Here is a 60,948-nt window from a genome sequence, read left to right as displayed (position 1 = left end):
TCTTTATTGTGGAACGCCACACACACTCAATACTCTGACTCACTAAAGCCTCAGTGACTACTAGAATCCCAACAAGCCCAAACAAATACACTGCAAACACAAATATCATCTAGGATTAAGAAGAGGGATCCCCAGTGGGTGTCTGTTTGCTTTTTACATAAAAAAAAAAAACATTTCATTCCCTTTTTGGCAAAGATGTCAAACTTTCCAGACCATGAATGACACAGATGGATTACCTGATAGGTGCATTTAAATGACAAATGAGATCAACTGACAGCACTCGAGGTCTTTGCTTTCGGTTTGTCATTCAGCCTGTGTATTAGGTCTCAGTGGCGTTCTGCTGAATAGAGGAGTTGCAGAGTCATGCTGATGTCAATGGCACTTGTGTTTGGAAAGCTGCCGACTGGCGCGCGAGCACGAGAGAGCGAGTACGCGCCTGCTTCACAGTCAGTTGACAGCTGGAAGGCAGAGAAGCTTCGCGCATAACAAACTTTCGATTATGTTTTTAGTTTTTTGCTTTGAGGTTTTACGCGCCAAAAAGAGCAAGGTTTAGTTTGTAAATGCGAGCGGAGGGCATTCCCCTCCTTGAGTATCAAATTCTTGTATTAATTTGAACAGGATCAGTCTTTGTGTAAACAGTCTATGTTTACAGGACGTAAGTGGAAGTAAGTGAAGTACTGTCACCGGTTCCTGATATAAGGTGAGTGTTTTAGCGGATGTAGATCGGTTTCGATGCAGACTTAAAAACGCGCGCTTGGCTCGGGTCTAACTAGGTTATTTTTATTTCTGCTTCTCGTATCAACACCATCTTATCAGAAGGGCAGCGATAGCAGCCAAGCGTGTTATGATGTAACAACTGTTGTTGAAGTCTCTGATAAATGTTTGAACGTGCTAAGAGTAGCCTAAGTTAGTTCTGTATAATTAAGCATAATTAAACAGTATCAAACGAGCAGTGCTACTGTGTGGATTTGTCAGTAACGTTAGCCTATGCACGAGGCCGTAGTTATATGATATATGTAACTTCACTAACGTTAATACTTAAGTTACAACTGCAGCACGATTGCCAGTTTCAGATTAATGTTATGCATATTTTCTGTAAATATCGAATGACTTACGTTTCACTCAAAGTTTAACAGGTTATATTTTCTTTCTTAGCCAACGAAAATATTTCCGAAACAAACCAATCTGTCAAGCTTTGGGTGTCACCAAGCAACGCACAGGCTAAATCCAGGACTGGTGCGGCGGTTAAGTGGAGTGGAGCAACCCCTCCACCCACGAAGCGCTTTCTAAGCACTTTATCATGACTGAATCCACCTCGGGTTTTCACCTGCACGAGAAACAGAACGATATACAAAGTACATAGAACGATTACGTAAAAACCCGCTGACGTTACTTTCTGCATGCAAAACCTCAAACTCCCATGATGTTACGTGAATTTTTGTGTTGGGAAACAATAGTTTAATGCAAAACGTGACCACGATCAAGTGTAAAATTAGTTCTACATCCTTAATATGATAATTAATTGTTTTGTTTGGCTGCAGTATGGTAAATATGACATAAATCCCACATCAATCTAATTAAAATAGATTGATTTATTATTATTATTATTATTTTTACGATAGGGTCATAATGACTGTCTAAATTAAAATATTGCTAAAGATTTATTTGCAGAACCAGATGTGAAAAGTATGGACCCTCTTACAAAGAAATGTAGGAGGAAATCCTAAATATAATGTTGCATAACATTATCCGGAGACCAGAGCACCCGGAGGAAACCCACACCAACACTGGGAGAACATGCAAATTCCACACAGAAATGCCAGCTGACCCAGCTGCGGCTCGAACCAGCGACCCAGCTGTGAGGCGATTGTGCTACTCACTGCACCAATTGCATACAGTTTACTAAAAAAAATATTTTTTTTGTCAGTGTAAAGGGTAATGCTGTCAAGACCTCCACACACCATTATATCGGTAGATAGCAACGAGTAATTTTAAAATGTAAGTATTTTAAGTGAATACAAGACAATCAAGGGAATTAGGGCTGCATGATATTGGAAAAATGTGACATTGCAATATTTTATTTTTCTTGCAATATGAATACAATGGGCTAAATGCACAGCTAGTGTTTTTAAGCCAATGATGAACTTCCGGTGAAAGGTTTATGTGACTATTTTCAATTTCATAGGATTCCTTTTACAGCATCAATGTCGTAATGTAATTGCAATACATTCAGTTAACTAGACTTAAGCATCCATTTGTTTGTTAAAGTGTAAAAACTGACAAAAGACCATTTAAACGCAGACGCCATAGTTAGCAGCAGGCTAGTGCAAAAAATCCATTGAAAATACTGAGGTAAAATTAACTTCCATATATTAAAGACATGGTGTGGAAAAGTAGAATTTAATGCAGTGCTATTTGTTTGGTCTGATACCTCTTTTATATTGTATCTCAGCCAGGCAGTGAAGATCGCAATTTTTTTTTAAAGAAATCAGAACTTAAACGTGGCAATTTTATATGGGATGACAGTCTAACAGAAGTACTGGGGCTGGTGGACTGAATTTAAAAGTCTGTGTGCAAAAATAACCCATTGGCTTGAATAGCTCTATTGTGAATGAAATCATTCATTTAGATTGACTTGAATATTTTTGTAGCAGAGTGAATTAAACAAATTGCAGGCAAAATTAAGGGTTGATGGACAAAAACAAAGATAAAAGTGTAATAAGCAGTGCTTTATGCTTCTCTGGAGAGTCAAACAGTAGTCAGATATTCAGATACAGTAATAAAATAATTAAATGTTATGTGAAATAACACTGCACAATATTCATTGCATTATAAACATACAACCCAGCTTAACATTGCTGAGCCTGCAATGACTACTGCAATTACAAACATTGTGTTGTCAATGCTGAATCTGTGTATTGTGCAACCCTAAGGGGAATCATTGAGTTTTTCATTCAATTTTTTTTTAAATACTTAAGATTTTGGCCTTCCAATATTTTATGAGTTTAAAATAAAACTTTTTATAAAATAAATAAAATAAAAATTTATTTTTACAGCATTTCAATTTTTTTTTAAAGGGCACCTATTTTACCCCTTTTTCAAGATTTAAGTGTCGGAGGAAGAAATGAGGCTTGGTGTGGGAGTGTCTATTTGGGCGCGCTGAATTTCAGAGTCAAAACACACAACCACAGCGGACAATGTGACTGTGTTTACATGGACATCTGTTGTCGAATTAATTGCCAAATTATTAAATGGTGGACTTTAACTGCAGTTTGGCTCTTTCATTCAGGGAATTCATTCATGTCCCTCCCGACAAACGAGATATTTCATTCGAGGAACTGCTCTAAGCGTGTATTTTTCATGCAATGTTTGATACCGCACGGCGAATGAGAGAAAAAAAAACTCAGCATTTCCCGGAAACTTAGATGCACACGGCAGGTAGCGTCAGAAAGCCGCGTGTGTTATTCCGGTCACAAAATCCAACACGAGGTTATAGTTTGGTTGTAACTGTTAGTGTTAACTTTTTTTTACAGTGGTGCAATAGTTTGTTTGATACGAATAAAATACGAACTGAATAAACAAAGAGCACTGGTCGCTCACTTACCAAATCTGTAGAGACTAGGGTTGGGCATCTAAGCTATAATGCCGATCCGATACGCATCTCGATACAAAGAATACGATCCGATATATTAGCGATACATTTATGACATATTGCGATGCGACACAATACGATTCACACCCATATCACGATACAATGCGATAATTCAGCACTAACTAATTAAATCAAGTTTATGAGATTATGTAAAAGAGGATGCTGTGCCATTGAATGAGTTTGATCATTTATTAACCAAGCAAAACCAAGACTTTTTTTACAAACTGTCTTTTCTCTCAGAGCCAGAGTGTCAGTTTACAGTAGAGGGCCATTTTAGAACCTATAGCACATATTATTTAAGTATTTTCAAGATAAACAGAATGTATAAGTGCAATATATATTAAAATATATATATTTGCACTCTTCAACATAAAGATTGAGCATTGCACAACAAGAATTGTGATTTTAACTTTAACTATGAAAACAAGTTTTACAAAGATATATTTTGCCACTGATTATTCAAAACTTAAGGTCGTGAACTAGCAGTGTTATGCTGCGTTGAAACATCACTGTCACTGTAAACAACAGGCTAATAAAAATATAACAAACCAGCAATCTTCTTGCTGTGAGGTGGTCAAACTACCCACTGTGCCACCGTGACACCCATTATTTTTATCATTATTATTATTAATATTATTATTATTATAATTGAATAAAAATTAACAGGAGGAGGTGTTTAAAACCGCCTAGTGCGGCAGTATAGAGAGGGCGGCGTCCGCAACACCCAGTTATATCCGCGCATAGGGTGGCAGAATAGAGGTCCGCGACACCCGCGCGTCCTCAGTTATATCCGCGCATAGGGCGGAAGAATAGAGGTCCGCGACACCCGCGCGTCCTGTTATATCCGCGCATAGGGCGGAGGAATAGAGGTCCGCGACACCCGCGCGTCCTCAGTTATATCCGCGCATAGGGCGGAAGAATAGAGGTCCGCGACACCCGCGCGTCCTGTTATATCCGCGCATAGGGCGGAGGAATAGAGGTCCCCGACACTTCAAGTGAGATTTCAGATTACTCGTATTGCCCGCGTATTTTATAGATGCGCAGCACATTTTGCAAATTGCATCTGTCCTGTCAAGTCGTCCATCCTTAAATCCATAATGTTGCCATACTTTAGATTTAAAACTCAGTGGGGAATAAAATGTTTGTTTTGCTTCTCGCGCTTTCTGAGGGCGCACCACTAGCTTCATCCGCACACCTGATACACTGAGTTGTAGTGTAAGTGTACACATCTGCAAATCCGTTGCTAAGGCTTACTTTACGTAGGTCGATTAAATTATGCGCCAAAAACAGCTTGACAACACTTGTTAATAAATAAAAAATACATTCTATATAAAAAAAATAAGCTGTATCTCGGAAAAACCGATGCATCTCGATTTGCTTCCAAAATTTCATTCATCCTCTGCTGCTCAACCGATGCACTCGCATCGTGCACGCGCATGACCGCATATCGATACATATCGGTTAATCTTCCCATCCCTAGTAGAGACAGGACAATCCACAGCAACTAGAGCCGTGTCTTTATTTAGAGGAGACTACAAGCGAATCCAGATCTCAGCGTTTGCAGATGTTCCTCCTTAGACACGTAAGTTATTGTTGTCGAGCGTCGCGTACACTGTTAATCCACACGTGAGTCTGCGCTCTTACAGAGAGAAAATGAAAACAAAACTTAACGGCAGCAAACAATAAAAGCAACACTTCAAGCTTGTTTTGCCAACACAACGTGGCGTCTCTGCCGTCTACACTCTGACAGCAATGAATATTAATGAAGTTGCACAATAGAGCGCGCTGATTGGTTTAAACCAAGCCTTACTCATGCATTAATGCAACACACTGTAAGACGTAATAAGACTCACTCTGGCACAGACGCCCAGTCTGCACGCTGGAATACAACGCTATTATGTCATGGCCGTGACGCAGCTTCAAAAATTAGTTTCAAACCGGAAGTACGAATTTGCTTGAAATAACGCAAAAACAACCAATTTACACTTTTTAGTGAATTATAGGTGTCCTAATAGTGTTTTTAGCAGTGTGAGACACATACGACTGTCAACAGCTCAAAAAATGTGTTTCGTGACCCTTTTATACATACATAGTCAATTGATTCGGTGGGGGGAAACCGCTCTTATACTTCATGTTGCGGTGGGCTTAAAATGGGAGGGATTTGGATCCTATTTTAAAGTCAGGAAGTTCACCCCAATATGCTGGTGGACACACTATACCTACACACAGTTCTGTCCAAACATCTTCAGAAAGAGGATTTTCATCATAGGTACTTCTTAAATGTTTTAATCTTTGCCAGTAATAGCTAGAAATTATGTATGGGAAAAAGGCTGGTTGTTATTGCAAAATAATCGTTGACAGGGTGACCAGGACCAGGACAGTGACAATACAGAACTGAACAGAATGTTCTGTCATCTGTCCCGAAACGCTGTCATACTGGCCCTGGGCCATCAAACGATCCCTATTGTTGAGCCTCAACTAATTAAACTATTAGTCAGCACTGTGAATCACACTGTTGTGCATTCTCATAGTGTGTGCATGTGTGTGTGTGCCTCTGACTCCTTCCAAGTAAGCTAATAAACTACAATCATTGTCACTGTATGTACTTCATCTGATGAAAGAATTTCCCATCAGCCTAGGTCAGCAATCACCACCCTGCTATGCATCTTAATGATTCACAGTTTTCCTCGTAGTCACGAACACCTTCCAGACTGCTCATAGACTGACTGGCTCTTTATCAGGGCACTGATGATGTGTCATGGTGTACTTATCAATGAGATGTTTTGTCCTCTTGCTGACCTAAGCTGTATAACTGTGACATAGTGGAACTTCGCTCTCTCCCCTCCCGCTCTCTTTCTCTCTCTGGAAATCTCCAGAGTAATACTAAGCACTTTTATTTGTTAAAGGGACAATCCACCCCAAATGGAACTGGCATTGTGTATCTTGGGTCTGCATGATTAATTGCTATTAAACCAAAATCAGGATTTAAAAGGGTGCGATTTTGTTTAATAAATTGTATTTTTTTGAATCGCAAAAGATCTGATTATTTTAGAGCGATATCAAATATGGAAACAAGCATATCGTTTTCGAAAGTTCTGACAGTTTGTAAGCACATTATGCTGAACAATGTGAAAAATGTAACACAATCTAAATGTAAAGGTTTTGTGTATTTTATATATTTTATAATGCATACAAAAAATGCTGTATAAATGTAAGGAATTATTAATTATTATTATTGTAATACTCATCCTTGATCTTCAGTCCAATAATTCACTTACCTTCACAGCACATCACCTAACACATAAACAAACAAAAAAAAAAATCACTTTGGTGGCCTTCATGTTTAATTCAAGTAAAATCAGACGAATAAATCTTCTTTGAGTACTAAAACTTGCAGTGTCAACATAGGATAAACAGATAAAAGCACATTTCTTTGTATGTAATCAAAGCAGCACTGAAACGAAGCATCAAAAAGCTTTGGCCATGTTATGCAAGCTCATCTTAATCAGAGTAGCTCCTCACACTGAATTAGCACTTAGCCATTATATGGAAAGTGCTTACGTAAAGACTTCTCAAATATACCAACTGTTGTGTTCCACAGACACAGCATGCGGGTTTCGAATGACATGAGGGTAGGCAAATAATGACTATTGCATTAATTGCATCGTCTTCCACTAGTTAACAAGGACAGAAGTTCACTTGGCAGAACCAACTAGAAGAATTGTAGAGCTTTTCACTTTCTGTTCTGTCGTTTTCTTTTAATGGCCTGACACTCAGTGTGTTAATGGTTAATCCCACTTGAGCCATGGTGCTAATGTGCACTGCACAGCATGTTAAAATGTTCTTTTAAGTCCAGCTTAGCATGTGGAAGCATGACACAATGGGCCTTTATGAGCGATGGACTGAAGGAGCTTTCTTAGTTCCAAAAAAAAACATTGCTGGCAGGGCTGTCTTGTGATAAACTATGCTTTAAGTCAAATATGTGTGTCTTTAACGCTGTGTTGTGCAATAAAGGCAACAGAGTTGATCTGCGTTACATAACACATGAAGAAAAAAAATCAGCTTCTGATGAACAACAACATCAAGACTAATCGACAACAGAGACTTTAGCCTTCGCTCGAAAATCATGTTAGTGCGCACAAAGGTCTTTTTATAGTCCAGCTGTGCCACAAGCATGGTTTTGGATGTATTATGAATACAGGAAATCACGTTTTGTCTGTAAATAAGGGAGTGGTGCTTTTTTTTGTAGTCTACTTGACATCCGTGAAGGAATAAGGAAGTGAAACATGATTCAGTCAAGTCTTTGCCACTGTCAGCATAAATCGTAATTAAAGACAGTTTCTTGTGCACACTGTAGGGGTTGTTTACAGTTTTAACCCAAAAAATGACCAGTCTGTCAGATGAAGAAGAGCCCGAGATTCAAATAAATAAAATAAAGTTTACTGAAGATAGTTTGCAGTTTCATCAGCAGAAGCCAGCTTCAACACTCGCAATGAGTTCCTAGGCCGATCTGACTTACAGTACAACAATGCAGCAATTATACTCTTTACACAAGTCCGGAAAAGATGGGATCCAGGCAAACAATTTTCATTGGTTAAAGTAAAAATAGACAATTCTAAATGTGTGCATCAATAAAGGATTGGATCTAACTCCAGATATGGATGGCAGCATGGTTCTTGGGTCAGGCCGATCCTAAACTATTAATGCCCTATTCACACGGAGCGTCAGCTTCAACGCTTCCCATTCACTTTGAATAGGTGACGTCATGCGTTGCCAAACTGCATTGTGAATCCATTGGCGCCGGTTCAGAAGTGTTGCTCACTGCAAAAGTTGAGACTTGCTCAACTTTTCAAGTCTTGACGGAAGCGTCAGCCAATCTGATCGCTGTAAATACAGCTCGGACAGTGGCCTATCGCTGACTAATTTCATTGGCTGACACTGCTATGACGAATGCATCAGCCCCAACTTCAGATATGCCCTCTGTCAAGCATTGACGCTGAAGCCCCATGTGAATGGGGCGTTAAGAGCTGATCTCGGACCTGTAAAAAGCTGAACCATGGAGGCATACATAGACGCAAGAGACAATCTGTTATGGAAACTCATTGTTGTTTCTTGTACTTTTAGCTGATTTATCAAACTAGTTAAAACCTGGTTTAATCAACATTCAGCTACTATATCCTCACTAAACACAAAGTCTATCTAGCATAAAGGAATTACTTTTAAAAAGAATTAACAACAAAAATAGCTAAATTACTGTAACAAGTACCAATTCTCATGCTTCAAGGTTTATATAACTTTAACATTGCATAGAGCACATTTTCCCTTTAAGTACGATACTTAAGTGGAGCTTTTTCCTTTCGCAAAAGAATAAATGAAGGATATTAATCCCTTAAACAAGTCTGTTATAACCATTTAGTGTGGACACGTCACGGTCTGAAGCAGGTTTACAAAAAATAATAGATTAAACAGATAAAAAAATTTGTAAGACAAATGACTGACAATGCAATTTGTAAACATTGCAAATGATGTAGGAATTATTCAACATGCGTCAATGAAGAAAAAGTTTGGACTGCATTTTTGATGCATAAGTAAACTAACACTTACGATAGGTTCATGTGATCGGCCAGGGGTGTGTTTCCGAAAACCATTGTTAGCTAACTATGGTTGCAAGTTCTGTCGTTAAAAAACATAGTTTGTTGATTTGGCGTTTTCCAAATCCATCGTTCCAACAAATATTCGCAAACTGCGTCGCAAACTTATATGCTTTCAACTACACCTTTGCTGTAGTTGGAAGCATAGTTCCTGGCTGTGTTTTATTACCTGTTATCCCCCCTATGCCCTATTCGTTTAGAATATTCTAACATTTAAACTTTAATGATTTAAAAAAAGCATTAAAGTCATCACTCCTAAGTGTTATTTGCCTTCAAAGTATTTTTACAGTTCTTTTTTAAAGATCTTCATATTGACGATTGTGTTCCCTTCGCAGTGCACTTTGAAAACATTTATGATATTTTGAGCACAGTCATGGCTCAAGACGAAAAGCTATAGGTGACCTATAATTTAAAAGCAGAATTTAGATTGTTACGTCTCCAAAGCTTGTGAAAACAAATATATATAGCATACGTTAATGCTTTTAATTTATAGTAGGTTATTTATTATGTATCTGTACTGTATATAGGGCGAAGCAGTGGCACAGTAGGCAGTGCTGTCGCCTCACAGCAAGAAGGTCGCTGGTTCGAGCCTCGGCTCAGTTGGTGTTTCTGTGTGGAGTTTGCATGTTCTCCCTGCGTTCGCGTGGGTTTCGTCTGGGTGCTCCGGTTTCTCCCACAGTCCAAAGACATGCGGTACAGGTGAATTGGGTATGCTAAATCGTCTGGAGTGTATGAGTGTGAATGTGTGTGTGGACGTTTCCCAGTGATGGGTTGCAGCTGGAAGGGCATCCGCTGCGTAAAAACTTGCTGGATAAGCTGGCGATTCATTCCGCTGTGGCGACCCCGGATTAATAAAAGGACTAAGCCGACAATAAAATGAATGAATGAATGAATGTACTGTATATGACATGGGCCTGTTGGTTAAAACATTTCTGCAGTGGTTTGCATGTCAATTGTAAAAGTAGACTTAAAAAAATAATAAATAAACAAATACATAATATCCATACATTATTATTTTTATTATTATTATTATTTTTAAGTAGGATATTTTAAATTTCTTAATAAATAGCCAACTGTAAATTAGGCCTACAACCATTAACGATTTATATGATTTATATATGAGATTAGAATACGTGTTAGCTTAGTGATTTTGTATGGATTATTCTCAATAATATTTGTAAAGGAAACATATAGGTGTTTAAAATTTACATATATTTTAACTAATATGGAAAACAAGTGCATGTTTTTACAAAACTAATATTGGATTTTTTTAAGTGCGTATGTTTGTAAAACAATAATTTGCATAAAAAAACCATGGGTTTTTTCTTTAAAGAAGTTGTGACTCCAACCCGTTTACAGCGTCATTATGGGCGATTTTGTTAAAGCTAACGTAGTTCAAGCAATGGATGTGCAACAGAGAAACTACAGGTTTTGGGAAACACTCATCACTACATCATTCTTTTCCCAAACGATGCATTGTACTATGATAGATCAGCCGCGAGTTACGTCATTGTTTGGGAAACACACCCCAGATAAGCTAGTTCTGATCAAGTCATAAAATGTGTTTATTGGCTGATAGCGATGTCCGACCGATCGATCTGAGCATCCAGTTATTGTAAGTTATTTTGTTAGATAAGCTTCAGATTTGGCTTTAATACTGATTAATCTAATGTATATGCGCAAATATAATATTTTAACGCATCCTATAGAAAATATGAATTTAAATGAAAGATTTGGGGCGACGCAGTGGCGCAGTAGGTAGTGCTGTTGGCATTTCTGTGTGGAGTTTGCATGATCTCCCTGCGTTTGGGTGGCTGTCTTCCGGGTGCTCCGGTTTCCCCTCAGTATAAGTATAGGTGAATTGGCTAGGCTAAATTGTCCGTCGTGTATGAGTGTAAATGAGTGTGTATGGATGTTGCCCAGAGATGCGTTGCAGCTGGGACTAAGCCGAAAAGAAAATGAATGAATGAAAGATATGGGAGGGGTATACTTATATGTAGAACCATAAAACATTTTGGCTATATTTAATTATGCATTTAATAAACAATGAAAGCACTGGTGGGATTAACTCAACATTTCTTAATGTAGTATCTCTGTTTTTTTTTCTTAGGGTGAAAAGAGCACATCCTTTTCAGAGGATAATAATCTTTTGGAAGAAAAGAATATTGCATTTTTATTGCATGCGCTTACAATAATTTGTAAGACAACTTCACTTTTACAATCTCAAGAGGATAAAATTGGATCTGTAATTGATGAAAAGTAGCTTTCGTTTGATTTAAAGGAAGCAACACTTTAATATCCTTTTACACTGCGGATATTTCAACAATGCCAACCTGGCTGGAGACAGAATCTTGTTATAGTGGACTTCTAACCAGACAGAAGAAACATGGCTCTCTGTCCTTAAACGATAATCAGTTGTGCCTGTATTTCTTCATGGCACGTGGATGGGTATAGACATTGTTCTGCTGCATTTGCCATTCATTTTCTACTCATAACAATTGACAATCAAGCTCTTGGAGAATGATATGTCCAAGAAAGAAGAGGCCCATCAAAGATGAGGATTTCTCCGCCATCGTGGTCCCCTCCATGAGGGGTCACGGTTACTTGGATTACACGGTTGAAAGTCATCCGTCTAAAGCTCTGCAGAACATGGACGAGCTGCGTCATCATGAAATGCTGTGTGATCTGGTTCTGCATGTCACATACAAGGACAAGATAGTGGATTTTAAGGTAAGTCAATTTTTAAGTGCAGCGAGTTTTGTTAAAATGTTCAAAGCTGCCATTTGAGCAAAGGTCAGATCTCAACACAGATTCAATGGAGAGGCTCTCCATAGTTTCACACATTTCTGGAGACTATTTGGGATTTACTGGACATGACAGTTCATTTTCCATGCCATCTACAGTTCTCGGTTATGTGCGCAGCAGCTCAATCATTAATAAGACTGTAACGTTAACTTGCGAGTAGGCACGGCCTCATAATTATTTATATAAGACTGACAGCTTTTGGAATATTTCATTTCAAATATTTATAATGTGACAGCTTTGTGGTTTACTGAAATGTGGACTAGGCCTTGTTTAAGTTTTTGCATTGTTTCTCATGCAATATTTATTTAGTTAAAAATACACAGCAATATTGTCTTATATACAATTCAATTCATGTTTATTTATATAGCGCTTTTACAATGTAGATTGTGTCAAAGCAGCTTAACATAGTTCTATAAAAGTCCAGTATTTACAGTATATTGCAATAGTATATAGAGTTAAAGTCAGAATTATTAGCCCCTTTGATATATTAGCCCCCCTGTTAATTTTTGTCCTGCTGAAATGTCCACTCTGGTTTCATCTACGTCATCCTGATAATGTAGATAATGGACTGAAGCAGCTGATATTAATTTACCATAACGAAAGGCAGAGGGTTGTTAAATAATTACTGAGAGATTTTAGCTGCTGTCTGGGCGTTCACTGTCATTCTACACCTCCCTCTCTTTATGTGTTCAATACTTTCGCCCTGCATTATTTTATTATGCATAAATTTATTTGTAAACAAATTAGTTTTGTTTTCTTTGCATTTATGGACTTCTTTGGTTGTTACCAACATCCAGAAAAGGTTTCAAGTCAACGGCCTTTAGAATTATGTTTTTTTTTGAGAAAAATGGTGACGTGTTCAATACTTATTTTCCCTACTGTAAATCTAAATAATGGCAATAATAGTAATACAACCAAAAACATTTTAACTAATCAATGATGTAAAATAAGAGAATCTAAATAGTTCAGCATGTTATACCTATTTTATTACGGTATGTCCCTGGCACTGCAAATTACAGAGCACAAAGATAAATAGTCCTCATTACAAGTGCAGAATGATGTTAGTACATGTTACAGCATTTAATTGTAATTACCAGGACACTTTCATGATTTAGTTTCAGGTGTGTTTCTGCCTGTTTCTTTTTCTTTTCTTTTTTTAACCACAAGTGTTTACAATTCCCAGGTGCATAAGCTGGTTCTGGCCGCCTCCAGTCCTTACTTCAAAGCCATGTTCACCAGCAACTTCAAGGAGTGCCACGCGTCGGAAGTCACCCTTCGAGACGTTTGTCCTCAAGTCATCAGCCGTCTCATTGACTTTGCCTACACCTCGCGCATCACAGTTGGCGAGACCTGCGTTCTTCACGTCCTCTTGACCGCCATGCGCTACCAAATGGAAGAAGTGGCCAAAGCCTGCTGCGATTTCCTCATGAAGAACCTGGAGCCATCCAATGTCATCGGCATCTCGAGATTCGCTGAGGAGATCGGCTGCACTGACCTACACCTTCGCACCAGAGAGTATATCAACACTCACTTCAATGAGGTTTGTGCCCTGGGGACCAAAGTGTTCACTAAAGTGTCAGTTAGCGGCGATCGATAGTTGCCACCTGCTGTGCTCTCTTAAGTAACTGTACTGCGCCATTGACCTGTAACAGTCAGTCAGCGAATGAATGAAGGCTATAGAGAAGAGAGCTAATTGATTTGTCAATGGAACGCGGGACTGTCTCGCAGATGGATATCGATTCGTATAAATTATCCAGCTGTCAAATAGATCAAGGTTTAAAGGAATCGATGGCACAAAACTCCTAATTTTATCATCAGTTGTTCAGCCTCATGCCACTCAACCTATTTTTGCAGTTTGGTAGCTCAAAGAGATGTTATGCAGAATGTGCACGCTGCTCTGATTTGTTATACAAAAGTGGATAGTGATTTAACTGTAAAAAAAAAAGGGGCTTAAAAGGTAAATGTTAGAGATGCTCTGATTGATTGGCTGGAGATCGATATCGGCCGATAATCACATTTAATGACTCGATCGGTACTCGCTCATCTGGCCGATCTTATGAACCGTTGGCAAATGTTTGTTTATGTGTTTACAAGCTGAGGAAGATGCACGTGCGCAACTGTGTTATACGTACAGCAGCTACTGCATGTATTTAGGCCTTTCGACTTCTAAGAACTGAAAGTTCAGTGTTTTTCACAATATTGCAGATTTACTAAAACCTGGCTGGAAATATTAAATAAAGTAAAAAACTTTAAAATTATATTTTTGAAATGGATATTTAATAATATAACTTCTTGTAAGGCGACGCAGTGGCACAGTAGGTAGTGCTGTTGCCTCACAGCAAGAAGGTCGCTGGGTCGAGAGCCTCGGCTCAGTTGGCATTTCTGTGTGGAGTTTGAGTGTTCTCCCTGCGTTCACATGGGTTTCCTCCAGGTGCTCCGGTTTCCCCCACAGTCCGAAGACATGCAGTACAGGTGAATTGGGTAGGCTAAATTTTCAGTAGTGTATGAGTGTGTGTGAATGAGTGTGTATGGATGTTTCCTATAGATGGGTTGCAGCTGGAAGGGCATCCGCTGCGTAAAAATGTGCTGGATAAGTTGGCGATTCATTCCGCTGTGGCGACCTCAGATTAATAAAGGGACTAAGCCAGGGATGGGCAAACTTGATCCTCGAGGGCCGGTGTCCCTGCAGAGTTTTGTTCCAACACTAGTCAAACACACCTGAACATGCTAATCAGTGTCTTTAAGATCACAAGAAATCTATAAGCAGGTGTGTTTGCTTAGGGTTGGAGCTTAACCGTGCAGGTTGATGTAAAAGGGATAGAAATGAAAATTCTGTCATTATTTACTCACCTTGCCCTTTTGCCAAAACCCGTTTGAGTTTTCTGTTGAACACAAAGGAAGACATGTTGAAATTGTTGGAAAGCAGCAGCCATTGACCTCAATAGTACATATTATTCCTAATATGGATGGCAGTGGCTGCTGGATTTTAATACTCATCAGAATATTAGCTTTTGTTTTTAACAGATACAAAAAAATAAATGGTAAGAAAATGTAATTGTTTTTAACTATGTCCTAGCTAAATATCTTCCATGTATGTGTTTCACAGGTAACCAAAGAAGAAGAGTTCTTCAGCTTGTCCCATTGCCAGCTGCTTGAGCTGATCAGTCAGGACAGTCTGAAGGTGCTCTGCGAGAGCGAGGTCTACAAGGCCTGCATAGACTGGGTACGCTGGGACGCAGAGAGCCGTGCGCAGTACTTCCATGCCCTCCTCAATGCCGTCCACATCTACGCCCTTCCACCCACTTTCCTCAAAAGACAACTGCAGTCCTGCCCCATCCTCAGCAAGGCCAACTCCTGCAAAGACTTCCTATCAAAGATCTTCCATGAAATGGCTCTCCGAAAACCCCTGCCGCCAACACCTCATCGTGGGACGCAGCTCATTTACATAGCGGGAGGTTACAAGCAACACTCTCTGGACACCTTGGAGGCCTTCGACCCGCACAAGAACGTCTGGCTCAAACTAGGTAGCATGATGTCTCCTTGTAGCGGGCTTGGGGCGTGTGTTTTGTTCGGGCTTCTTTATACAGTCGGCGGACGCAATCTCTCCCTGCAGAACAACACAGAATCTGGATCTTTGTCCTGCTACAACCCCATGACTAACCAGTGGACCCAGCTGGCTCCGCTCAACACACCCAGAAACCGAGTGGGCGTCGGGGTCATTGATGGGAGCATTTATGCTGTTGGGGGTTCACATGCCTCTACGCATCACAACAGCGTCGAGAGGTGAGGCTGAGACAGGAGAAAACAGATCCAAAAAGATTTTGTGTTGGGTTTTTTCCCCTCAAGTTCAATTTTATGCACATGTAGATTAAAACAAGTGTCGGGTAAGTTACTTCAAACATGTAATGTATTACTAATTACATAATTCAAATTGTATTATAACTACCTTCTAATTACATTTCGAATTGCATCATAAGTAATTTAATTACTTGACTTAAAACTGCATAAATTCTTATAAATCTCAAAGTATACAGAATACAAATTAAATTAACGGGATTCTTTAAATGAGGGCCACGCAGTGGCAATGTAGGTGGTGCTGTCGCCTCACAGCAAGAAGGTCGCTGGTTCAAACCTCGGCTGGGTCAGTTGATGTTTTTGTGTGGAGTTTGCATGTTCTCCCTTTGTGTGCGCGTGGGTTTCCTCCGGGCGCTCCGTTTTCCCTTAACAGTCCAAAGACATGTGGTATAGGTGAATTGGGAAAGCTAAATTGTCCATAGTGTATAAGTGTGATTTCCTAGTAATTTCCTACTAATTTCATGGTTTCTTAAGCATGTGTTTTCGTTCAACAAATCTAACTTTAGTTGAAAAATCTAGTTATTCTACAAATATATTTGTATAACAAAAATGTATTTTAACCATTCCTCTGCATCTGAACTGATTTATACAGAACTGCTGATTTTATGCACATGTAACGTTTGCAGCACTGGATGTGCATCATTATTTTCTGTACATTCGAATCATTCATATTTTTCCCATAATCAAGCAGCCCTATAATATGTTACAAAAATACCATATAATATACCAAATACCAAATAAAACTGTTAAACTAAAAAAAAAAAAACATTAAAACAGGTCTTTTGCCTCTTCAGGGGCACTGAATAAATGTATAATTCATCTCGAATTCTATAGACTATTTTGAGAGATGTAAACAAAAACATTGGTCCCAACGTATTTCCTGTTTTACATTTTTAATTTCTATAGCTTCTGAGAATCCAAAAAGCCACATATTGATAAATAATGTTACGATAGCTGTTTTAACATTAAGTTATGATTGAATTGCCTCTTGTTACAGTTATGAAATAGCTTAATAACAAGAAATATTCATAGACCAGTGACATCACCACATTGAAATGGTCTATAATGCAGTTATTATTATAGCTTGTTTTTTTTTTTTTAAATAAGAGTCCTCATACATAGTACTATTCATTCATTCATTTTCTTGCCGGCTTGTTTTCTTGTCGGCTTGTCGACCCCTTTATTAATCCGGGGTCGCCACAGCGGAATGAACCGCCAACTTATCCAGCAAGTTTTTGCGCAGCAGATGCCCTTCCAGCCGCAGCCCATCTCTGGGAAACATTCACACACACACACTCATACACTACGGACAATTTAGCCTACCCAATTCACCTGTACCGCATGTCTTTGGACTGTGGGGGAAACCGGAGCACCCGGAGGAAACCCACGCGAACGCAGGGAGAACATGCAAACTCCACACAGAAACGCCAACTGAGCTGAGGCTCGAACCAGCAACCCAGCGACCTTCTTGCTGTGAGGCGAACGTGCTATCCACTGCGTCACCACATAGTACTATATAAGCTTTTATTAATTCAAAATAAGGAGAAAATAAAGGCTGTTGAAAATCACATTAGAAAATGTTGTGGCGTTCATATTAATCTCATGTGGATTGTTAGAGTTAGTGTTTCGTACTGATTGGCTGTTTTTCACAAGGATATTACATTGGATTTACTAGAGAAGGAGGAATGAATGGTGTTTGAGGCTCACTGTATATAATTTCCACTAAATTGAACTTTTATTATTCAGCTATGCCTAGGTATTTACAGATTTTTATTATATGGCACATTTAAGTTACATTTACAACACTGATTTTATATTCCCCTGAAAGGCTATTAAATGCAAGCTTTCACATGCTTGTCCTGTACACATTACAGCAGCACTGAGAGGTGAGGTCAAGGCAGAGGCAGGAAGAAAACAACTCGAAAAAGGTTATGTGCTGTTGAGGGTTTTGGGGTTTTCCCCATTGTATTGCATTTCCTTTCTATTATAAGTATGTTAGTGGAATCAAAATATTAGCACAGTGAAGAGTGACATATCAATAGTTGGTTGACCGAGTTCGTATTACATTGCACACCTGTGCAACAGAAGCACATTCACACTGAACGCACAGATAAAAAATGAATTATTAGGAGAAAGGTCATGCTACATGCTACATTTGCAAAACTTTGTCATTTGCAGACTGTGTTTTGATTTAGACCGTCCATTGTTTTTGTAGAGATTCACTCTTTTCAGAGCACAGCCATCAATCCTGACTAACAAGCTTCAGGCAAATCTGTTTCATAACATACATTCCTCGGCGTAGAGTCAGGTTTGGCCTTTCAGGAGAAACACATTTCTTTATAATGAGTGTGATAATTATGAATATTTTGTATTTATTATATTAGTTTGTAAGCATGGCGACTGATCTGGTAGGAAGAAACTCGCATGGACTGTTTTCATGGAGCTTAAACACGAAAAAGGGTCAGGTTGTTGTTTGTCAAGTACTGCATGATATATGAGATAGGAAGTGCTCCATTGTCTATTGTGAGAACTGCTGTAGGTGGTTGCTCGTTTTTGCTTGAAAGGGATATTGTCAAGTCATTTGTATGAGGAAGTGTCAACTTTGAACTAACTATAGTAAAACTGTTGCTAAAAAGGATAAATGCTTGACTTCGCTTTAACTATCTTTAATTAGTCTTATTTATAAAGCAGTAAAGTTTGTAAACTACACTGCTACCAGTTACAAAAAGGGGAGATTATGTCATTTCTTTCAAAGTGTTGTGCAGAATGCACAATTATATTGAATTAAATGAATAAATAAATTAAAACTAAATAGAAAAGTAAGATATTGGACATTAAATTACACTACAAAATACACACACACACACACAAATTTAAAAAAAGAGGCCAGTAAAAGTTAGTTTCTCACGATTTACAATTAAAAGGTGTGTTAGAGGAATGTCTGACTCTTGTTTTTTACTGTAAAAAGTGATTAGTTGATGTTACGATCACCAGCGATCTAATCCTTGCAGATCGCTGGAGAACTACACATCTGTCACTAAACTGGACTAAAAATACCATCATAAACCACACACACACCAGTTCCTGATTCCCCCGATTACACACACACACAGCTGGTTACTCATCATGGACTGATTACCTGGACTTTATATTCACCTCTCACACACACATTGCTGAGTCTTGTTAGTCTGCAACACCACAAAGCAATTCTTTGTCTAAGTTTTTCCGTGTTTGATCCTTGCCTTGTTTTGCTGTTGATATTGATTCTTTGCCGCCTGTACTGACTATTCACCTGTGACTTTGACTACCCTTCTGGATTACCCCTATGATACTGTTTGCACCCATTTGACCATTGCCTGCCTGACCCTTCCCCATTTATTAAAATGCACGTGGATCCTCAAATCTGTTGTCAACATACCAATGGTACAATTGACTTTATCAAAAAAAAAATCTAAACTAGTTAAAATAATTAAGTAAATAAACTATGCACATAATTATATTAAGTCAACTTTGTTGAAATGTTTCAAGAAACTTATTTTCTTAAGGAAAGTCAACTTGACGCTTTTAAGGCAACAGGTTTATTTACTTTTTAAAGTAAATTTAAATTAAACTTCGCTTTTTACAATGAATTCTGTAAACTATATTACCATTTCTTGTCAGTGATAAGATAAAACAATATTTTTTTTCAAATTTTTTATTGGAACTCTTATTTTTAACATTCTTGCTGAATAAAAGGGGTATTTTTAACTAAAATCCTAGACCTCAAAATTTTAAACAGTAGCTTGTGTGCATAAAACAATCACTTTTAAAGAAGATATATTAAATTAAAGCTTTTCCACATGGGAAAGCTAGGTTGCTGCTGGAAGTGGTGTTAGTGAGACCAGCAATGGGTGCTCAATCTGCGGTCTGTGTAGGTCCTAAAGCTGCAGTAAATTGATGGGGTCTCTGTACTGCTCAATGAGCGCCGTCTTTCGGATGATATGTTAAATCGAGGTCCTGACTCTCTGTGGTCATTAAAAATCCTAGAATGTTCTTTGAAAAAGAGTTGGGGTTTAACCCCGGCATCCTGGTCAAATCTGCCCACTGGCCGCTGTCCATCATGGCCCTCTGACCATCCCCATATCATCATTGTCTTCATCACTCGGTGTCCTCTCCCCCAATCAGCTGGTGTGTGGTGTGCGGTCTGGCGCAATATGGCTGCCGTTGCATCATCCAGTTGGATGTTGCACACCAGAGGTGGATGAGGAGATTCCCCCCAAAAATGTGTAAAGCACTTTGAGTGTCCAGAAAAGCGCTATATAAATGCAAGGAATTATTATTAATACTATTAATGGCTCTATCAGAATATACCATTAACCTCATTAAGTTTGTCTTTTACTTCTTATTTCTGCTTTGCATCTCATTTGTTACTGAGTTTGTTGTTTACTTAGAATCTTAAGTTGATATTCATAACAGAGTCATGTGAATCCTATTGTGGATCATTTATATCTGAGTGAGCAGCGCAAATTGGAAAGTTAATCTGTTCAGGAATGCAGTGAAAGAAATGCGTGTGTGTGTTCTCTTTAGGAACTGGAGCTTGACATGAATTCAAACAATGCATGTGGATAGATGGTCTGCCGTTTCAAAGATGTGTGAAATTCAAGACTCAGTATGTGCTGGCAGACAGAAACTCTTGGTTCGGTAACAGCAGCCTTCTTCACAACCTTTTAAATGAGGATTTTGCATTGTTGGCAGGTTAAATGCATCCTCTTCTAGCTGAAGGCTGTTTTTTTTTTTAGATTGTGACATTCTGTTGGTCATATAACAGCTCGTGGGAATTACTTACAGCTATGATTGGTATTTGGCCCTGGATATCATTGTTAGAAACAAGGAAATCGAGTTCTTGAAGCGATGACATGAAATGCTGACAGCAGCACAGTTGAACAGTCAGATTAAAGTATTCTTTGTTTACTTCCTCGTTGTTTCATGTGGAAAGCTGTATCTATTAATAATAACTGGTTTGTGTTTCCTGCTTTTTTTTGTTTTTTTTTTTACAGGTATGACCCAGAAACAAACCGCTGGACGTTTGTGGCCCCTATGTCAGTGGCGCGACTAGGGGCCGGTGTGGCGGCATGTGGAGGTTGCCTGTATGTGGTAGGAGGGTTTGACGGGGACAACCGGTGGAACACAGTGGAGCGATACCAACCAGACACCAACACCTGGCAGCATGTGGCACCTATGAACACAGTGCGCAGCGGGCTGGGTAAATAAAACGCACCATTTGTCAGATTAATGAATTGGAACGGTTTTCTTTTACTTGGCAAGTTAACCGCAGTCATGCACTGTACTTGAATTGTGGATTGTATAAGAGTGACTAAAGCGAACAATATGAAAATAACAATTGACCACATCATAATTCATCAAGTGGCATTATTGCATGTTTCTGTCTGCAGCAGCAAAACATTAGTTGAGTTATAAATCTCAAGCCAACATACTGTTGTTTGATCTAGCTAATGTTTATAATCCAGCTATCCAATACTTTTGATTCATCTAATACTTCTGATCCATCCATCATCAATTCATTACTTCTGATCTATTCATCCATCCGATACTTCTAATCCATCCATCCATCCATCCATCCAAACTTTCTACTTCAGCCATCCATCCATCCATCCATCCATCCATCCATCCATCCATCCATCCAAACTTTCTACTTCAGCCATCCATCCATCCATCCATCCATCCATCCATCTAATACTTCTAATCCATGTAATTCTTTTAATTCATCCATTTATCCAGCCATCCACCCATCCATCTATACATCTATTCAATTCTATTTTTTTATCCATTATTGCTTTCATTCATCCATCTAATACTTCTAATCCATCTTTTCATCCATCCATCAAGTACTTTTAATTATCTATTCATCCATTAAATAATTTTTTATATTCATCAAATACTTTTAATTCATTAATCCATTCACCAAATACTTCTACTTATCTATCCATCCATTCAGTACTTCTAAGTCACGGTAACATGCTAGATTGATTGTCAGGCCCCTGTGGCCTGTCAGCCCCTACATCCATCCAATACTTCTAATCCATTCATCTATCAAATACTTCGAATTATAAATGAAATACTTCTAATCCATCAATCTGTGCACCAAATACTTCTAATTATCATTCACCATTCAGTACTTTGAGTCCATCCATCCATCCATCCATCCATCCATCCATCTATCCATCTATCTATTCCTTCAATGATTATAATTATCCATCTTCTACTCCATCCATCGATTTATCTAGTACTTGTAATTTATACATCCATCCATTCATCCATCTAGTACTTTCAATTCATCCATTCATCTAGTAGTTGCAATTCATTCATCCATCCATTCATCAAATACTTTTAATTGTATATTAAATTCTTAATATCCATTCATTTATCCATCCATCTATCCAATACTTCTAATTCATCAACCCATCCACCAAATACTTCTAATAATCCATCCACCATTCAGTACTTCTAATCCATCAATTCTTACTTTCATCCATCCATCCATCCATCCATCCATCCATCCATCCATCTAATACTTTTAATCCATCAATCCATCCACCAGATACTTCTTACTATCCATCCATACATCAATCCATCCATCCAATACTTCTAATCCATCCATCCAATACTTTTAATCCATCAATCTATCCACTAAATACTTCTAATTATCCATCTACTATTCAGTAATTCTAATCCATCAATCCTTACATTCATACATCCATTCATCCATCCATCCATCCATCCATTCGATCCTTCTAATCCATCCATCCATTCATCAAATACTTCTAATTATGTATTAAATGATTCTTAATATTCATACATCCATGCATCCAATAATTCTATTCAATCAATCGATCAATCAATCCACAAAAAATTCTAATTTTCCATCCATTCCTTCAGTACTTTTAATCTATCCATCCCTCCCTCCATCCATCCATCCAACGCTTGTAGTTATCTTCCATCTTAACCAATATTTTTTACTACATCTATCCATCTATCTGGTACTTGTCATTTATCTATCCATAAAGTACTTCTAATCCATCGATCCATCCATCCTCCATGCAGCCATCCATCTAGTACTTGTAATCTATTGTTCCATTAATCTATTGTTCCATCCATCCTTCCATCTATCCAACCATCCATCTAGTACTTGTAATTCTTCCATTCTTTCATTCATTCATCTATACATCCATGTAGTACTTGTAATCCATCCTTTCATCCATCCAATCTTTTTTTTTAAATCCGTCTATTGAATATATGACTCTACAGTCTTCAAAACAAACCCTTAAAAACTGCTTCAAACTTTGTCAGTATTTTAATGCCTACTTGACACTAGATCAATTCATGTTGCTCCTACCTAATGATCTGTATCATTTGTGTTAGATAAGGGACACATAACACATGTAAAGCAGAACCAGGATTGAAAATCATCCTTGTCTAGACTTTGTTTTAAACCACTAAAGATTAATCACACTTTGTAGCTTAGATTAAAAGTGTGCGCATAAACTATCTATAACCTTTCTAAGTAAATAAATAATGCAACGTTTTGTTCATAAGTTAAAAAATAAAACACGTAAACCTGTTTAAAAAAAAAAACATGAAGGTGACTGGGCTTCAAGAAACACTTCTAGGAATTCATACTTCCGTACATTCCAGAGCTGCTTTACCCTGCAGCTATACAGAACACAATTGCAGACAGAGTTGGACGGTCACTTAATAATTCATAACAGAAAAGTTGAAAACTCACAAAACCTGTGCAGTTAACATATAGACACGCATGATTTGGCAGTTGAGCAATCCAGCTCAAAAGAGTAGATAATTCATACAGGAATGAGAATTCTGTTCTAAATAAATGTTCCAAACCAGCATGTTTTTGCTTTCATAGTAAAAGTTTTAAAGAATGTTCATGCTGCTTTCTCCACCCAGTGAACAATGATGAGAACCAGAGTGGGTTAAACTAGATAGAGAGAGAAAAAGTATCACACATAATTGTATATTAAAAGTTTTAAAGCCATATAACAACTTTATGTTCTTTATACAATTTAAACACTACTTCAGAATTCTTGACAGACTTGGTCTTCATTTACTTTCACTGTACATTAAGGAAGCTAAACTGTATCTTTCTTAGTTCAATAGCACATGTTAAACATTATCCTTTGCCCAATGACCAAAGTGCTTTCAATCAAACAGGTTAAACAATATAAAAATAAAAATCACTGAAACATTTACACACAACCATAAACATTTAAAACTCTGCATAGGTGTCAAAATATGCTTGACTACACAGACTTTACTGCCAGTTTCATGTGTATATACTGTACTATGTGCCTGTTCGAGTCCATACATAAACTGTCATAAATGTAACTCATGTAGTTATCTTATATAATCCAGTACATTCTTAGATAAGTATATACAGTGAGGAAAATAAGTATTCAACACATCACCATTTTACTCGGAAAACATATTTCTAAAGGTGCCGTTGACTTGAAATATATTCTCCGGATGTAGAAAACTATATATGCAAAGAAAACAAAATCAATTAGTTTACAATTTAAGTTATGTGTTATAAAGTGAATTGACGCAGGGGAAAAGTATTGAACACATGAAGAAAGGGAGGTGTAGAATAACAGTAAATGCCCAGACAGCAGCTGAAATTTCTCAGTAGTTCCTCAGCAACCCTCTGCCTTTCGTTATGGTAAATAATATCAGCTGCTTCAGTTCAATATCTACATTTTAAAGATGATGTAGATGAAACCAGAGTGGACATTTCAGAAAGACAATGATCCAAAACACAGCCAAAGAAACTGCATTCAGAGAAAGAAAATCAAGCTGTAGAATGGCCCAGCCAATCACCTGTGCCGAATCCAATAGAGAATACAAATTAAAGATCAGATCTGAGTGACGAGACCCACAGAACCATCAAGATTTTTACATTCTGTTGAAGTCTGTGAAAAATATCACACCTGAGGAATGCATGCAACTTCAGTCTCTATATGAGAGGCGTCTTTAAGCTGCCATCACCAAAAAGAGCCTTTTATATAAAGTATTAAATACGTTTCAGTAGTTCAGCGCTTTCTTTGTGTGTCATTTCATTGTTTTTACACAGAACGTATTTTTCCTCTATTTACATATTTGTATTGTTAGGGTTTTTACCAAACGTCTGGTTCAATTCCATATCAACAGCTCCTTTAGAGATATTATTCCCAGGAAATAACATGACGTGTTCAATACTTATTTTTTCCAGCTGTATATACATACTGTAAAATAGAGTGTAATCATTTGTTTATTAATGAAACGGTCTTTTGTTCTGTTCGTAGGGGTGGTGTGTATGGATAACTACCTCTATGCAGTTGGAGGCTATGATGGACAAACCCAACTCAAAACCATGGAGAGATATAACATCACTCGAGATGTGTGGGAACCCATGGCTTCGATGAACCACTGCCGCAGTGCACATGGAGTCTCAGTCTACCAGTGCAAGATTTTTGTGTTAGGTGAGCTGGAAGGGTAAAAGAGAAAACATAAACTGATAAAACATATCAGTCTTTTTCCACACACGACGACTGCATTTCAAACTACGGGTTGCACTTCCAATTTGAGGAACTTCCATTATAAAGAATTTAAACAAATTATATTAATAATAAGGTTGCGTTAACAATAATCCATATACAGAATGAAAAATGGAGTAAAAGGTACAGTTATGAACTAAATTATTTGTCCTCCTGTGAATTTTTTTTTCAAATACTGTGATGTTTAACAGAGCAAGGACATTTTTCATGTTATTTTCTATTATTATCCTAAATGGCTTTAATAGGCGACACAGTGGCTCAGTGATTAGAACTGTCACCTCACAGCAAGAAGGTTGCTGGTTCGAGTCCTGGCTGGGCCAGTTGGCATTTCTGTGTGGAGTTTGCATGTTCTCCCCATTGAGTGGGTTTTTCGTCTGGGTGCTTCGGTTTCCCCTACAAGTCTAAAGACATAGGTGACATAGGTGAATTGAATAAACTAAATTAATCATTGTGTATGAATGTGTGTGAATGCGAGAGTGTATGGGTGTTTTCCAGTACTGGGCTTCCGCTGTGTAAAACATATGCCAGAATAGTTAACGGTTCATTCCACTGTGGCGACCTCAGATAAATCAGAGGTTTTTATTGTCGAGGTCTTTGTTGTTGCATGTTGCGCTTTAAAATGTGCCACACAATCTCTATTGGAGACAGGTTGGGACTGCAGACAGGCCCGTCAAGTACCTGTATCTTCTTCCTCCGCAGCCAGGTCTTTGTAATGTGTACAGAATGTGTTTTTTCATTCTCTTGTTGATAAATCACCTAACCAAAGGAAAATGAATGAATAGATGGCTTGAATATATATTTTGTCAAAAAATGATGCTATTAATATAATTAGCCCCTTTAAGATTTTTTTCACCCCCAATTGGCTACCTGTCATTTTTTATCATTTTTACCAAATTGTCAGCCTTATGCACTATTTTGTATAAGCAGTCTACTCTTAAAGTACTTAAAGTTTGTAATTTAGACAAGAAAAAGCTTAATTGGCTTTAATACAAAATACAAGTTTATAACAAAATGATGATTCTTATTTCTCTGGGCCCCGAAACAAAAGTTAATTGAACCATGTGTACCAATATTGTGGTGGTGGCAACCGGCCTTGCATACTTTACAGGGCCCTGTGCACCTTGTGTAGTGCGAGTATAGTGCAGATCGGTACTGCACACACACAAAACAGAAAAATTAAGTTACATTTATGTGCAAATTTAATTTTAATAGTTAGGTTTCAATAAAATATAAAAAATCAAGTAAGCTTCAATCCCAGCTCAGACCAGCTTGGGTGCAGTAGGACCGGTGGGTTACATGTGGGGGCTCGTCTGGGAGTGAGGTTTAGGGGGTGAGTGTAATCGAGGCCAGCTAGCGAAGTGCTATGCAGGTAAAACTTCACTCCTCTGACCTCAAAAGGTGCTCTAGCGACAGACGCTAGAGGCCATGGTTTTCAGCCCTATGAAAAGAGCAACCGACTCCGATGCACAGAATCGCTAGTTCGATCCCAGCTCAGACCGGGTTGGGTGTAGTTGGACTGGTGGGTTACATTGTTTTCTGTCATTAAACAAATTTTTTTCTGCTTGATATTTTAACATGTCATATCACAACCATATCTGTGGCCAAGTCCCTTTTTGACTTGTGTTCCTCCATATAAATAACTTTTTGTATTCCTATAGCACAGTAATATTCAACACATTATCCATAATACAGCAGCAACAAGTATTTCTATGGTTATTTGCTGGTTATTTCTGCTGAGAATGACTTGATAATTCTAATAAGCTGCCATTTAAAATGGAATGAATGAATTGTGAGGAGAATACCGCCACAAGAATAAAGAAACACTTATTGTTTACATTTAATGTTAGACAATCCCACAACTCACGCAAAGCATCATGGGGCGCAGAAATAAAAGGTTGCACTGGATAAAAAAGCATCCCATGAAACATAACAATTTTTTTATATTCGTCCATTCCAGGTGGATTTAACCAAGGTGGTTTCCTGTCCAGTGTGGAGTGCTACTGTCCCGCCAGTAATGTATGGACGCTTGTAACAGATATGCCCGTGGGACGCAGTGGAATGGGTGTAGCTGTGACCATGGAACCGTGTCCTGGTATCCTGCCAGAGGAGGAGGAAGAAGTGGACGAGGAGATGTGACATTTCATCGTGTGCCATTTTAAAGACAGCACATACTGCAATTCCCTTCAAACTTGATTGTGCATGCACGAGATGCCAATGAGGACAAATGTATGTAATTTCAGATTGATTTTAAAGTTTATTTGGATCAATCCTCCCTCAGCTACAAAGTGTGTGCGATTTAGAGAGAGCAACATGGCTAATCACTGGACTAATGAAGTGGTGATCACTGTAGCAGGACTTTAAATGAATATCCTGTGACTGACGCACAGACACACGCACAATTGTTTTGTCGAACTTCTGAATGTGTAATTTTGTGAGCTTGTTATAAATACTTTTCACATCTGTAAATGCACTGTTTAATGTGCACACCTGATAAAACACTCAAATCGCATGAACGTTTGATTTGACTTTTCTTTCAATTGTCAGTTTAGGATTTGCTTTTTGTCAGGGAGTACTGGGTCTTTGTTGTCGCATTTTGCGCTTTAAAATGTGCCACACATTCTCTGTTGGAGCCAGGTCGGGACTGCAGACAGGCCAGTCAGGTACCTGTATCCTCTTACTCAGCAGCCAGGACTTTGAAATGTGTGCAGAGTGTGGTTTTGCATTCTCTTGTTGAAATATTGCATGGGCATCTTTGGAAAAGATGTGTTCTTGAAGGCAACATATTGTGCTCCAGAATCTCTATGTACTTTTCAGCATTAATTGTGCCATCACAGAAGTGCAAGTTACCTTTGCCAAGGGGACTAACACAACCCCATACCATCACAGACATTGGCTTTTGGACTTGTTGCTGGTAACGGTCTGAATTATTCTTTTCTTCTTTGGTTTGGAGCACATAGCGTCCATTCCTCCCAAAAAATACCTGAAATACTGATTCATCTGACCACAGAACAAGTTTACACTCACTGTGCGATGGTCCAAGGATAAACGTTGATCCCTGCTGGGACGGATTGGAGGACAGAAATCTGAATCCATTACCGGATCCCTCCGAGCCCAGAAAAATCGACTGTGTTTCTGGACACTGTTAACATAGGGCTTCCTTTTGGCTCAGCACAGTTTTCACTGGCGTTTGTGGATGTAACTACATATTGTGGTACTTGTCAAAGGTTTGCCAATGTAGTCCTGAGACCATGTGGTGATATCACTTACAGATGAATGAGTATTCTTGATGCAGTGCCGCCTGATGGATTAGAGATCACGGTTGTTCAGCATCGGCTTGCACCCTTGTCCTTTACGCACTGTAAGTCCTCCAGATTCATTGGATCTTTTAATTATGTTAAGCACTGTGAGGTGAAATATCCAAATGTCTTCCTATCTTTCTTTGAGGAACTTTGCTTTAAATCATTTCAATAATTTTCTCAGCTATTTCTTTGCAAACTGGCGATCCTCAGTCCATCTTTGCTCTTAAAGGACTAGACCTTTCTTGGATGATGCTTTTGTACCAAATCATAATTACAATCACCTGGTGACGTCACCTGTTTCAAATCACGCCATTTTTAACCAATTTACCTGATTACTAGCCCTAAACTGCTCCTGTCCCAACATTTTTTTTTTTTTGGAAGGTGTTGAAGGTCTGATTGACAGTAAAGGATGTGTATTAACAAATTAAATGAAATTGACCAGACAAAACATGAAATATTTTGTGTTCATATTGTCTTTAATGAAATATCATTCATGAAAGTCAACATGAAAATCAACGTAAATTCGTGAGTCACTACTTTCTTTTTTTATTAAACAGTCATTTTGATTTAGGGTGTTGTGGTGACTCACAATGAGATACAAGATTTTAGCATATTATCCTATCATACACTTTTAAACTGACATAAAGAGACTGGCATGTTTAATTTTTCAGTTTTCCAGAACAGTCCAGAACATGGTTGGTTATTTCATTTGTTTGTTAACTTTATTTATTTATTTTTAGCAAATTCCTGTTTAAAGAGTACTGGTAGAAGAGATTTTTTATTTAATCCCTGCTGAAAAATCCAGCTTAAACCAGCCTAGGCTGGTTGGCTGGTTTTAGCTGGTTGACCAGGCTGGTTTTAGAGGGGTTTTGGCCATTTCCAGGCTGGTTTCCAGCCATTTCTAGCCTGGTCTTAGCTGGTCAGGCTGGGAGATGACCAGCTAAAACCAGCTTGACCAGCCTGGCCAAGCTGGGAGTCCAGCCAAAACCAGCTATGTCCAGCTTTAACCAGGCTGGTCAAGCTAGTTTTAGCTGGATTTGGCTGGTCATTTTCCAGCCTGACCAGCTAAGACCAGGCTGGAAATGGCTGAAAACCAGCCTGGAAATGGCCAAAACCCCTATAAAACCAGGCTGGTCACCCAGCTAAAACCAGCCAACCAGCCTAGGCTGGTTTAAGCTGGATTTTTTTCAGCAGGGATGGAATAACACATGTTTTGGATGTTTCTATGATCAACTTTTTAACACAAATGCAATGGATAAACTAAGATTGGTGTAGCAAAACCATTGGCCAGCTTGTGGTTAGGGAAACAATGGTTTTGTTTGTAGTAAAAACATGCCCAGCAAGCATTTTTTAAAGACGTCTAATAGATGTCTAAACACAGTCTTAACATCTAAATGTTTAAACATCGTCTTGGCTTAAACGAGGCTAAATTTGAGCTGTCAGTGAAAATCTAATAGACGTCTAAGAATAAGCCAATACTACAAGTCATCAGATAAACAGAAATGAATGACTACAGTATAAAGTCTGTATAATCTGTATATTTAACTACTATAGTCTAGTTTTGGGCTATTCTTAGATATTCTCCTGCAGCCCAAGTTTAGCCTTGTTTTAGCCAAGCTGCATACGTTTAGATGTCTATTAAACACAAAATTGTTTTCTGGGCAGTAAATTTTGTAAGAGCTCTTTCATCATATGTGTGATATTATGGAGGCACAAACTCTCATACGCAGCTTTGAAATATGGTAAAACGAAAGAGAGATCGTGGTATCGGTGTAATTATGCAACAGAGCAAAGGTTCGTATTCATCTGTGATGACAAAACAGCAAAAACATGCTGCTCCGGCAGACTTTGTTTGTTTTTCCAAAAGTCAGTCGCTAGTTTCGCTGACATCATGCCGGTTGTTAAAGATGCCAAGTGATGACTTCTTTTATTATTGTTATGTGAAGAAAGAAGACTTTTACTAAGAAAATATGAACAAAAAGACTAGGTGGGTTACATAACTTAAATCACAGAGATTATGTAAGTTTATAAAAGACCCACACCAAGAAAGTGTCTTACATGCAAGAAAAGTGCTGGAGTTAGCTATATAATTTTTTTTCTTCTAAAAATAAAAGATATACAAGGATTTTCTTTAAAAATGTACATTTATTGTTGTAAAATTTAGAAATAAAAATATATACGCTACATTTATAGTGAGAACGGTCTAGATTCAAGTCATGACTGTGGTAATTTCCTCTCCACAAACGAATTATTTAAGCATAATGACTTAAATTGACATGACATTAAGACAAAATTGTAAGTCTGAACCCAGCACAACACGAAACTAGGGTAAATGCATAGCATAAAGATATTTTTGAGGTTCTGAAAATAATTTGTAAAATAACCAAACAGCTTACTGTAGAGAGTATCATAATTTCATATTCAGCTATGCAAGACATCCCATCTTGGTGTCCGTATCAATCTAACAAGGATGATATAATGTTTTATTATTGTTCAATGCAGATTTAGTTCTGATGTGCTTATTAAAACATTTGTAAACCGTTATAAAAGTGTATTACGTTTTAAATAAAACCTATATATGATTTAAATGACAGTATATAAAGATTATAATCGGATCATTAAATAGTATTTTGGGGCTGCACAATTATTCATAACATTTATTTAATGTCATCAAATAATTTTTGTTTTTAATATGCCTGCCTCCTCACTCCCTTTCATTCTAATGTACGGGAAAAAACATTAAAGTTTTTCTTTTTTTTTTGTGCATTTTGAGGATTGAAAATCTGTGGTTAACCCATAGCCATAGGCATCTTTTTTTAACCATGTTTGCTTTTTACCACTAGGTGGAGGACTTTGACTTCTAAATGCAAAACGAGCGCTTCAAGCCTGTCCCAATACCAACTCTTGCGGTCATTGCACTTGAATACTCAGGCCAAATACAGGAAACCCACCGTCATTCAAGCGGTCAAGTGGGTGACAAGACCACAAGAGTGTGCAGAAGCAGAACTTCTGATCACTCAACAGGACACACTTATATAATCTAGTGTTGTAAAAAGAAAGAAAGGTATTTATAAAGTTAAATTGATACATTTTTGATTTTCATAACTTATAAAGTAAAAAAATAAAATAAAAAAAATATGATAAAACATAAAATAATAAAATCTCAGAGTAACAAACACCACTGAATTGTGGTACTTCGAGTTATGTGGTAATCAGCATTTACAAAATACACACACTCTGCACCAATAAAATCTGCAACTGTTTACTATAATTAAAAAAAAAAAGATGTCATATTTCACCAGTATGGACCACGCCACACTCTGAGCTAGACTTGTTGTAGGGATGAAAGGAAAGAAAGGGATGGTAAGAGAACAGTGGGATGAAGGGGAAGGGAAGTAAGAGGATAAACGGTGAACGGAGGTAGGTTGATCAGACGTCCTATGGTGATACCCAGAGACTTAGAGTAGGGGTACGTGCCTGCAGATAGCGACTATTGGATGAAAGAACGGGGCATTTACACAGTGGCCACATTCATCTAAATCAGGGGTCACCAATCTCGGTCCTGGAGGGCCGGTGTCCCTACAGGGTTTAGCTCCAACTTACCTCAACAATTGCCTGGATGTTTTAAGCATACAGTAAGACCTTGATTAGGTTGTTCAGGTGTGTTTGATTAGGGTTGGAGCTAAAATCTGCCGGACCAGTTTGGTGATCCCTGATCAATATAAACACACTAAAAAACAACATTAACATTATAGTAGACACTGTAAAAAGCCCATTCCACTAGACTTTTCTGACAGTGACAGGGTATTCGAGTGTCAGAATGTTGTGGGACTGCTGTACAACAGTTATTTATAGGGATTATAGATAGCCAAATTTAGTTTTTATTTTAAAGTATTTTTAAAAAGCATGATGGTAAAACACAAACGCAGTTATGAATATATTAAAACATACGCTTGTTTGTTGTAAAAGTTTGGAATAATGACCAAAAAAAAATAATACTAAATTGTGGATCTCTTTACTTCTGGGTTCAGCTATATTGCCGTTGTGGCTGGTGTATTCTGGGAAATTTTCGTACCCCTTGGTTTCAAGGTTGGTCCTGCAAAAATCTCAGTTTGAAGGACTATCTACGCCTTCCCCTTAGCCCTATGCCTTCAAGCTTAAGAGAATTGGGACACCCCTACCACTTCATGGGAACGCGCAAAACGAGGGGTAGGGTAAGGGTTGTGTTGGGACAACATGACAGAATTGTGTGGTACCCAGAATTTTTTACAACAAAGACAACAACATTCCTGGCTTATTCAAAACCCAGGAAATGTTGAAAAACATAGACCATATGCCTTCAGTGGTTCAATCAGAATATTATAAAGCCAGACAATCATTAGCATGCACATAAAACAAAAATAAGACTTGTGCACTAATGCAGGGGTGTAGCGGACATTTTAAAAGTAGTGGGACAGCTGAATGAGATCCATAATTTTACATTCATATAATATTTAATCACCTGTTTCTAAATGGTCTGTCTCTAAAAGTCAGGAGGACATATCGCCTCCCAGTAATATCTGATAAAATATCTTCAAGATGAACAAATGTCTTCGGGGTTCGCAAAGACATGAGGGTGATCAATTAATAACAATCTTAATTTTTGGTAATCTAAGACTTTAATAAAACAGTTAACACTGAATTGTTAATATTTCTTGATTAATTTGTCCTTTATTTGAGGTAATTGTTTTCTTCATGGCAAAAACCTTTGTGTGATATTTTAGTTTTTTTGTTTTTCCATAAAAAAACATACAATTACTGTTGTGACATCACAACATTAGTCATCCTTTATGCGTCAGTCTTGTTTATAGAAACCGACTGAGCCTCTCTTCTCTCTGTCTGGTCCACAGGATTCACTGCATGTTATACTGAATTTTATTATGGACAGGTTGAAATGTAGGGTTATTGCAGTGTCAGAGCTTGTCTTGATAGAAAGTGCCTTGTTACATTTCCATGGTGGGACTCAATGGCTTGTTTACCAAGTGATAACTGTTTAATCCACAAACACAGGGGCTCCACTTCTTTTTCCACAGGTTTCCAGCTTTATCCATATCAAATCACGAGGTGTCATGTCAACACTGGCACACTGGGCAAACAGATTCCAGTCCTCGAGCGACTAGCTGGCAAATCCTCACCATGTGGCAGGACGTGAGATATGTGTGATCAGCGGGTCAGTGGATCCGACACACGCAAACCCATGCTGAGAGACACAGAAGTGTGTGAGTAAGGATTCAAGGCCCATGGCTTGGCTCATCCTGAACTCTGATTGGAGGGAAAACATGGGGTCGTCACTTCTCTGAGCCTAACAATGTGTCTGATGATGACTCACATGGCAAAGAGTGACGCACTCTCCAGCACACACACATACACACACGTTCAACAAACCTCAGCTCCTGAATTCATCATTCAGAATGACACACAGCTGCCTTCCATAGAGTGTAAGGGACTTCAGACAGTGTCACAATGCTCAACACGTGCTTATATGACTTGTCAAAGAAGAGAAAGCGCCTGCAGTCAGTCTGAAAGATGTCACGCATTATGAATGACTGGTTATTAGCATGTTTTGGTCCACAGCAAAGATAGCAAGTCAATCTGAGTCATAAATATGTGACCATGGACCACAAATCCAGACTTATTTTGCATAGGTATATTCTTAACAATAGCCAAAAATACACTGCATGGGTCAACATGATATTTTTTTTTTGGAAAAAATCAGAATATTAGGTAAAGATCTTGTTCCATAAAGATATGTAGTAAATTTCTTAAAGCAAACCTATTTTACCCCTTTTACAAGATGTAAGACAAGATTTCAGTGTCTCCAGAATATGTCTGTAAAGTTTCAGCTCAAAATACCCATCAGATCATTTATTATATAATGTAGAATCTGCCCATTTTGGTGTCTGAGTACAGTGTACCTGTTTTTGTAGCCTGTACCTTTAATCCAAATGAGCTGTTTCTTCCCACCCACCACTCCAACATGTGTCAGATAAACAGCTGTCAGTGATAGAAACAGACAGGGATAAGCTGAAATAAGGTCAAAAATATCAAGTTTTAACGCTTTAAACTTATAAAATTATATATTGAGGTGCAGCTGACCACAGAGACTTGTAACATGTTATAATTCTAGTTTCTTTGCAAAAAAGTGTTCTGTGGACTTGTGTATACATGTTATTATAGAAACAAGGCACCTGTCAGTCAATCAAAACCTCAAAATCACTGGGATTTGGAACCTATTTTAACGTCAGGAAATAAAATAAAAAAAGACTTGTTTAAATCTCTCCAATATGACAGTGGACACACTACACCTACACACAGTTCTGTTCAAACAGCTTACAAAAGTAGATTTTCATCTTAGGGGCTTTTAAATGTAAATATATAAAAAACAAAAATTTTGAATAGTAATATGTATTACTAAGAACTTCATCCGGACAAATTTAAAGGTAATATTTGTTTGAAACATCACTGTAAAAATGCTGGGTTCCACACAATCTATTTGTGTTGGAACAACATGAAGGAATTAAGTGAACCTATTAGTTTTTACAAATCTGAGTGAAATTAACACAAATCACTTAAGTTGTCCCCCCAAAAAACTCAAGAATTGTGTTTTTTCAGCTTATTATAGTTTGAACAAGCAATAAAAGTTTTTCTTTTTTTTTTTTTCTTATTGCAGATTTTCACATACATTTCAGAAAATATTGCTCTATCCCGGTGCCCAAACCTTTTTTGTATAAAGGGACAAAAACCAAATCTCATTGATAGCCGTGGGCCAAAGATAAATATACCAAACTATTTGACATTAAAGTTGCCATGGGTAATTCCTAATTCATATGATCTTTTTCATAATATTAAAAAGTAAAAACAACTTTACTTTGAATATATTAATATTTTACATATTTGGAGTTCAATGCTGAATACAATAGTCAAGCAGAATCTGGCTTTTTTATTCACCAAAGTCTCTGCATTGACCTCAATCCATTGTGTGTACATTTTAAACTAAATCTAATTAATTTACACTAAATTTAATTTCAGATAGCTTTTTTGTAGCTTAACAATAAAACAAACAAATCAACGCATACATTAAATTTGAAATGACAATCTCTAAACCATTCGCAGATGAGATGGGGGACCAAATTAAAAGTTACAATCGATCAACTTTGGCCCATGGGCCTTAGTTTGGGCATCTCTGCTCCATCCTAACAAATGGAAAGCTGATTGATTTAGCTTTGAGATTGACATTTCCAAAAATTTACATTCTGACTGGTTTTGTGATCCAGGGTCACATACAGTCTGTAAAATAACTAATTACCAATACACTTTGATATTCCCTGTTGAAAATGGCTATAATGGCTAAACTGGAAATTATGTTGGTTGTTTTTTCTGCATAGATTTGTAATCGAATGTAAAAACTTAAGTTTGTATCTAAAATTTTAACTACAATCTACTGGTAATACACTGATTGGTATTTGCTGTTCATTTGTAGCGTAATGTACAGTTTGCTGCACCTTGTTATTGTTTTTAGCTAAAGAGGCTAATGAGACAAGGCTTGGACATTCACAGAAAACAGTATACTTTTGCAAAGCAAAATAAGCTGGATAAAATACACCAGTTTACCTGTGCTAAAGGTATTTCAAGTCTGTTTCCAGTAATGTGTTACTCTTCACATCCACATGTAGGAGGCGCTAGGATCCTTTTCTTTCCTGGGCTAATAGCAAAAAGGCAAAATGACTGTGGTTTGCCGCTGCTGGTATCTTCAGTGTCTTGATCCGCGGGGGAAAACAGCTATTAATGTCATTCCTTAGTTTTCTAAATAGAAAACACGCATAGGTCCTGACATATTTTATGGAAAGACCCAAATAAAACCATGTGTTTGTTTTTAAGCATTATCACTGTGTACATTTGTGGACAACCATTAGATATGACCTTGGCAGATGTCAGTGTTAGGTGATAAAATACTGCACACTCAAGAGATGTGATCTGCAACTGTATGATATTTACACTAACAATTCAGTAATATTTCATGATATTCTTAAAACCCTTATGTTGTTTCAACAAACTGAAAATAAAAGCAAAAAAATAAAATAAAATGACAGTTCAGATTTTTAAGGATGTCTTCCAAATTGGCAGATTTGGTTTGATTAAAACTTTATGTGGGGTGACAGTGGCTCAGTGGTTAGCACTGTTGCCTCACAGCAAGAAGGTCGATAATTTGAGTCCTGGCTGGGTCAGCTAGCATTTCTGTGTGGAGTTTGCATGTTCTCCCTGTGTTCGCGTGGGTTTCTTCTGGGTGCTCTAGTTTCCCCCATAGTCCAAAGACATGCGCTATAGGTAAATTGAATAAACTAAATTGTCTGTAGTGTATGTGTGTGAATGAGAGTGTATGGATGTTTCCCAGTACTGGGTTACAGCTGGAAGGGCATCCACTGTGTAAAATATGCTGGATAAGTTGGCGGTTCATTCCGCTGTGGCGACCCCTGAAGAATAAAGGGACTAAGCAGAAGGAAAATTAATGAATAAAACTTGATGTAATTACTTAAAACAAGTGTGTGTACAAAGCAAGTGGACAGAGATTAGTGAAAGTCTCGATGGTATTTATTTTATTAATCCAAACTGTTTACAAACTCTAAATGTAAAAGGTATCAATCAGAAAATGCCTTGCAAGGGGAACCAACAACAACTGCTCGATGAGGGTACATTGACAAAATACTATAAATATGTACAGTACAAATAAAGTATAACAACAAAGTTAAATGTGTTATCAGTGGATTGTGGTTAAAAATGTTTGATACAAATGACGCAGACTGCAGATTTTAACGTAAATGTTATATTCGCATATCAACAACTGCTCGATCACTATAACTGTATCTGACAGAACATTAACAAAATACTGTAATTAATTTTCACTTTTTATAGATTTACACATCACACACACTGTAAACAACACCTTCATGTTGTCTCGAAACAAATTAAGTTAATTACAAAACTAAGTGGATTAAACATAAAACAATTAAGTTGTCCTCAAAAAAACTTAACAATTGTGTTGTTTCAACTCATTTTAAACAAGTAGTTTAACCAGGCAGCAAAAGTCACTTTTTGGGTGCATGTCATTCAATCATTCTTGTATTTTGTTTTTACTATTGTGCCCTTAAAAAGGTTTACATAGGTCCCCAGAGAACTAAATTGTCAAAGTTGAGAACTAAAAGCATCAGAAAAGTATCATATTAATGTTTTTGTAAACTTTCACTCCTTCACCAGCATCAGTCATGATAATAACTACCAAGAATTCTTTTTAATTCATTTTCTTTCCATTTATTAATCCGGGGTCGCCACAGCCGACTGAACCGCCAACTTATCCAGCATATGTTTTACACAGCAGACACACCTTCCATACATACTATGGACAATTTAGCTTACCCAGTTCACCTATACCGCATGCCTTTGGACTGTGGGGGAAACCAAAGCACCCGGGGGAAACTCACACGAACGCGGGGAGAACATGCAAACTCCAAACAGAAATGCCAACCGACCCATCTGAGGCTCGAACCAGCGACCTTCTTGCTGTGAGGTGACAGCTCTACCTACTGTGCCACCACATCACCCGAAAATTCTTTTTGAAGGATTTTAACCATTTAGATTAGACTTTGTTAATCAAGCCATTGATTTGATGGTTTTGTGCAGTGTCACATAAAAAAACAAAAGCAGGGTAAAGTGATTATTTTTCCCACTTGTCAAATTTAGAACAATGTCAAACAATATTACAAATTTATACATTAAGCTGGTAACAATTTTGAAGACGTATCAACAAAAACAGAAGCTTGTCAACAAAGAGTGTATAACCTTTTGCTTAAATGATACTGGAATGATACTGGGGCCATTTTAATGGGTTTTAATTGTGACCTTTTTTGTCCTGAAGGTCCTGAGTATAACTATTGTGTTTGTGTAAAAAAGATTTATGAAAAGTAAATGGGAATGAAACATAAACACTTTGTTGTAGTTTTTGTTTAAAAAATTGTATTGTTGGCATTAAAAACAGGTAATATTATTACAAAAGATCAAATTAAAAAGAAAAAAGTCCATAAGAATGGAGAAGAGAGTTCAAGAGATTCACTAATTTTACTTCAGCTTAGTCCCTTATTTATCAGGGGTCGCCAAAGCGAACCACCAACTATTCCGGCATATGTTTTACATAGTGAATGCCCTTCCAGCCACAACCCAGTACTGGGATAAGTTTAAGGGATTTCTCCCAAAAGTTAAAATTCTGTCACCACCCATCACTTACTCCAAACCAACAGAATAAAGAAACTCTGAAAGGTTACAAATCACTTGTGGATAAATAAAAAGAAAGTAAAATTTATCATTTTTAGTGACCTATCCCTTTAGTTTTTTTTCTGGGAATTTTTATTAAAAAGTTGCTCCTTAAATCACTCACACTGTAAAAAGTGCACGGTTCCATACAATTTGTTCAAGTTTAACGAATTTATGTGGATTGAATATAAAAAGTTAAGTTGTCCAAATGAAATCTCAAGAATTGTTTTGTCCGATTATTTTAATCAAGTAATTTAAACGAGCAAAAAAAAATATTTGAGTGCAGTAGTTTTCACACAAACGTTAAAAAGCCAAATATATGAGGCATATGTTATAATTATATGACTGTATTAAAATTTTTGATAGATTTTAAATTTAATTATTTATTTATATCTATTTCTAATTTAGTCAGACTTGGCATTTCATAGATATTGGGATACAGTTTACTGGGGGTTAAATGTGTTCCTCCTATTAGAGGTTTTATAAAAGTGGCTCACCTATAAATTTAGCAGATAACAATAATAATATGTACTATCAATACGCATTTTTCTAACATAATCACTAATTCGGACTGTGTGTTTAAATGCAATAATGCCCTAAGACGCTTATGCCAAGTAATGTCAATCACAATTTAGCTCTGCGAAATACCAGCAGCATAAGCGCATAGGAAGATGTTTATCTCACTGCCAACGTGCGAGACGTGATTCAAGACCAGCGTCAACTCAGACTAAAACACGGTAACTCGTTTTTATACCGCCCGACATCACCTCTAAACGCTTTTAATGTGGAACTCGTGTGAAACAGCGAACGTCTGGATTGCGTCGCAACCTTCCCTCGCAAAACCACATCGTACAACTTTGAAATCCAAACTGTGTTCAAGACTTATTTTTCCAAACTAAGCTGAGAAGCACGAGTGGACGGTTTCAAGCTCCCCACTGTGTGAATTGATTCTACTATGGGTCTGCCTGAAACAGGGCTTCAGAAGACGGGGGAAAACGGAGATTTTATTTATGTTTACACGTTCAGTTGGTCGTAACATATCCGATAAAATCTTGTATTTATCATTAGATTAGTGTTTTAATGTGCTCACGTGTGCAATCATACACATTTTAAGAACTTTATAGTTTTATTAATGGCATTTAGAAACTCATTCGTCCCTGCTTGAAAAAGTGGAACATTCCACAATTTATTCCAGGGAAAGACTGACAGTTTTTTGGGTCATGAAGCAGCTGTTCAAGTCAGCGTCTCACCCTCCCGCCGCAGGAATAAGAAATTAGCACATTTGAAATTAGATAACCAAGATTTAAACTTACGGAGTGTAAATAAACATATATATTTTTAATGTGAAACATAGAGAATAGTATTAATAGCAATACGAGTAATAATAACAATAATATTAATACGATATTTTATTTATGCAAAACGTTATTTATTTATGCTTCACAAACTCTCAATATCCCAAACGCACAATATTGATCATTGTTAAACTCTTTGACTCATATTAATAAGCTAGCATGAATACTAAAATCATTTTAAAGCACCATATAGTTTCTGTAATGCCTTGGCAGTCATAAAACCCAAGTGTTTATTATTATTCTATGGACAAAGCTGTTAGGTCATTGATGATGCAGTGACCACTGCTGAAAGTCTCCGCTGAAATGACCATGTACACGCCACCTCTTATGCCAATCATTTCTCATCAATTATTCAGATGGGAATGACTTCCGCTTGCAAGATTACAGTTCTTTTGCCTCTGGGATTTGCAGTGAGTACCAACCACAAGTTATGCATATTTCAGTTAAGATGATGATGACACAGTTTTATGCATATTAGTGTATCTATGCAGTTAGGACTTGGCGGTGAGATCTGCAAGGCACTGTTGCACGCTGATACAGTACTGTAGAGTTTGGCATGAATGAATAGTGAATGTAAATGGTGTATGACAAAGATGTACATTAATGTAGGAATAACTTGATGCAGTCTGTATTGACATGAAAATTAATGCTAAAAACTGAGGGAATTTGTTTGACATTATATATACAGCAGTGATACGGGTCACAGTGAAACGAATACTAAATAAATGAGGAGTCCTGCTTAATTCTCTCTCGCTCTCACTCCCTGCCACTGTCTCTGCATGAGAACAGCTGCAGATGCCCACTCTGCGTAAGTGGATAAAAACTATAATGCAATCCCTAGAGACACAAGGACATTGGTCAATTGGAGTTAGTTTAGATAAAGATTTAACCTGGATAATCACTGCTGCTGTCCCTGTTGATGTCTTCTCCACTGCTTTCTCTCTCTGCTGTTTACAAGTGACCAGTTTAGTTAGCTGTGCTGTTAGCGTGCTTTATTTAAGTGTGAATGATGTTATCTGAATATTGGTGCATACCAAACTAGTGGGCCAAACTAGACTAGTCAAAAGAAGACCCAAAGATGACCAAAAAAACATGTAAAAAAAAAGCTAATTGATTTTATGCCAATTGACTACCCTGATTAGATCAAATTCACATCTAGCATTAGCATCAAAATACATTTTTGACGTGCTTTTTGACACCAATGTTAGATGTCAGTTTGATGTCGTTTTGACACAAAGGTCGTTTACATACATTGTAGGGATACAAAATCCAGTGCAAATTTGTAATCAAAGATTGAAAATATTTATATATTTCATATTATATTAGACTATAAAGTTCTTCTTATATTAAAATTCTTTTTCTGTCATTATTTCGGTAATCTACGGTTTTAGCATCAATTGGTGGATGTGAAATGAGGGTCAAGGTTTTAACACCAAATAAATTAGCATTTTTCATAAGTTTATTGGGGCAGCACGGTGGCTCAGTGGTTAGCACTGTTGCCTTACAGCAAGACGGTCACTGGTTTGAGTTCCGGCTTGGCCAGTTGGCATTTCTTTGTGGAGTCTGCATTTTCTCCATGTGTTTGTGTGGTCTTCCTCCAGGTGCTCCGGTTTCCACCTATACTACAAAGACATACAGTATAGGTGAATTGGATCAACTAAATTGGCCATATGAGTGTATATGTGAATGCGAGAGTGTTTCCTACAGGGTTGCAGCTGGAAGGGCATTCGCTGTGTAAAACATATGCCTTGATAGTGAGCGGTTCATTCCACTGTGGTGACCCCTGATAGATAAGGGATTAAGCCGAAGGAAAATGAATGAATGATATGTTTATTGTCATGATTGATGCCAATTTAATGCCAAGGTGCCCCTGGAAAGTCTCTATCCATTTACAAACAACCTTAGTTGTGGTTTGACTACAATATGAATGCAACACATGGACCAAAGACACATAACTCACATAACATTTTTTGTTTAAAAGAAGACTAATAGATATCTAAACATCAATATCTTGGCTAAAAGGCTAAATTTGGGCTGTCAGTGAAAATCTATTAATGTTCAAGAATATCCTAAAACTAGAGTATGATGATTAACGTTTAGATGCTATTACAGGTCTATTAAACAGAAAACTTCTTGGTCGGTGGGTATTGTCATAATGTGCAACCATATACAGTACACGGGATTTCTGATCTTAGTTGCTTTGTTGCCTGTTAAAGTTCAAACAGGTGTCGAAACGTGTCAATAGCTGTTTCCATCCACCTATCATTATATAGCTAGGAACACTTTCCAAAATGCATTATAAATTGAATGGCATCTGCACTTTTTTTTTGTTCCCATAGGTTTTCATAATCCTGGACCAGGCCGTATCCTGAGCAGCTGCTGTAGGGGTCATGGAGGATTTAAGAGCATGATACTGATTCCTGCAAGGCCCCAATGACAGATGAGTCTTCGCACTGATCCTAAAGAGCCAGCCTGTACACCAGCCAGTAACCTCTTCTCCTGCAGCTTCTCCACAATGGACGTTCAGCTTTGTAATTATAAAAATGTGTGTGACTGGTCAAACCAGCAGGCTGAGCACACTATAAAACATCCGAAATGTTGTTTTGGTTGTTCTAAAATGCTGTAACTATTCCAGCATTAGTGTTATTATATTATCAATTACCTCCAGAATTGTGTCAAACTTCAAACGCCACCACTTGTTCATTGCATGTCAGCATTGTCTTGTGAGGCGCAAGTCATTTATTAAATGAAGTAAAGATTCATGCAGCTTGATCATACTGCAGCAAATTCTGTTTTTACTTTTCATATTTGGTGCCATTAATCAGGAAGTGACAATTTTGTTCTCTTTGGGTGCTTTCACACCTGCCTAATTTAGTTTGGTTGAATCGCACTAGAGTTAGTTTTCCCTCTTGGTGCGATTTGTTTGAGCAGGTGTGAATGTAGCAATTGTACTCGAGTGCACACCAAAAACGGACGAAAAAAGCGTACCAAGACCTCCTTCAAGAGGTGGTCTCGGTACGCTTTCAAACGAACCCTGGAGCAGTTCGTTTGTGGTGAGAATATGATTCGAATTAAAATAGACCAAACTGCAAAAAGTACTGTGCCTTTTGGACTAATCCAGCTGCCGTAGGCCAATGCGCTCTGCATTATGAAATGTGACAGTGCTTTGCCAACAATTTTAAACAGAGAGAGAGGGGGAAACTTGATGAATTGTTGGTAATATTTCCGGAAGATGACCATATCACAGTTTAGTTAAATTAATTCACGTCTCCTCCTGAAGTGACGTGCGATGCACCTTCGCAATTTGCAATGCATTAAAACATTGTTTTCCAGCCGCACTTTATTCTCGAAATGTATAGTTTGCCTAAAGTGATGTATACAAACTATATAGTAGAGGGAGTATGAGCAGGGATACAATCAGTCAGTGCAGTCATCCCTCTATAGTCAAAAGGGACATTTTGTGTCTAACGGTTTGTTTAATTGCAGGAGTTCCATTGGCATTTTCCTGCACGTGAATTCTGAACAATAAAATTGCAATGTTAGAAAATATGTTTAACAACATCTGGCCAATAAGTGATGTGGATTTTGTCAGATGACTGCATTTTGGTTCGGATCAAAGCAATCAGTGTGGTGTGAAAACGACCCAAAGATGGCAGAAAATGCTACAATGTATTATTTTCTTGCCCTTGATCCGGACCAAATGATGCAAACTGCAGATGTGAAAGCACCCTTTGACTCGTTGGATGGAAGCGCTTATTTATTCGCACGTCTTTTATGCGATAATCCAATAATGTGCATAGATGTTATTGCCATTTTTTGATGGAAACATGTATACTGTATAGCAGATATTAATTTACGCATATTTTTAATTTAGTATTTTTAAGTTTGGACTTTATAATGCTAGTGTGAACGCCAACTGAATCAGGACCAAATGTGTCAATTTTATTGTTGATGCAGACCAGACAGACCAAGAGAACTCTACTGAACACACCCTTAGTTTATCTAATTTCTCTCTTTTGGTTTTGACTAGCTCTGCTTCAAGACTCAAAGCAGTAGGCCACCGCTTGATTATCAACAATACTGATTGAATTTGACATTTGAATCAAATCACATCAAAATGACCTTGACTAATTTATACCCACCTTGGTCATTTCCCGGATAGATATGCGTGCGTCTAAACACGTCGACACAATGGTAGCCATTAACACTAACATCTCCCTGAGTATGTGCAAGCCTGCTCTGTTAGACAGTGAGGGGTGCGGGGTCCCGCAAGGCCCTAATAGGGATCATATGTGGAGTCAGCATGTAGACAGAATCCAAGACCTCTGGCCGCGCAGAAAAAAACCCTGTCAGCAGCGGATCCCGGCCAGCCAAACGGCTAAAAGGCTGAGATTTGATTTGATGACTTTGCACCTCTACCTCCTCTTTGCACTTAATCTTTTTTTTTTCTCCTCTGTTGTCTAACCTGTGGTGCCGAGGTGGTCGAAGATGAGCTGTCTGCTGCAGGGTCCTAATCTAATATAATTATGGCTTCTCACCAAATCATCCCAGTGGAATCATCTGCAGTCTTTGGTTTCTCTGTGTAACAGCAAGTGAGATACAGTAATGTTGAGTTCACGGACGACGAGGCTGCTAAGAAGAGACAGAATTGGTTTTGAATGTCCAAATTATGTGTCCTGGCTACATAGAGACAACACACTCAAGGCGCGACACGAGGTCCGGCTTCAGATATTCTTTTAAAACTATTGTACTAATGTGCTCTTTTTGAAATAGTTTGCAATTGTTTGCTTTTGATTGTCTGCTATATTTAAAGCATCACAACTACAACAACAGTTTGTGTTATGTTAATAGACAAAAAATAAAGACATTGTCTTCAGCAGCATCTTTGTTTTGTTGCGTAATTCAGTGCTCTGCAAAGGCTGTTCTCACAAATAATTCTGTGGGCTTAATTATATCATGAGACTGCGAAAGATGCACTTAGTATTTTAAACACTTATCACGTGAGATAAATCTAGCCTAATCAAAGCCTTTTCACTGAGGAGATCATCTTATGTAAGCACATTTTGAAACGTCCAAAATATTTGCCTTTAATAATTACGTTCAATGCCTTTTAGTAAGTAAATCATTCAGCACATTTAAATGAGAAATACCTGTTCAGAAATATTTCCGTTGTCAGCACAGTTACATATATACACTCACCTGCCACTTTATTAGGTACACCTTATTAATACTGGGCTGGACCCCCTTTTGCCTTCAGAACTGCCTTAATCCATGGTGGCATAGATTCAACAAGGTACTGGAAATATTCCTCAGAGATTTTGGTCTCTTTTAACTTGATAGTGTCACGCAGTTGCTGCAGATTTGTCAGCCACAAACAACAGTGTGAGATGATTCATGCTTTATGACGCGTTATCCTGCTGGAAGTATAGCCATCTGATGATGGGTAAACTGTGATCATAAAGGGATAGACATGGTCAACAAAAATACTCAGGTAGGCTGTGGTGTTGACACTATGCTTAATTGGTACTTATAAGCCTAAAGTGTGCCAAGAGTTTATCCCCCACACCATCACACCACAAGCTTTAACCGTTGATACAAGGCAGGATGAATCCATGCTTTCATGTTGTTGATGCCAAATGCTGACCCTACCATCCGAATGTCGCAGCAGAAATCGAGAGTCATCAGACCAGGCAGTGTTTTTCCAATCTTCTGTTGTCTAATTTTGGTAAGCTTGTGCAAATTGTAGCCTTAGTTTTCTGTTCTTAGCTGACAGGAGTATCACCAGGTGTGGTCTTCTGCTGCTGTAGCTCTTCCGTCTCAAGGTTTGATGTGTTGTGAGTTCAGAGATGCTCTTCTGCATACCTTGGTTGTAACGAGTGGTTATTTGAGTAACTGTTGCCTTTTTATAAGCTTGAATCAGTCTGGCCAATCTCCTCTAACCTCTGGCATAAACAAGGCATTTGAGCCCAAAGAACTGCCGCTCACTGGATATTTTCTCTTTTTTGGATCATTCTCTGTTAACCCTAGAAATTGTTGTGCTTGAAAATCCCAGCAGATCAGCAGTTTCTAAGATACTCGGACCAGCCTGTCTGGCACCAACAACCATGCCATTTTCAAAGTCACTAAAATCCCCTTTCTTCCCTTTTCTGATGCTCAGTTTAAACTTCAGCAGATCGTTTTGACCATGTCTACATGCCTAAATGCATTGAGTTGCTGCCATGTGATTGGCTGATTAGAAATTTGTGTTAACACGCGGTTGGACAGGTGAAGTGGCCGGTGAGTGTATCAAACGTAGGCTTACTAACAACCTTCATTTGAAAACGCCTTTTGCACTGCCAGCTGCGTTTGAGAGTACAGCAGTGCGCACGCGCGTGTTCGAAAGTACGCAGCTTGCTTTGGGAATTTGCGCGGCAACAGCAACACGTAAACTGTTTCTGGAGCAACAGTTTTTGACCTGGCTTCCAAACAGCTTTTTGATCTGAACTGGCTTAGACACAGATGTAAAAGGTCAGTGTACGTGGCTAATGTGTTAATACACTGCACTGTGTATAAGCTTTAGAATACAGGATCCAATCAGGGCAAAACATTGTTTGAGGGATGTCACAGTGACAAGTTCCAACAACACGTGTGATTTTCGACTTCCATGAAACTTTCCAAAATTTTAAAGTTTGTGTTTTAAAAATATACCTAATTTTGAATTTTGAATCAGAACTCAGTGTTTTATTAAAAAGGGAGGGACAAAGTAACAGTTTTTAGTTTTGGCCAAATAATGAACAAGTAATAATGAAGTAATGGGGTTAGACAAACCAATTTCTTTTTTTTTTTACCAGCAACACACAAGCCTCTCTTACAAATGAGCACTGAAAGTATGATCACCGAATGTGCAGTATTGTTAAAAATGCCAGGAGTATAAATGTTACTATTTACCTCACCTGTGAGGCATGTTTTAACAGACAGAGGGTTAGTTATAACATGTGCTTATAAAGGCAGATTTCACACAATTCATTTAAATTCAGTTTACTTTAAAAAGTATATTTCTTCAGTACTTAAATATTTTTTTAAAATTCTACATTGCACAGTATGTTTTTTTTATTTATCTATTGGATAAACACTTTTGGATTTATTTGCATTATTATTCATTATTATACAGTGCATTTATTTGCATAATTAGCAATTAAAATAAATAAAAAAAAATTAAATAAAAATAAAATTAAAAAATTAAAATAAGTTGAAAGTATAAAAAGTTAATAAAAAAAATTTAAATAAATAAATATATAATAAATATAATAAAAAATACAAAACTGGTTTGCCAAACTTTTTCAATAATTGGCAGGAAGACGTCTGCCGACACTGGTGAAAACCTCGAAAGCATGCCATGGTTAACCCTGAGCAAATACCCTAAAACTCTAAGGGTGCTTTCACACCTGTGAATCGATTCAGTTGTTCCGAAACAGAGATTACAATTGTTACATTGTTGCTCTTTGCTCTTGGAGCGGTTCGCTTTCACATTGCAAAGTTTCTAATCGGACCAAAAAAGCTAAAACAAGTCACGTGCGAGTAAACTCTCCTTACATTGGTCAGAGTGTCAGGGTTTATTTTGCAGCGTCCCGCTCAGCTGTCAGCAGAGGTGGTGGTTTGGTGGTGATTGACAGGGTGCGCGCGCGCGCGACGTGTCTGAGGAGAGATGCGGTGGGGAGGCGTGAGAAGGGTGCGCGACGATGCCTATTTGAGGACCGGGAGGGAGACGCGAGATTACCGGGAGATCATCACTCGTTTGCGGGCATCCGGAGACTCGCGAAACTGCCCACCCTACTTATAATTCTCTCTTCATATAGCTGTAAGCCTATTACATGTCCATAAAACACTGTGATATAACCGCGCTCGGATGGGATCGCTTTCTCACTGCAATCGAACCGCTCCAGGGTTCGTTTCAATCGAGCCGAGACCACCTCATTCAAGCGATCTCGGAGCGATTACTTTGGCGCGGAACAGAGCGCGATTGCCCTGTTCACATATGCCAAACGAACCGCGCTAACTGGGCAAACGAGATACGTTCCAAAACTAAATGTAGGTGTGAAAGCACCCTAAAACTCTTACATTTTACCTAGCATTATTTTGTGCCCCACGCTCCCCAACTGTAACATTGTAACCATATTTTATCAGAATTTTGAGGGGGGAAGTCAATACTGTGAGATATGAACTTGATTCCCTACTCTCAGCCATTTCCATTCATGTAAAAACTTTTTAAAAATGGTGTAACACCCTGACTAAAATACTATAAGCTGAATCAAAAAAATCTTTTGTTGGGTTTATGCAACTCAAAAATAAATAACAGCCTTACACATAGTACTCACTGAAGTCAAGAAGATAGTATGTAGTCATACAAAAAGTTAGCCTAATTAGGATTTTAGTGAGATAAAATGCTAACTGTCACTTGCCCTCCCTAAAAAAAAAAAAAAAAAGAGGTTCATGACATCCAGCTGAGACATCCACTTTAATAGGCGCTGTTGTTCATCAGATCTTCTCAAACGGATGCCATTGAGATGATGGGTGTCTCTACCAGGATAGAACGTTTACAGAAAGGATAAACAGTGTCTAAGGCTATAATCTAGTGTCGAAAGAGTGGGACATGTGTGGATTACTGCCTCCGTATCCCTCTCTGTATCTTTCCTCTGCTCTCTCTCGGCACCTCATGACATTTCTAATTGACTTAAATCTCATTATTCACGCTCAGGCTCAGAGTTGACACCGCATGCATCCGTATGTCTCAAAACAGATCACCCTTACTTGCCACTGTGGTTAGCACTCTGCGTGTCAGTTGAAAGAAGAGAGGGATTGCTTTCTCCACTTTCCTTTACTTCTCTTCTCTCAGCGTTCCATTGAGAATGCATCCCGAGCACAAACGTAACGAGAAACGCTTTATGTACGTGAATGTTTCCCAGAGAAATCTGTGAATGAAATACCACCCCTGCACGGTAAACTGAGAGCCTTTGGGATGCACACATGTTGAATTTGTTTGCATAGTTCTGCGTTCAAGATTTGGCACTCTTCTGGAGTGGACAGGATCCACAGCTGCGGCAGAAAAGAAGTCCCAAAACTTACTGGTGCAGTGCAGCGAAAGTTACAATTCTGTTTGAGAATTTCAGATGAAGTTTTGTTGACTGCAAGAAAAGAAAATCCACTTGTGTGTTGCTCACGACAATAGTTTTAACTGGTATTTCATAGAGGTTGCACTTTCATAGCTCATGATACAGTTCTGATTTAAGTATTTTGTTATTTAGATTTAACATTCAGGCCTTTTGACATTTAGTTCATACCCTATCTGACAAAAGTATCGTCGCCTATTCAAGTTTTAGGAACAAGAAATAATAACTTGACTTCTAGTTGATCATTTGGTTTCAGAATTGGCTTATATGAAAGACAAAGGCTTCTAGATTACGCTTATTTTACCTAAATAAAATATGATCATGCCTTGATTGTTAATTATTTAATTATGACAATAAGGTCTGACTTTGCTAAGACAAAAGTGTTGTCACTCAACAGAAATAATGTACAGTATAGAATATAAAGTCATGGTGCAGTGGAAACAGAATTAATATTGTGTATGACTCCCATGAGCTTGAAGGACTGCATCCTTACATCTCTGCAATGACTCAAATAACTTATTAATAAAATCATCTTGAATGGCAACGAATGCTTTCTTGCAGGACTCCCAGAGTTCATCAAGATTCTTTGGATTCATCTTCGATGCCTCCTCCTTCATCTTACTCCTGGCATGCTCAATAATGTTCATATCTTATGAATGGGCTGGCCAATCCTGGAGCACTTTGACCCTCTTTGCTTTCAGCAACTTTGGAGGCTGAAGTATGAGAAGAAATACTTTTCTGCTGCATTTGCTCTCTCCTGTGGTTTATAATGTAAGGGACAGCACAAATGTCTAGATACCTCAGACTGTTGATGTTGCCATCCACTCTGCTGATCTTTCGCACGTCCATATACTGAATGTAACCCCAAACCATGATTATTCCTTCACCAAGCTTGACTGATTTCTGTCAGAATCTTGGGTCCATGTGGGTTCTGATAAGTCTTCTGAAGGATTTGTGATGATTGGGATGCAGTTCAACAGATGATTCATCAGAAAAATCTGCCTTTCCAAACGATCAACTAGAAGTCAAGTTATTATTTGTTGCTCCTACAACTAGGATCGACAACAAGACTTTTGTCAGGTAGTGTATATAAAATTATTGTCCACAGCATATGCCAGATAATTTGATAACTTGAGTCTTGAGAAATACATTTTGAGTTCATATAACCTTTGATCAGACTTTAATGTCTTGCCTTTTAAAAAAAAAAAATTTATACATTTTTTATCATACATTTAATTTTAATATTTGTGAATTTTTAATCTCATTTTACAGTTCATAACTTTCCATTTAGACTTATTCTGTATAATTGTGTTTATTTTTTGTATTCACAACTTTACACCTTACCTTTGTATTTTTGCTGATCAATAATAAACCTAAAAATTTTGGTCTGTGATTTATAAAAATATAGACATTGTTGCCTTGACTTGTAATTATGATTTTGTCTAAAACTTGCACCTTAATGTCTCACAAAGACTTTCTTTTTCAGAATTGTGGATTTCTGTCTTACAGGGTAAAACTAACAACTGAATCTCAAAATTGTTTATTTTTAATTGCAACTTAGATGTGGGTAATTTTACATTTGCATCTATGTCAGAGGTCAGATGCAACTTTAAACCTCACAATTCAAATGTGACTTTTAATTACACACCTTGTCGTCTTGATATCTTGTCATTTTGAATCACTTGCGGACTCACTGAATGCTTCCTAAAAGTGTCTGCTAAACGACCGAATGCAAATGTAATTGTGATTTTGCTTTAAATTTGGATGTGATTTTACATCCCACCGTGTACAACTCACAACTTTTTATATCAGCATTGTTACATTTTTTGAAAGTAAAAATTATAATTTTTTACATTTACATTTATTTATTTAACGGACACTTTTATCCAAAGTCACTTACAAATGTGAGTAAAAGAATTACTTCAAGTCACCAGAAAGATGCAATATACCGTATAGATGTCATGACAAGTTTAATTTAGTCAACTGCGTGAAGCAAACTTCAAGGTTTTTCCAGATAGGTGTAGTGCTTATAAGAAAGTGTCTAGTGCATATTGAGAGCAAAAGAGTGTGTCTCCTATAGGTGTTTGTCAAGCACACTTACTTGCATGAAACTTGCACAATATTTTTCATAAGTATGAAGTGTTTATAGGAAAGTGTATGTTGCATATGGGAAGGTGGAGGTCCAGTCCACCCTGTATTATTTTTGGTAATACTAAAATTATATAAATTCTAAATAATATTTAACATTTGAATCTCTATCTGTAACATTTGGATCTGAATCCCCCAAATAGCAAAATTTCTCTGGCCAAGCTCTGGCCCACACAATCAGCTTTTGCTTGGCCTACATCCCACATAGCAAAATTTCTCTGGCCTAGATTTGGCCCACAGAATCAGCTTTTGCTTGGCCCACTTGCTGCAGTAAATTACGTTACATGATTGGACCAAGTCTGGCTTCCTGACAAAGGCCAAACATGGACCATATCTGGGCCAAGTCTCAGCCATGATAATAACCCATATCTTGGTCTGAACTGGGCCAGATATGTTGGTGTGTCACAACTGCAATGAATTTGATAAACCCATGAAGCATTTTGCTTTATGACCGTGCTTTTTCTCAAAGCGACGTGATTGGTAGAATTTGAATGTAATTTAAAAGTGGGACAAGTCAGTCCAAAGTTACATTTGATATCTGGTCTTGTGTGCCACCTTAAAGGGGGTGCCACCTCTGCCAAACCCGGGCCATGTTTGGCCCACATGCTGTATGCCAGTGCCGAACGAACATCTGCTGTGCTAGCTTTATGCCAAATTTTGGCCAGAATTCTTTGCTACCTGGGATGCTGCAATGAATTACACATGAATGGACCAAGTCTGGCTTCCAGATAAGGGCCAAACATGGATTAAATCTGGGCCAAGTCTAAACCAGCTATGTTGGTTTGTCACAACTGCAATAAAATTGATAAATCCACAAAGCATTGCTCTTTAGGTGTGCTATGGGCATGCTTTTTCCCGAAAGTGACCTGATTGGTAGAATTTTCTTCTTTACTCAAAAATTATTGTAAAGTATTTTAAATGTGGGCCAAGGTTTAGGCTGAAGTTACGTGGCCCAAGTCTTGTGTGCCGCTATACCAAACCTGGGCCTTGTTTGGTACATGCTGTATGCCAGTGCCAGATGTACGCCTGTTGTGCCAGCTTCATGGCAAATCAGGGCCAGAATTGTTTGCTGGGATGCTGCAGGAAATTACACGACTGGACCAAGTCTGGCTTTCAGACAGGAACTAAACTTGGACCATATCTGGGCCAAGTCTCAGCCAAGTTAATAACCAATAACTGAGCCAGATACAACATGTTGGTGTATCACAACTATAAGTTGATAAATCCATGAAGCATTACACTTTAGGTGCGCTATGGGCTTGATTTTTCTCGACGTGACCTGATTGGTAGAATTTTTTCTTTATTAACAAATAATTTTAATGTCTTTAAAAGTGAGTCAAGATAGATCAAACTTGCATGGCCCACATATACATTTTTAACATCTGGTGCAAATGCTACATTTGATATTTTGCCCAAGTCTTGTGTGCCACCTTGAAGATGGTGTCACCTATGCCAAATACTAATTTGACAATTACTACATTTGACATCTGCCCAAGTTTTGTGTGCTGCCTCACCAAACCCGGGCTATGTTTGGCCCACATGCTGTAGGCCAATGCAGAAAAATGCCTGCTTTGCCAGCTTTATGCCAAATCTGGACCAGAATGCTTTGCTATCTAGGTTCTTTCTCAAAAGTATGGCTTTTCTCCCACAAACGCAGCTTTAAAATTTCTTCAAGTGGCTTTTTCCATAATTTTAAAGTTCACAAATGCCTTATTTATTTATTTTTTTGCTTTAAGGCTAAAATAGTCTTCCATGGAGAGAAGCGAAAAATATGAATCAAGATATTTAAGCAAACATCTCCTTTTAATCTCATTGCCGTCTAGGGGTTGCAGCAGAGAAATTAAAGAGATCTCATTTGTATTTTTCATTCCTACGGGTCCCTAGTATGTATGAATAAAAGTCTGAAGTGTTTGTGAGTTTAAACCACTCAGGCACAAAGACACTATTTCTCTCATTAGGGTTACGCCACTGTTTGTTTTAACATACGGCTTTATGTGCGAATGATGAAGACTCCTGTGTGCAAGGAAACAGTGTGTTGTAGGTTTTTTGTGAAGTGCTGTCAGAAGCACTCCAGTGTTAATGGCTGAAGAGAAGAGACCTGGCCCTTTGTACCTCTCGCTGTCTGTAGTTTGTACACATGCTGTGTGTGTGTAAGGGAATGGGGGCGGGGGACCACAGAGGCCCTGAAAAGGGTGGATAAGAAACTCTACAGCTCTGGCTCAGGGCAAGACTGTCAACAATGCGTATTTCACCCCATTGAGACGAAACACACAGGCCTACAGCGGGAAACTTCATTGAGATCTCTTCAGAAACATCTGCTTGTGATGTTTGTCAGTGTGTAAAAATGTCACGCCGAGGACTCCCATAGAAAATCCGGACGATAATGTAATGTTTCGATAAGATATAGGATGAAAGTTGCTTGAGTTATTATATTGTTGTGTTTTGGTGATATATGTTATTGCATTTGAAGAGATGGTTCACCCAAAAAGTTTCTTCCTCATGCCGTTTTAAACCTTAAACACAAAATAAATATTTTGAAGAAGCTGAAAACCTGATATTAAAGATAAGACGTTAAAGAGATTTCACCACAAAATGATAATTCTGTCATCAGTTAATCACTCACGTAAGACTTTTGCTCATCTTCAGAAAAGAAAAGAACGTATTTTAAATAAATTTAACAGATTTCTGTCCCTCAATGTCAGATGTCAAGACCCCTAAGGCTCGTACACACCGGGAGGCTTTTCGTTTGCGTTTATCATCAGCGTTTTTCAAGACGTTTTTACGGATTCAAACCAAAGCGATTTTGCAAAATCACTCCTTGACGTTAGATGGCGCTACACAACTTTAAGCTTCTGGCGCTCACTTGTAACACAGAGGAAGAAGACAAAGTTGAGACGCTTGTTGTTATGGATGGTTCAAGCAGCAGCTCCAGCTCTAGCGATAAAGAAATGATTATTGTTGACCAGAGCAATAAGTGGCTCTGCGTTCATATCACCTCAGGGCATCTTTTTCATTGTGCGCTCGCCTTGACAGTTTTGCGCTTGAGCGCCTTCAAAGGCTGTTTACTGTAATCTAAGCAGCTTCGTGCACGTGAACAAAAGTGCCAACCTGATTGGTGTAGAAGGTTTTGACGCGTGCACGATCACATTGACGCCCTTTATTTAGTCACAAGACTTTAAAGGTCGACAGAAAACGCAAGCAAAAAAACATCTCGGTGTGCACGGGCCTTAAAACTCAATCAATGATCCAAATAATTTAGGATTTTATTAAAAACTAAACAATGATCAGTGATCATGAACATAATCCTAGCCATGCTTACGAGAACAAACCTTACTGGTTCTTAGAGAAGCTCAAATGTGCCGTGTGACACAAAAGAAACAACATCATCGGTTGATATTGGTTCTTCAACTCCCCTGAATGCTGTAAAAAGATTACTGATCAGTGTTTTATGTGAATGTTTTTATTATAGATACAGTCGACATGTATATTGACACATACAGTCAACATCTTTATTATAAATATTAAAGGCTTTTTTTGGTGAATCATATTTCGAACGAGAGACTGATATCTTTCAGATTACAGTTACATTTTGAAACATGATGGTTAGTAGATGATGGCAGAATTTAATTGGTGGGGCGAAACCTTTACTTTAAAAGAAAACTATTTAAAATGGCCACAGCCATATCACCCTGCAGCCCAAGACCGGTTACTCACTGAAGCTAAGCAAGGCTGAAACTGGTCAGTACCTGGATGGGAAACCACATGGGAAAACTAGGTTGCTGTTGGAAGTGGTGTTAGTGAGGCCAGCAGGAGGTGCTCAATCTGTGGTCTTTGTAAGTCTTAATGCCCCAGTATAGTGAAGGGGAGACTATAATGTCAGTGAGTGCTGTCTTTTGGATGAGAAATTAAATCGAGATCCTGACTCTCTGTGGTCATTAAAAATCCCACTTCTTGTAAAGAGTAGGGGTAAAATTCCTGGCCAAATTATGTAACCCCTGTGTCCTGGTCAAATTCCCTCCATCGGTCTTTACTCCTCATGGCCTCCCACGCATCCACCGTACTCTCCCACGGCTCTATCACTGTCTCTATACTCCACCAATAGCTGGTGTGTGGTGAGTGCACTGGCGCTGATGTCCTGTGGCTGCTGTTACATCATCCAAGAGGATGCTGCTCACTGGTGGTGGTGTGAAGAGACCAACCAAGACTCATTCTGAAAACGTTGTCTCATTTTTGGATTTTACCACATTCTCACCCTGTTATACACTTGTTTGTTTTATTTTTTTGGGTTCTGTTTTTGTCTTACCGGATACCTGGAAACGCTCTTCCCCGAACCCGGTCGTCGTCACCGTGGTCAGCTCCTCTCTGCGTGTCAAGTCCACCGATGTACACACTAACTGGACAAAAGCGGCGGGAAAGCCCTCCACACGAAGGTAAGCGGTCAGCTAGTAAGCACAAAAAGGAACTGCGTCATACAGCCCCATAGCGTTCGTTTAAAAAAATTAATTGCTGCCATACGTACCTCCAATGTAATTCGCGGTCTCCAGAAACGTCAACAGGACCACGTTTTCAGAATGAGCCTGTGTTGAAAGAGACCCCTTACCCTTCATTATTGTGAAGCGCTTTGGGTGCACGGCCATACACAATAAATGTGTTATATAAATACATATTATGTTACATTACATTACATAAAAAGTAGAAATATTTATATTACATAACATTGATTCAGGGCAACGCGGTGGCGCAGTAGGTGGTGCTGTCGCCTCACAGCAAAAAGGTCGCTGGTTTGAGCCTCAGCTGGGTCAGTTTGCCGTTCTGTGCAGAGATTGTTCTCCCGTGTTCGGGTGGGTTTTCTACAGGGCAACAGTCCAAAGACATGCGGTACAGGTGAATTGGGTAGGCTAAATTGTCCGTAGTGTATAAGTGTAAATGGATGTTTCCCAGAGACGGGTTGCAGCTGGAAGGTCATACGCAACATAAAACATATGCTGGATAAGTTGGCGGTTCATTCTGCTGTGGTGACCCCGGATTAATAAAGGGACTAAGCCGAACATAAAATTAATGACTGAATGAACATTCATTCATTCATTCATTCATTGGTTCGTTTATTCATTAATTCATTCATTTATTCATACACTTTCCTTCGGCTTAGTTCCTGATTTATTAACAAATGCTGGGTTCCACACAGTTCCTTTAAGTTGTCCCAACACAAATTGATCGTTAACTAAACAGTTTTTACAAATTTAAGTAAATTGAACATAAAACAATTAAGTTGTCCTCCCAAAATCTTTAAGAAATATGTTGTTTCAGCTTATTTTAAATTAGTAGAACAAGCAAATGTAATTTGAATTATACAAAAAGTAATAATAATACCACAACACGGTCCACAGTGCAATATAAACTCTACCTAAATTATAAAAGGAAACAATAAATTTGTGGATTTACCATCTGAAATGTGGGTATATAAAATAATTGCTGTGTTGTTGAAAAGCAGTGACTCTTAAATCTGTCATTTCTAGGTCTGAGTGGAGGGAAGGCTGCAGTCAGAAATAGGCCAGGTTAGGTCGAGCTTTGTTTTATAATCTCACGCTGACCTCTTTACTCAGTACCCTCTCTCTCTCTGTATCTTTCTGTCCCTCTCTTTCTCTGTATACAGTATTTCTCTCTTTCCCTCCTTCCAACCCCCAGCTCTGTTTTTCCCTCTATTTCTCGTTCCCTCTTCCACCATCTCCCTTTTCGGCTCTTCACTGCCCCTGAAGACTGTTTATTTCAATAATAATCACATTTGATGCAGAACAATTGTATTTTTCAAGCTAAACCAGGCCTGTGTTTACCTCGGCCATCTCATGATTCTCCACCAGTGCTGATAACTAGGCATTTCCCATCTCACGGAGAGTTAGTATAGTACAGTAGATGCATCAAATTGTGGGTTGGATTGTCCACTGATATGTAACCCCGTAACCTCTGGAAAAAAATTATATTAGCTTTTTTATGGGTCTAGTCCGACAAGAGCCATTTTATTGATGTCAGCATCCAAATTCTGTCTCTTGCATGCAGGCCTACAATTTTTATGAGGACCTCAGAATTGGCAAGCACTGAATTCAAGAGAAGCCAGGCAGTGCAAACATGTTCATGCAGTGGGAGAGGAGAAAAATAGCTGTAAACATACAAACAACATAGCATGCACGCAAGATTCTTTATTTATTTAGTCATTTGTACTCTTGTGGATAATTAACATCGACATATATTGTTTATATTCTTTTATGCTAATTAATTATTTTCCAGGTTTGTATTAAGGTATATATATTAAAATATATATTAAAGCTGGCACTGTGGCGCAGTAAGTAAAAGGGGGCCAATTGGCATTTCTGTGGTGAGTTTGCATGTTCTTCTTGTGTTCGCATGGGTTTCCGGTTACCCCACAGTCCAAAGACATGCGCTAGGTGAATTGAATAAACTAAATTGGCCGTAGTGTATGAGTGTGTGAATGTGAGAGTGTATGGGTGTTTCCCAGTACTAGGTTGCAGCTGGAAGGGCATTTACTGCAAAAAACATGCTGGATAAGTTGGCAGTTCATTCCACTGTGGCGATAAATCAGGGAGTAAACTGAGGGAAATCAAAAGAATGAATATCTATTTTATGTTTGTATTTGTTCACCCTGTTTTCCTAGGTTGTGTAGAAAACATGACAATACCAGCCTGATCTCACAAGGAAACATATCTATTTTACGTTTTCTCAGTTAGTGGGGAATTCATACGAGTTCAGTCATATGAAAATGTACAATTTTTATAAAGGACACACGGCACCCAACCCCACTCCTAAATCCAACCATCATTGAGGATAAGCAAATCATACTAAAGTTAAAGTGTATGAGAATGCATGTGTGTATGCTTATGTATTTTCATTTATTCAATTTCCTTCAGCTTAATCTTTATTTCAGAGGTCACCACAGTGTATTTAACCACCAGCTGTATGTTCTACATATTTAGCTGCAACCCACTACTGGGAAACACCCATATACACACACATACCAAACACTCACACACACACACACACACACACACACACACACACACACACTAAAAACTATGGCCAATTCATCTAAAGCCCATGTCTTTGGACTGTGATGGAAACCGGAGCACCCTAAAGCCTGGTTTATACTTCTGCATCAAGTAACCAGAGTAACCCACGGCGCGTGCAACTCGCGTAGCTGTGCATTTATACTTCTGCACGCTGTCTCTGTTGGTCTGCATTAACACTTCCGAAACGCTAGTTGGCAGTGAGGTGTTAATGTGTTTTTGTGTCGAGTTTCTTCGCTGCTGTTTTGTTTTTCTGAACACTTCCGGGATGTACAAGTGGCTCAAAATTGCTCATTTTAAGGCAGGAACCGGCGGACGTGCAAAAACTTTAACTATGAGGTAAACACAAAACAAAATTTTCCACCCGGAGCTCTTTCACGGGACTCCACACTTGTAAACAATCGCTCCATCAGGCCCACACCATTCACGCGGCTCTCGGTCCCCGCCCAGACTCGTCAGCGCTACCAAGCCGACTAACCACAGAGCTTGCGCTACGCGTCGTTGCGACGTGTAGTTAAATTTTTTGAGAGGTGCACGTCAGCGACGGCGACGGCGACGGCCACGGGAAGGGTTATGCGTCAGCGCCGTAGCATACGCCGGCGTTTGACGCAGAAGTATAAATCAGCCTTAAGGAACCACTTAAACATGGGGAGAACACAGAAATGCCAACTGACCCACCAGGTACTGTAACCAGCCACCTCCTTAATGTGAGGCGACAGTGCTAACCACTAAGCCACTGTGCCGCCACTTTATGCATTTTTATATTTAAAATATAATACCCAAAACAATGGATACCAGACCATTAACCCTTTAAGGTGCACTCCGTGAAAATATAAATATATTTTTTTGGCCAACGCTTGTATTGAATAATATACTGGCAAAACTCTGATAAATATAGTACTAAACAATTATAATAACAATGATAGCCTTTGTATAAAAGGTCAACCAGTTGGTTACAATGTCTGTTAAAGGGTTAAATAGCACTAAAAAAAACATAAAATAATAATTCATCAATACATGCATAAATTTGATTAAAAGCTAAATTTTTCAAGGCCATTATTCCAGACTTCAGCATCACAGCTTTTTTCTTAAAATTGCAATAATATTTCACATTATTTTTTCAATGGATGTTTTGAAAAATTTTGCTTTACTTAAATGTTAAAAATATATTTCATTTCCCCCCCAAAACTTTGTATATCTGTGACAATAAGTAATGCGATTTATGCACCTTTTAATAAATTCTTTTTAATACATTTTTATTCCCCAAACTCTTTCTCTTCACTGTTCTTCAGTCTGCTTTGAAGGTCAGCAGCGATGCTCTGGATTCTCTGTGTAACTGATTGCATCCACTGGAAATTCATTAATGCAAATACACAGAACTCACAAATAAGCTGATTGGCATGCAAACAAGTCTATTCAATTAGCATGAAATCTGAATAAAAGCGCTTTGAAAGTGTGGTATCGGGGCTGACGAGAGCTGCAGGTCTGTAATTGAGCCTGACCTGCGAGGAAGTACTGAAGAGGGTCTTGCCCTGATGCTGCTGGAGGGCTTTTGTTTTTTATTTCTGGCATCTGCGCAAGGAGCAATTACAGCTTTTCCATCTAAATAAATCAATCTAAAGAGAGCAACAGATCAACCCCCGTTTAATGCTTAATTACTTAAGCTCCTCCTCCAGAATACAGACCCCAGTTAGTTATGCAAATGATCCGGCTCCTGATGAGACTTCTATCAGGCTCTGAAAAAAAGCTTTGTCATTGAGAATTGTGTCGATAGGCAATTGCATTAACTAAAACTGTAAAGTATATTTTTAATTATTTGTTCATTTTCCTTCTGTTTAGTTCCTGATTTATCAGGGGTCACCACAGCAAAATGAACCACCAACTACTCTGGCTTTTGTTTTATACAGCGAATGCCCTTCCAGCTGCAATTCTGGGGCAAATTTTAATTAATTCATTCTCTTGTCGGCTTAGTCCCTTTATTAATCCGGGGTCGCCACAGCAGAATGAACCGCCAA

The 60,948-nt window shown here is 38.2% G+C and overlaps 1 protein-coding gene and 1 long non-coding RNA gene across 3 annotated transcripts; both read left to right on the top strand.

The window, feature by feature from the left end:
• The first annotated feature begins 421 nt into the window (after positions 1-421).
• Positions 422-28,077, top strand: keap1a (kelch-like ECH-associated protein 1a). Of its 2 annotated transcripts, XM_073912152.1 has the most exons (8): positions 444-700; positions 1,156-1,355; positions 11,414-12,033; positions 13,292-13,648; positions 15,215-15,891; positions 21,000-21,205; positions 25,317-25,493; positions 27,526-28,077. In XM_073912152.1, exons 3-8 carry the CDS (start codon positions 11,824-11,826, stop codon positions 27,702-27,704), a joined length of 1,806 nt encoding a protein of 601 aa, XP_073768253.1. In that variant the 5' UTR covers positions 444-700; positions 1,156-1,355; positions 11,414-11,823; the 3' UTR covers positions 27,705-28,077.
• A 12,351-nt stretch (positions 28,078-40,428) lies between these two features.
• On the top strand, positions 40,429-45,445 carry LOC141378655 (uncharacterized). Its single transcript, XR_012393574.1, has 2 exons — positions 40,429-40,973; positions 42,903-45,445. It is a non-coding gene; the product is annotated as an uncharacterized lncRNA (long non-coding RNA).
• Positions 45,446-60,948: the final 15,503 nt, after the last annotated feature.

Source organism: Danio rerio, chromosome 2 (genome assembly GCF_049306965.1).
Source record: "Danio rerio strain Tuebingen ecotype United States chromosome 2, GRCz12tu, whole genome shotgun sequence".
Classification (NCBI taxonomy): Eukaryota; Metazoa; Chordata; class Actinopteri; order Cypriniformes; family Danionidae; genus Danio; species Danio rerio.
The sequence above is the reverse complement of the archived record's forward strand: the minus strand, read 5'-3'. Positions and strand labels throughout refer to the sequence as shown.

Coding starts and splice junctions, on each gene's coding strand:
- keap1a (XM_073912152.1), top strand. CDS start 11,824: ATGATATGTCCAAGAAAGAAGAGGCCCATCAAAGATGAGGATTTCTCC. Junction 12,034..13,291: donor ACAAGATAGTGGATTTTAAG/GTAAGTCAATTT, acceptor TACAATTCCCAG/GTGCATAAGCTGGTTCTGGC. Junction 21,206..25,316: donor CACAGTGCGCAGCGGGCTGG/GTAAATAAAACG, acceptor TTCTGTTCGTAG/GGGTGGTGTGTATGGATAAC.